Source organism: Akebia trifoliata, chromosome 7 (genome assembly GCF_017979445.1).
Source record: "Akebia trifoliata isolate Shusen 1 chromosome 7, ASM1797944v1, whole genome shotgun sequence".
NCBI classification, from domain to species: domain Eukaryota; kingdom Viridiplantae; phylum Streptophyta; class Magnoliopsida; order Ranunculales; family Lardizabalaceae; genus Akebia; species Akebia trifoliata.
In genome coordinates, this window is record NC_141381.1 from 12,397,454 (window position 1) to 12,469,542 (window position 72,089).

The following is a 72,089-nucleotide window of genomic DNA, read 5'->3' on the forward strand; positions in this document are numbered from 1 at the left end:
TTTTCGTCGAGTCAACTTGACACATAAAAGTTTTTTTTTTATTAATTGAGTCAACTAATTTTTTTTAAAACCTATGCTTTGAAGTTTTAAAAAAAAATATTTCAACATTATTTTTTATCAAATTTCAAAATTTTTGAGTAACATCGTTGATTTTAGCATTTTTTCAAGATTTCACGTCCTCTATTCAAACTACATTCGGTCTGATCCCAAAAACGATCTTGGGTACGTAGGCAACATGTGAAGCCATTTTAGGTCTGACCACAACAAAATTTTATTTTTTTATCTATTAATTTTCTTTTTTTAATTTTATTTACTAGTTGATTTGGTGACCTTTCTAGTATAATTTCATCTATTTAATTTGACTTTGACTTTGACCTTGAGTATAATCTTTTAGTTGACTTTAGGTTTGACCTAGGCAAACTTTACCTTTACTTTGACAATAGTCTCTTTAGTTGACTTTAGATTTGGTTTTGACCCTAGTTTGGCTTTAGTCTTCACTCATCGACCATAGGATAGTCTTGGATTGTAGTAAAGACCAATTGTCTCAATCTGACGGGTTCGGTACCTAACAACCTTCTGATAGCCATAATACCCCTTACTCATTGTCTTTAATATAGATAGACCTGAATTTCATTCGGAGTGATTTTATGGTTCTTAGACCTAAACTAGGTGGTGACTCTTGAAAGTTAGATTCGCCCCCGTGGATTGAGGGCACTTTCTGTGGTGACTCTACTAGGGACTTTAAAGTAAAATTTGACTTGATCTAAGAACTTTTCCTTGGTTGAACTTTTTTTGAGTTAACCTATTTGATCCAAGAAGACTTTAGTCTAGGATTAACTTTTCTTCTTTATTCTATCTTTTAGTTTTTCTTTATTTTGCCTTTAATAATGATTATGCTTTCATGTTTATGATTCGCGAAATCGTCATAGGCATACCCTGCCCTTTGCACATATTCACAAAGCATGCATATCTGATGTTCGCATCAGTCTCTGTCCCTCAATAGCCCCATAGCTAAAATATAACCAGGTCCTTCGGGACATGGGTGACGCATGCGAACTCTGTAGCTTCAGTCTAGTACCTATGGGTATATTATACTGGAATACCATGTATTGTCTTACTAGGTGAAATTGGAAAGTATATCGGTGGTTTAGGCTGAAGTAACCTAAGTTTTGTCCTAACTTAGCTTCAATCACAAAGTGAGCTTAGAGCCCAAACCTAGGTGTGGTCCCATTAGGCCACTACTCAAGCCGACTATGGGTGTTCCTAGGTTGCTACTCTTTAATCCAACCAACAGGTAAGTGTACAAACCGATCCACACCGCTTAATTTAAACCCGCAATATCGGTCCAACCTAATAAATTTGGTGAAAAAAACAAGTTAAGCTAAACCAATTTCCCAATTGGCAAATGGACCAAATCAATCAATGTCAAACTAGTTGGACCAATTGATTTTGGATTCAAAGATTCAGAGGAATTCACAACAAAGGATTTAATACTATGATTTCATCAATCGATTTGACCAAGGATTCAACCCAAATACCTGACCCACTTTTATCACTTTTATGGTCACTATAGATTTATAGTGCATTTGGACTCAATTGTTGCCACTAGACTTAGGCAACTTAAAATTTTAATCATGTGATTAAGAATTAGTCCTTCAGAATCAATGGTTAATTTGAGTTCATCTCGACCAAGTCAGAATTGCCCTTAGACACTTTAAGTCATTGGTTGTGCCATTTTGGGTCTGTCAAAAGAGTCGCCTTGCTAGAATGTTATTATCAAAACTGGATAACCTATCATTGCCATGTGAAGGAACAATTACCATAAACGAAGTAACACTCTGTCAAATTTTGGACTCTTTTCGAGCGCAAATCACTGTATCTGTTAAGCATAGATTGATGGCTTGAAAGCTGAAAAGAAGAAAGATAAAATTGAAGAACCTCAAGATGTGTTTGACTTCGATGAAGTCCAAGAAGTAGATCAAGTACCCAATGACCCTAGCTTAGCTCATCAATAACCCAGGTTGAAACTACTCAATATAAGTAATGATATTATTTCCTACTGTTCATCTACTAGAGAAATTTACCATTCTAGATATGGATAAGTTTGATGGGATTAGATGCCCCAGGATTTATGTAAAAGTATACGTTGGCATCATGCAAGCTCAAGGATTGAGTAAATAACAAATGACTCAACTCTTTCAAAGAGCGCTCATATGACTTGTTTTCTATTATCTCATTTCATTAGTCTCATCTCGTGTGAAAATATAGCATGCACATCAAATGCCTAATCCCCTTTTACAAAACTATAGGGCCAAGTTATTTTGTGAATAACATCAAATGCCTAGCCATAATACTAACAGGTACGTGGATTTGTGTCATGCTCTTCAAAATCCAATTGATCAGAAGAAAGCCACCATATCCATCATTGCAAAACCTAATGTAGATACGTGGTTTCATCATTACAACGGTCACATCTACTAAGGATTGGAGTCGCCACCATTCATATTGCAAGTGGGTGTGAATGGTCATCCGGTGTATATTTTTTGAAAAAATGACATTTTTGGCACGTAGTGACTCGGGATGAATAAGGTACGGATCAAATCTTGAGATCCGGGGTAAGCGGTTCGATTGGAGAAAAGAGAAGGTGTTAGGCACCCTTTTCTCCCAGCCAAGTGGCGGTAACCTCAACTCCACTCGATCATTTTGATTGAAAATACAAAAATAAAAATGAAGTGCTACTTGTTGATGATGTGGACCCTAAGTAGGGATTTATTTTTGGCTTGATTATAGGATCATCCCATTGAAGGGGATGATCCTTATAAACCTTTGCCTTGAGAATCATTCATCCTAAGTCCATCTAAAATAAAATAAAGAGAGGAGGGGATAATAGAAGAGGGAGGAGGAGAGGGTAGAGAGAGAGAAGGGGGGATTGCCTTGAACCCACCTTGAAGCTTCAAAGTTATTTTACTTTTTTTCCTTCTTCTTTCCCTTCTATGTCTTCTAAGGTCCTTAGTACTTTATCAAAATGTAACTTTTTTTTGAATATATAAAATAAAAGAATAGAGAAGAGATGATGAGATAATTGAGAGTAAAGAATAAAGTGATTTTTGTGAGACTTGGTAAGAGATTTTTGTAGTGAGAGTTGAGGGCCTTTTTTGGGAAGAGAAAGAGGGTATTTATAGATGTTGAGGGTTATTTTAGGGATATAATAGGGTAAAGTGGGGGAGAGTAGAGAATGACATATGTTTTAAAGGTGGGAGGTATGAAATTAGGAGTTGGGAGAGGGGTAATTATGTAATGAGGGTAAATGGGTTGTATTTTGATCCAAATGGTTTGGATCTTATCCAAATCATTTGGGTGAAGTGTTTGATGAGGTGAGATGATGGGTGTTTAAGAGGATGGTTGATTGATTGAGTGGTGTTTGGTTTAAGAAAATGAAGGGTATAAGAGGATGGTAGGAAGGGTGAGGGAGATGGTGACATGTAACAAGATGTGTGGAGGTTAGGGATTTAGATTTAATTGATGGAGAGATTGAGTGTTTGACTTAAGAGGATGGGTGTAAGTTTAGGTTGTAGAGATGGATTTATAGGAAATGATGATGGTAGATTAGGGGGAGGTATGATGATGATAGATTAGGGGGAGGTGTGGGTTGATGTGTTTGATTTGAGATAATAGGGGTTAGGAAATTATGTGGGTAGGTTAGAGGAGGGTATGGGTTGATGCGTTTAATTTGAGAGAATAGGGGTTAGGGAATTATGAGGGTAGGCTAGGGGAGGGTATGGGTTGATGTGTTTGATTTGAGAAAATAAACGTTTATAAGGAGTAATGAGGGTAAGTTAGAGGAGGGTGTCGGTTGATGTGATTTTTTAGAGAAAAGGTGATGGGTTGATGTGTAAGTAGATGAGGTTTAGTGGGGGTAGGTAGTTGGAGGAGGGAGGTAAGATGGGGTGATAACATATGTCATATTTGATTATCAATATGGTGATTATTGATGTGGGTGGTGGTTGATGGGTTAGGGTTGTGGGTTGGATAATGAATTGGGTATGGATAGTGATTTGTGGGCTTTTAGTGTATTGGGCTTGGGTTTTAGGACGGTTGTGGGTTATTTTGGCTTCGATGGGATTTGTTTTGGATTGGATTTTCGAGGGTAGGTTCATTTTAGGATTTAAGTGATATGGGATCGATTTTAGGTTGAGGGTAATGTGAGAAATTAATTTGGAAAAGAGTTGAGGGCTTGTGGACTTTGAATGGGCTTAAGGTGTTTGCGGATTCGAAGGTAGAGTGGCAGAAGTAGATGAGGGGTAGGCATCCCAAGTCTCTCATTTTTTAATTTATTAATTTTTTTGAGATTTTTGACAATCATTGGTTTGATCAAAAAATGCCACGTGTTGGCAAATCGGACTTTTTAGGCCCGTAGGAGAATTTTATCGAGCATTCGGATATTCTTGGATACAAAGGCAGAACGGTGAGGATTGGACAAGTGGAGGACAGGTCAAATCCCTTTGGTGGGTCTTTTAGACCATTGGGAGATCTCAGGGGCCTCTGTTTGATTAAAACACCACTTTTTAATGATTTGGGCTTTTGAAGTCCGTTGGTCAATTTTGTCGAAAAATCGATGTTTTGAGTGGAGCAGGGTAGATGGGAGCATGCTGAGTCCTTTTGGTGGGCCCATTAAACTCTAAGGGAGTTTTACGGGCTTCAATTTTGATAAAAGTGCCCCATTTTAATGATTTGAGCCCTCGAGGCCTGTTGGCCAAGTTTATTGGAAAATTACTATTTTGAACCCTTTCGAGTAGGGGCCCGTTCAAATTGGAGTGTCTACAGCTGCATCCCAAGTCTCACACTTTTTAATTTATTAATTTTTTTGAGATTTTTGACAATCATTGGTTTGATCAAAAAATGCCACGTGTTGGTAAATCGGGCTTTTTAGGCCCGTGAGAGAATTTTATCGAGCATTCAGATATTCTTGGATATAAAGGCGGAGCGGTGAGGGTTGGACAAGTGGAGGATAGGTCAGACCTTTTTGGTAGGTCCTTTAGACCATTGGGAGGTCTCAGGAGTGTCGGTTCGATTAAAACACCACTTTTTAGTGATTTTGGACTTTTGAAGTCCGTTGGTCAATTTTGTCGAAAAATAATGTTTTGAGTAGAGCGGGGTAGATAGGAGCATGCCGAGTCCTTTTGGTGGGCCTATTAGACCCTTACGGGGTCTTAGGAGCTTCAATTTTGATAAAAGTGTCCCATTTTAATGATTTGGGCCCTCGACGCCCGTTGGCTAAGTTTATTGAAAAATTACTATTTTTTAGCCCTTTCGAATAGGGGCCCGTTCAAATTGGGGTGTCTACATCTGCCCTTCTTTGTAGGAATTACATGCAAAGAACTGCAAAGAATAGACTATACCCCTATTTGTACGGGCTATAAAAATTCAGTAAAACACGATCTTGAATTTTCGATTGTATTGAAGATTTTTTTTGTAGAAGATGGCTACCCAAGCACGGGGTCTGACAGAGTTTTGCCTTATGAATTCCTTGATCTCGATGGCGCGGAACTTGTGTGAGATCTTGGATTTGATAAAATTTTGATGAGTTTAGAAATTCAGATATTTCTTCAGTCGCGTTTTAACAAATTGAAGTTGAGTGCAACTCAAAAGAATTTTTGAAATTCTTTTCATTTTGTCGATGTAGACACCCAAATTTGATCGGGCCCTCGACGCAAAATGCCCCAAAAATAGCAAAAATCAGAATGGGCTCCGAAGCTCAAACCTACCAAAAATCCAATAAATTTTGTCATCTTATTTTTAATAAACGGCCCAAGGCCTTTCACGTGGCCCACGGACCAAATCCCTTACCATCCTTCTAAACCCAACTCAACTCAATCCAACATAAGTCCAAATCCATTATCCAAGCCTATTCAACTCGACCCAAATCCATTCCTATTCAACCAACAACCTAAGTCCAACCAAACACTCTACCCAAGCCCAAATCATTCAACCCAAACCCAATTCTCTACCCAAACCCAACATCACAACCAATCACCTAATATGACATATGTCATTACCCCCTTCCACCTCCCTCATCCAATCCAATCAACCAACTCCATTACTTCCCTCCAAAAATTAATTCAACCCATAACTCTACTCTAACCTATCCTATCCATTCTCTCAAATCAAACACTTATAACCTATCACCCTCCCCTAATCTACTCCCATCATTTCCTACAAAATCCATCTCTACAACCTACACCTACACCCATCCTCTCAAATCAAACACTCATCATTTCCCATCAACTCATCTTCACCCTTCATTTCCATCAACTTTGACACATGTCATCATCTCCCTCACCCTCTCAAAATATCATCAACCACCCCATTAAATCCTTCATTCTCTTAAAACCAAACACCACTTAATCACAACTACCAATTAATTACCCCCTTTAAACAATCTCATCCTCTCAACCACTCTCATCAATTCTCCTCCATCTAACACTCAACCCAAATGGGTTGAAAGATCCAACCCATTTGGGTTGTAAACAACCCATTTAACCCCCCTTCCCTAAATACCCTCCAACCTCCATCAAATTACACCCACCCTTCTCTTAAACCCCATACCATTCTATCACTTCTCAATCCTTCACCCCATTATACCCCTAAAATAACCCTCCAACTTCTATAAAAACCCCTCCATTCTCCCCTTACAAGAACTAATGAAAATTTGACAAAAAAACTCTAAAAAATTACAACTCACCTCAACTCTCTACTCTTGCTCTACTCTCAACACCCAACTCTCAACTCTCAACTCTCAACCTTCTCTCAAACAAGTCAAGCAAGGAAAAAGAAATCAAAGGAAGTCAAAGGAAGTCAAGGAAGGAACAAGGTGGGTTTGAACCAATAACACCCCCTTCAACTTCCCTCCTCTACTCTCCCTTTCTCTACACATTTGCACACACCCCACTATGGTCTAAATCACCAAAGGGCCCCTTCTTCATAAGGGTGCCCTCAATGATTTGAACCAACATCGAAACCCCTCACACTTGAGGGCACACATCGATTTTCTTTCATTTTTACTTTCTTTTTATTTCAAAAAACCGAATCCGAGGTTACCACATTACGTGGATGGAGTAGGGTGCCTAACACCTTCCCTACTCCATAAATGGACCCCCTTACCTTTGAATCAAGGTTGGACCAAACATGCATTATCCAACGAGAGTCATCATATGTCCAAAGTGACATGTTTTTCAAGAAATACAACTTCGGGTGACCATTCATACCCTTTTGTCAAATTTGAATGGTGGCGACTCCAAAACACCCCAAAGTGGAGGATGTTTTCGAAAATATTGAAAATCCCGTGTCCACAGCTTGGCCACTCCACTGGGGAGTATGTACTAGTGGGTCCGACCCTCTTCCTTGATTCGGTTATTTCAAAAAAAAAATGATGTTTGTTTTCTTTTTGTTTGTTTTCTTTTGGTTTATCTACTAACGTTTGCCTTGTTTCTTTCTTTCCTTTTTATTTTTTACAAGTTTCATATGGGAATGTTTGTAATATTTATTTACATGTATATTTTGCTTTATTTTTATTTTTGGACAAGGGATGTAAGGATGGATACATTTTAAAAAAATGCACGCACATGCACATGCGATTCATACCCCTATGCATAAGCTACCCCCCTCCTCTTTAAATTTCTAACCCCGGATGCCGGTACTCTCAAGCCCCCGAGATAGCTATTTTGGGTGGCTGGGAGGAGAACATCCACCCCATTCACCAACCTAAGATGTGGGCACTTCGGTGTCCATCAAGGTTTGAAGAATGGGTAACCGGAAAACTACCTACAAACCGCATGCATCAAAGCGTAACTAATAGACAAAGGACACTAAGGTTTCCAAAGTTTAATTTCGTATCCATCCACGTGTTTGTGTTGTAATTTTATTTCTTTTCTTGTAGCCCACGATGGCAAGTTGTATAGATATTAGGAAGTTTCCCATTTTACATGTTGTTTTATGTCCCCCTAGGTAAAAGGGGGAAGTCGTTTTATTTATAATTGCATCATCAAAAAAAAAAAAAAAGTGACATTTTTTGTGGCCCAAGCCAAAAAGCAGAGGCTATGTGCCTCAAAACCCAGAAATTTTGGGCCAAAATGGGATGAGGATAAAAAACAGAGCAAGGTTGGAAGGCCAGAAAAGGTTCTGGTCCGTGCTTGAAGCACGGACTCAAGAAATCTTGTCAAGTTTGTGCTTAGAAAATGGACTGGGCAAATTTTCTTAGGTCCGTACATGAAGCACGGACCAGTAAAAAAAAAAATAAAAATTTGATGTTCTGGTCCGTACTTGAAGCACGGACCAGCCAAAAGGTGTTAGGTCCGTGCATGAAAAACGGACCCAAAAAAAAAAAAAATTTGATGTTCTGGTCCGTACTTGAAGCACGGACCAGCCAAAAAGTGTTAAGTCCATCCATGAAAAACGGACCAAAAAAAAAAAAAAAAAATTTTTTTTTTTGCTCATTTTGTTCCTTACATCAGTCTTAACAACTTTTAATCTTGAAATTTTTTTTTATTTTGAGTTTTAAAGCTTGAAAATGATCAAATGATTCACTTTACTAGAAAACTCAGGGCCTACCACTTGTAATCGATCCCGCTCCAAACGAATTTTGCCCAACGTGGCTCACTATCGATCTCGGTCATAATCAAACTTGTCCTTCATCGATTATTCACTTCAAAATGGATCCACGGCCCAGATCCATGCCCAACTGGGTCCCCGACCCAGGTCCATTTCAAACTGGGTCCACAACCCAAATCCATTCCAAACTGGGTCCACGACCCAGATCCTTTCAACTGGGTTTACGACCCAGATCCGATCAAACTAGGTCCACGACCCAGATCCACTCCAACTGGGTCCACGACCCAGATCCATTTCAGCTGGGCACGACCCAGATCCACTTCAACTGGGTCCACGACCCAGATCCATGTCAACTGGGCACGACCCAGATCCAATCCAACTGGGTCCACTACCCAGATCCACTTCAGCTGAGCACGACCCAGATCCACTTCAACTGGGTCCACGACCCAGATCCATGTAAACTGTCCACGACCCAGATCCAATCAAACTGGGTCCATGACCCAGATCCATTTCAACCAGATCTATGACCCATATCGAATTAACAAAGATAACAACCGATCAACCAATTCAAATATATGCAACTTTCTTAAAAAAAAAAAAAAAAAAAAAAAATTCGGAAAGTACCAATTGCAGTCCTTGATCAAAGTCGGTGCCTAGAAAGATCTTACCCTGTTGATACGAGGGGGATAGACTATGTCTATTCAGGGAACAAGGTGATTTAAGAGTGCCATTGTGCGCCGCCTCTTCCTTGGAGATCGGCCTGGCTGGCGATGATTTCAGAGAATTGAATTGGAGGCTACTACAAACATGGATTTTTCCAACTTGATTTATTTCAGAAACTACTATTTTAAAATGCTTTACCGACTCCGCGTCGATGCCAGCTCCGTGCTGATGTAATTTCTTTTCAAAATGCTTTACCGACTCCGTGTCGATGCCAGCTCCGTGCTGATGTAATTTCTTTTAAAATGCTTTACCGACTCCGTGTCGATGCCAGCTCCGTGCTGATGTAATTTCTTTTAAAATGCTTTACCGACTCCGTGTCGATGCCAGCTCCGTGCTGATGTAATTTCTTTTCAACTGTTTTACCGACTCCATGTCGATGCCAGCTCTGTGCTGATGTAAGTTCTTTTAAAGTGCTTTACCGACTCCGTGTCGATGCCAGCTCCGTGCTGATGTAACTTTCAAAATACTTTACCGACTCCGTGTCGATGCCAGCTCTGGCTGATGTAATTCTTTTTTCTTCCAAACGATCCAGCTCTGCGCTGATAAACCACATTTTCAAATTCACCTAACTAAATTTCACTTTTAAGTACCATCCCCAATAATTACTGGACGTAATAAAACATCATGCATTTTCCCTTTTGATAAGTAAGATAGTAACACTTGGTGTTCTGTACCCACAGGTGGCCAAACGAAAAAAGTACAAACATCCCGAGAAGCCTCCATACTTTCTTCGATCATCTTCATCAACAATGAGTAATTCAGATGACCCACAGCCCGTTACGAATGAACTGGCCGAGGCTAATGCTATGATAGCAAAGCTGTTAGAAACAACGAAAAGGCAGGAACAAATCTTAACAGCCGTTCTGAGTAGCACTAATTTTCTACAAGCACAGGCAGCTCAACACCAAGCATCTGGGTCAAACCCTGAACTCCCTGAACAAACACGACTAGATCAACAGGCCACCCCGCCTCCTGTTGTACCAGTATACCAGGGCCCTCCACTCTACATCCCACAGAATCAACCACCTCCGGTGGTGATCCCTGACGATGAGTATAACTTCAGGGTTCCCGAAGCCAAAAGTTCTACAGATGACAAAATGGCCCAACAGATCGAGTCCCTCCAGGAAGAAATAAGACGAATGAAGGGTACAAATACTTTAGAAGGGACAAGATTTAGGGACCTTTGCTTTTACCCTAACGCACAACTGCTGGCTAAGTTCAAATGCCCGGAATTTGAAAAGTATAAAGGGGTTGGGTGTCCTTTGTCGCACCTCAAATTGTATTGTGGATCGATGTGCCAATATGGCGAGGACGACACATTGCTAGTACAGTTATTTCAGAGAAGTTTAACAGGGCCGGCACTCAAATGGTTCTCGGGGTTGGACCACTCACTTATCAAGAACTGGCAGGACTTGGCTGAAATGTTCTGGCACAACTACAGGTTTAATATAGATGTTGGTTTGGATAGAAATGATATGGCACGAATGACGAGGAAACACAAAGAAACAGTGAAAGAGTATGCCCAGAGGTGGCGAGAGTCAGCTTCCCAAGTACGACCAGCCATGACAGAACAAGAGATGAACACCACATTTATCTCTACATTGGAGAATTCCTTCTACACCCATCTGGTAGGTCATACTACGGGCACTTTTTCTAATTTGGTTCAAGTGGCAGACCGGGTCGAGGACGGGATTCGAACCGGTCTAATATTTGACTTCACAGCCCTAAGCGCAGCAGCAGGGACATCGACACTGAAGAAACCAATGCCATTAGTCAAGAAAAAAGATGAGCCTCAAGTCAACAATGTACAACCCAGCCAACCTATCTTTATTCAAGCACCAGTTCAAAGGCCACAAGCACCACAAGTCCCTTGGACACCAGTTCCTCGAGCAGCCTGGGCTCCGGCGCCACAAAATCCATTCCGGATGGTTCCTCCACAAGCCATGCCAGCACAGCCAACGCAACAGTATGGGCAGAATCAACAAGCAAGACCGAACAGGGTTAACAGAGTGTTCACCAAGTTACCAATGACGTTGTCAGAACTACTTCCCACATTATTACAGGGAGAGTATCTTACTAAAAGACCACCGAACCCAGAAGCTTCTAAAGGAGTGGGGTACAATCCCAACCTCTTCTGTGAGTTTCATATGGGTGCACCAGGGCATTCCACTGATCAGTGTTGGCAGCTCAAACACCAAGTGCAGAATCTGATTGATCGAAAAGCCATCATATTGGGTGGGCCTGCCAACCTGCCCCAACAACAGAATATTAATCAAAACCCCCTGCCTACTCATAATGAGGAGGGGAGTGGGCACAGGGTAAATGTCATTTGTGGAGAACTCGACTTCAATCCCTCGGATCTGATAGCACCTATCGGGGAAAAAATCAGGGTACACTTCACAAACGAATCAAGGACGTCAACGGTTAACACAGTCAACCACTATGCAGATTCATCGCAGAATTCACAACTACCTCTCAGAATGGCCAACCTCACCATCCATCCCACTCATCAAAATACTACCACCCGACCACCTTTAGTCATACCTTACGGATTATCCCATCATCAAAATTCAACCCGGCCTCCCCTTGTTATACCCTACACACCACCATATTCCCAAGGATCAACTCGACCCCCCCTCCATATACCGTACATTTCATCTCCACGTCCACCACTCGTCATTCCATACACTCCATCGAATCCTCACATAACTCCCCCTACCATCACTACATCCAAATCATTACCACCACCTCTCATTCTCAATGTGAAGCCCGACCCACCTCCCATAACCATACTCTCACCTAAATCATTCCCCTATAGTTCCGATCAAGCAATTCCTTGGAGCTATGAAACCATTATCACCACAAACAACGGGGTCGAAACAATGAAGAAAACAATGGTGGCTGATATCGGCCGTATAATCAGGGCAGGAAAATGTCAGAAAATATGAAAAAATGGGATAAAAATCAGGGAAGAAAGCAAAGAGACTACAAAAGAGGTGACCGACGAAGAAAAAAGGGAAGCAAAGGGAAAGGGTAAACTGTACAAGGAGGAGAAGACGGAAGAAAAAGTGAAAGTGACAGACCAAGAAGCTGCCGACTTCATTAAGCTTGTTCTCAAGAGAGAGCACAATATCGTAGACCAGCTAAACAAACAGCCAGCTCAAATCAGTATTCTGGGTTTGATGCAAAAGTCAGAAGAGCACCAAGAGGCATTGTTGAAAGTCCTAAGGGGATCACATGTACCTTCGACCACGACACCGGCGCAGTTAGAGCAAACAGTCGGCCAGATCATGGCCTCCAATCCTATTATCTTCATAGAAAATGAGTTTACACCTGAAGGAACGGGGCACATCGAGCCACTAAACATTATGGTCATATGCAAGGGCATGATGGTTGCCAGGGTGCTGATTGACAACGGCTCAGCGCTTAATGTTTGTCCACTTGAGACCTTCCGAAAGCTGAGTGCCGATTGGTCGCATGTGAAGCCCAACAACAAGGTTGTTCGAGGGTTCAATAGTTCGAAAAGGGACTCGCTGGGCGAAGTAGAATTACCAATCACAATAGGCCCATGTACGTTCGAAGTAACGTTCGAGGTCATGGAGATACCAACGACATTCAACTTACTATTGGGTAGACCATGGATCCATACTGCTGGGGCTATGCCTTCCTCGTTGCACCAAAGAGTCAAATTTATCATGGGGCAGAGGATGATATCAGTATTGGCAGAGAACCTTATTCCAGCTGGGAGAGCCCCAGACGTGCCTTTCATTGATATAGAGATAACGAAGGACAAGGCACTCTACCATTCGTACCAATTCGCGGCTGTCAACCACATCGAGAAGGGAAAGGAGAAGGTAAAGGCAAAGCTATCGAGAGCGAACATTATGGTTGGTCGGGTCATGAAAAGGGGAGGTTACCGGCCCAAGCAAGGGTTAGGACCAGGGGGAAGAGGAAGAGCTACACCAGTCGAAGCAAGCAAATATACTCCTTATTTTGGTCTAGGGTTCAGGCCCACAAAGAAGGATATAGCAGAAATGAAAGAAAAGAAGAAAGAACTTCGACTAGCAAGAAAGAAAAATCGGGAATCGAATGTCTGGAACCCGGGCCGAGTCCCTCACATTAGTGTTAGCTTCTCAAAGTCCCATATCAGACCCAACAACTTATCAGAACCACCACGGGCAAAAAGGCCAAAAAAGGTAAATATCGCACCACTGCACAAAGACCCAATCGTCGAGTCCCAATCATCCTTCGTAGAAGGCATTGACATTTTGTTCAATGGGGATTCCGAAGAAAGTCCATCGGAGACCGCTCCAACATCCATCAAAGTGGAAATCATTACCAGCCAAGGGAACGAATCACCTTTTCCCACCGGCATCGACTGGGCATCAGTCGTCATCCCACTGAGTTTGGGAGGGACTGTGCCCCAACCTGACAACAACAAAGATCAATCGGAGATCATGGTTATCTCCGAACCACCAACCAAATCACCCAACAAATCACTCTCACATCTCATCCACCCACTCAGAGAAGGAGAGACTCTGAACAATTGGGAGGAATTCCCCCTAACCCTTGAGGCTACCATAGCCTCTATAAAAAAACGCTGTTAGGCGACATTAGTTTGCCCGAGGATCATAACGAGCCCGAGTCCTCGGGTAAAGACTGTTTTGAGGGCTCCCTATCTTTACTAATACATGACTGCTCTTCTTATTTCAGATGTCCAGAAAATAGTACTCAAAAACCAAAAAAATCAAAAATTCTTCAAAAACCGAAAAAATCAAAAAGTCTTCAAAAAAGAAAAAAATCAAAAAGTTTTCAAAATCTCAAAAAAATTGATATATTCCAAAAATCCAAAAAAGAGTTTTCTCAGAATTTAAGGGGTTTGTCTCAATCGGATGGACCTTTGGACAGAACAGAATATGAAAAGGACGAGTATGACTTCGATCTCGAACTCGACTTCGATCTCATGGGAATTGAGGAAGAGTCTGAGGACGAAGTGGAATACCCTCCTAAAGAAATCAAGGACCTTTTAGAACGACATGAAAAAGGTGTTCAGCCAAACATTGAGGATACAGACTCTGTCAATCTTGGCACTGAAGATGACCCACGTGTTGTAAAAATCTGAGCCTTGTTAACCCCTCAGCAAAAAGAAGAAATGATTGAACTATTGCGTAACTATCAAGACATCTTCGCCTGGTCTTACAAAGATATGCCTGGTTTAGACACAGATCTCGTTGTTCACAAACTGCCGCTCGCTCCTGGGAACAAGCCGATCAAGCAAAAATTGAGAAGACTCAAGCCAGAATGGACACTCAAAGTCAAAGACGAAGTGATGAAACAGTTCCAAGCAGGATTTCTCACAGTCTCCACATACCCCGAATGGCTAGCCAATGTCGTTCCGGTACCAAAGAAGGACGGGAAAGTACGAATGTGTGTCGACTATCGGGATTTGAACAAAACCAGTCCTAAGGACGATTTTCCATTACCTCACATCGATACTCTAGTCGATAGCACAGCGGGGCATGGTATGTTCTCATTCATGGATGGTTTTTCCGGATATAATCAGATAAAAATGGCAAAAGAAGACCAAGAGAAAACAACATTCATTACACCCTGGGGCACGTTTCATTACAAAGTCATGCCGTTTGGGCTTAAAAACGCAGGGGTAACTTATCAACGTGCAATGACGGCTTTATTCCACGACATGATCCACAAGGAAATGGAAGTCTACGTAGATGATATGATCGCTAAATCAGGCATAAAAGAAGACCATCTGGTAAATCTGAAAAAGTTGTTCGACAGGCTAAGAAAGTACAGCTTAAGGCTCAATCCAGCAAAGTGTGTCTTTGGGGCAACATCAGGCAAACTATTGGGCTTCATCGTTAGTAGAAGAGGCATTGAGATAGATCCAGCAAAGACCAAGTACATTCTTGAAATGAAAGCACCGGTATCAGAAAAGGATGTCCGAGCATTTCTGGGTAGAATACAATATATCAGCAGATTCATCGCACAACTCACGCCTATCTGTGAACCAGTATTTAAGCTACTCAGAAAAGATATGCCGAAAGCATGGAACGAAGACTGTCAAGAAGCCTTCGACAAGATAAAGAAATATCTGCTCAATCCACCAGTTTTGATTCCTCCTACGCCAGGACGACCCTTACTGTTGTACATCTCGGTGCAAGAAACGTCTATGGGCTGTGTACTGGGGCAACACGATGAGTCAGGCAGAAAAGAGCAAGCCATTTACTATCTCAGCAAAAAGTTCACTGATTATGAGGCAAAGTATTCGGCACTCGAGAAGACTTGCTGCGCATTGGTCTGGGCATCCCAACGACTACGCCACTATCTCCTCAGCTACTCGACCATGCTCATTGCTCGAATGGACCCGCTCAAGTATCTCTTCGAAAAACCAGCACTGACAGGTCGTACTGCAAAATGGCAATTACTACTATCTGAGTTCGACATCACCTATGTCACTCAAAAGGCCATCAAAGGGCAAGCCATTGCCGACCATTTAGTAGAGCATCCATTGCCTGATTACGAACCATTAAAGACAAACTTTCCTGATGAAGCCATATTGCTCACTGAGATTGAGGACGATGATGAAGAACCAGGATGGAAAATGTACTTCGACGGAGCAGCAAATCAAAAAGGGAACGGAATAGGGGCAGTCTTGATCAAACCAGATGGGTCCCACGTGCCCATTGCAATCAGACTGAACTTCCAATGTTCTAACAACGACGCTGAATACGAAGCGTGCATAGCAGGGTTGAAAGCGGCACTGGATCTCGAGGTAGATGAGATCGATGTTTTCGGAGATTAAGGCCTAGTAGTCTATCAGACGACTGGAGAATGGAAGACTCGAGAGCAGAGATTGATCCCTTACCATGAGTATCTCGAAGAGCTAAGCTCATGCTTCGATAGAATCTCATTCACTTATATGCCGAGAGCTAAGAATCAGTTTGCTGATGCACTAGCAACGCTCGCTTCTATGATCAGTATCTCAGAAGATTTAATCATTGACCCTATTGAGATTGGACTTCAAGATGAGCCAGCTTACTGCCTACCCGTCGAAGTTGAAGAATCTGAAGAAAAGCCTTGGTACTCAGACATCAAAGCCTATCTCGAAGACCGAACTCTCCCATCAGACGCAACATCTAATGATCGAAGGACTATTCAGAAGCTAGCAGGACAATTCTTCCTAAGCAATGGCATTCTGTATAAGAAATCACACCATGAAGTCTTACTCCGATGTGTGGCAGAAATAGAAGCAAAACGATTGATCGAAACCGTACATGATGGAGTCTACGGACCTCACATGAATGGTCACATGCTTGCTAAGAAGATCATGAGAATGGGATATTACTGGACAACAATGGAAAGTGATTGCTATCAACATGTCCGTAAATGCCATCTCTGCCAGATTTATGCCAATAAGATCAACGCGCCACCTTCAGAGTTGCACAATATGACTACTCCTTGGCCCTTCTCACTCTGGGGCATGGACGTTATTGGACAGATTTCGCCAAAAGCTTCAAATGGGCACCGCTTCATCCTAGTCGCTATCGATTACTTTACGAAATGGGTAGAAGCAGCTTCTTATGCAAATGTCACCAAGAGCACTGTTCTGAAGTTTGTTAAGAACAATATCATCTACAGATATGGACTTCCCAGCGGATTGGTAACAGACAACGCTAAGAACTTCAAAAACAAGGACATGATCAAGATGTGCGAAGACTTCTAGATCACTCATCACAACTCTGTACCTTATAGGCCTAAAATGAACGGAGCAGTTGAAGCTGCCAACAAGAATATCAAAAGAATCATCGAGAAGATGGCAGTCACTTACAAGGATTAGCACGACATGTTACCTTTTGTCTTCCACGCTTATCGGACTTCATTTCGAACTTCAACCGGGGCAACTCCGTATTCACTGGTCTATGGAATGGAAGCAGTCTTACCCGTTGAAGTTGAGATTCCCTCCCTCCGAATCTTAAAAGAAGCAGAGTTGGATGAAACAGAATGGGTTCAAGCTCGGTTTGATCAATTAAATCTGATTGAAGAAAAACGCCTTGCAGCCATTTGCCACGGACATATTTATCATAAACGAATAGCTCGAGCCTACAATAAGAAAGTCAAACCTCGAAATTTCTCACCAGGAGACCTTGTCTTGAAAAAGATCTTACCGATACAAGAAGATGCTAGGGGAAAATTCAGACCAAACTACGAGGGACCATTCATTGTGCAGAAGATGATGACGGGAGGAGCTTTGATCCTTACAGAGATGGACGGACAAGTCTTCCCTCAACCGATCAATGCTGACACCGTTAAGAAGTACTACGTCTAAGATTTGACCCTGAGATGACGAAAGGCCATCTTTGCTATCCTAAAAATAACTATCTAACCCTAGTCAACCCCTTTGAGCCATCACGTTCATTTCTTAACCTAAAGACTGGGGCAAGTCAACGTTACAAAAAAAAAAAAAAAAAAAAAAGAGAAACAAAAGAAAAGAAAATCAGAAAGTCAAAACAACAAGTTACTCCTGGCCCGCATGAGGATAAACTGTGAACGGCTAAAATACAAAAAAATTCAAAAAATTCAAAAAAACTCGGACACTTGATCTGAGCTAGACCCAAATCTCCAGCCTAAACAAGTTCGAGAGACGCTGTGAGGAGACATAGATCACCTTTTCGAAACAAAAATAGACGAACCCCCAAGTTTAACCCACTCTAGACGAACCTACCTTAACCTTTTTGTACCTTTCCACTACACTCAGCCTTAGCCAACCCTTCGTCCTATCAAAAGTCCTTTCGGATCAGGGAACGTTCTGAGGCATCATAGTGACGGTGGTAGCACCAATGATCCGGCAGCTTGATCCGGACCTCAAGTCTGATTAGTCGTTGGAAGACGCGAGTGTAGAGTAGCCGATCTCGCTGCTCAACTTGAGTTGCCGAACCACGAATAGTCGTCAGCAAATTCGAGAGGGGAATCTAGATCTGTTACTCAAGAAAGAGCGCCACTACAAGAGTAGAGTCGTCGATCTCGCAGCTCAACTTGAATCACCAAGCCACAAAGACGCAGAGGCTCCAAACAAGATTTGTAATGTAAAAATCCAAAAAAATACAAGCATACTCTGAAAGGGCATAGTGAAAACTCGAAAGGGCGCTATGAGTAAAAAAATCAGACTATGGCAAGATTAAAGCCACCGGCACGATGAAAACCCAAAAAGGCGTCGATGCGCAAAAATGTGGAAACCGGGTCTGGTGAAAACCGTAACTGGCACCAGGGGCAATAAGGGAAAAAAACAATTTTAAAAAATAATAATAAAATAAATAAATAAATAAATAAAAATAAAATAAAATGAACAACTCCTGGCCCGCATGAGTATAAACAGTGAACGGTAAAAATTTCCCAAAATCCTAAGTCCCATTGCTCAATCGATATTCACCCAATACTTGGGCACTGGGGATGACTCTAAAAAGAGCCTGAGAACTGCTGACATCTACATCCTCAGTAGTTGGCAAAAATACAAATATCATCGAGATAACAAAGGTTTTTCAAAAAGTCTTCATATTTTGGGTCTACAATATCAATTCGACAAAGATAAATCACCAAAAGTGCAAATATTTTCAAAACTACTATTTTGGCCAGTGATGAAAAATCTAGGACTTACTCAAACTTCATGTTTTCAAAACAATAGATATACCTGAGGCCAAATAAGTAAAAAACCTATTTTCTTTTCATAAAAAAAAAAAAAAAAAATTGATAAAAGAAAAAAGAATGGTGCCAATCATGCATCTCGACGAGAAATGAAGAAAGAAGCAAATCTCTCTCCTAAGGCACAAATTCGGGCAACTTTTCCCATCATCACTACCTCAGCATCCAAAACATCATGACTCATCAGGTAAGACGCGAAGGCATCAAAACCATGACCTTGAGCAAGCCTCTCCTAAGATCACTCTCCGGGCCTACTTAGGGGAACCATTGTGGGTACATAACCTTGATCATGCTTATGAGACTCTAAGTGGAGATGAGTACATGCAAACATTCCCGAGGGGAATTGGGCCAAAACCATTTGGATTGAAGTCAGAAGTTTCTCGAGAGACCGCCGTTGTTATCATGAATCACATTAACCTTGTTGAGATCCTTATGGATGTGAATCAGTGGTCCACCGTGTTTTCTAACACTGTTTCAAGAGCAATGACTCTTGAGGTCGTATCAACAGATTAGCAGAAAACTATAATGGAGCCCTTCAAGTGATGACAGCAGAATTTCAAGTCCCTATACCTCTGATTTCGACTTGAGAGAGTTCCTAAGGTATTGTAAACAACATGCCGAGGGGATTAGCTTGTGGTCCAACAGCAAAACTCTCTCTTGGATCAGTGACAGCTGTTAACAACCATATTGCATGTGGTCCAACAACAGCAAAACTCTCTCTTGGATCAGTGATAGCTGTTAACAACCATATTGCATGTGGTCCAACAACAGCAAAACTCTCTTTTGGATCAGTGATAGTTGTTAACAACCATATTGCATGTGGTCCAACAACAGCAAAACTCTCTCTTGGATCTTGTGGCAACAGTTAACAGCCATATTGCTTGCACCATTAAAAATCAAAAAATCAAAAAAAAAAAAAAAAAAATCAAAAAAATCAAAAAATCAAAAAAAATCAAAAAAATCGAAAAACAGCATTTTTGCAAAAGCTCAATTCATTTGTCCAAGACTTTTTAGAAAACTCCCGTTTCAAAGTTTTTCTCCAAACTACCACAAATCCGAGACCTCACACGAGCTCCGCGCCACGAGGTCGAGGAAATCAAAAGGCTCACCCTGTCAGACCCCGTGCTTGGGTAGCCACTTCTTACCATCAAATTTGTCAAATCAAATCAGTATTTTCAAACTTGTCTGAGCAAAATCCTCGGGCCCGTACAAATCAGGGTTTCGTCTATTCTTTGCAGTTCTTTTCACGCAATTCCTGCAAAGAGGGGCAGCTGTAGACACCCAAATTTGATCGGGCCCTCGACGCAAAATGCCCCAAAAATAGCAAAAATCAGAATGGGCTCCGAAGCCCAAACCTACCAAAAATCCAATAAATTTTGTCATCTTATTTTTAATAAACGGCCCAAGGCCTTTCACGTGGCCCACGAACCAAATCCCTTACCATCCTTCTAAACCCAACTCAACTCAATCCAACATAAGTCCAAATCCATTATCCAAGCCTATTCAACTCAACCCAAATCCATTCCTATTCAACCAACAACCTAAGTCCAACCAAACACTCTACCCAAGCCCAAATCATTCAACCCAAACCCAATTCTCTACCCAAGCCCAACATCACAACCAATCACCTAATATGACACATGTCATTACCCCCTTCCACCTCCCTCATCCAATCCAACCAACCAACTCCATTACTTCCCTCCAAAAATTAATTCAACCCATAACTCTACTCTAACCTATCCTATCCATTCTCTCAAATCAAACACTTATAACCTATCACCCTCCCCTAATCTACTCCCATCATTTCCTACAAAATCCATCTCTACAACCTACACCTACACCCATCCTCTCAAATCAAACACTCATCATTTCCCATCAACTCATCATCCCTCACCCTTCTTTCATCAACTTTGACACATGTCATCATCTCCCTCACCCTCTCAAAATATCATCAACCACCCCATTAAATCCTCCATTCTCTTAAAACCAAACACCACTTAATCACAACTACCAATTAATTACCCCCTTTAAACAATCTCATCCTCTCAACCACTCTCATCAATTCTCCTCCATCTAACACTCAACCCAAATGGGTTTAAAGATCCAACCCATTTAACCCCCCTTCCCTAAATACCCTCCAACCTCCATCAAATTACACCCACCCTTCTCTTAAACCCCATACCATTCTATCACTTCTCAATCCTTCACCCCATTATACCCCTAAAATAACCCTCCAACTTCTATAAAAACCCCTTCATTCTCTCCTTACAAGAACTAATGAAACTTTGGCAAAAAAACTCTAAAAAATTACAACTCACCTCAACTCTCTACTCTTGCTCTACTCTCAACACCCAACTCTCAACTCTCAACTCTCAACCTTCTCTCAAACAAGTCAAGCAAGGAAAAAGAAATCAAAGGAAGTCAAAGGAAGTCAAGGAAGGAACAAGGTGGGTTTGGACCAAGAACACCCCCCTCAACTTCCCTCATCTACTCTCCCTTTCTCTACACATTTGCACACACCCCACTATGGTCTAAATCACCAAAGGGCCCCTTCTTCATAAGGGTGCCCTCAATGATTTGAACCAACATCGAAACCCCACACTTGAGGGCACACATCGATTTTCTTTCATTTTTACTTTCTTTTTATTTCAAAAAACCGAATCCGAGGTTACCACATTACGTGGATGGAGTAGGGTGCCTAACACCTTCCCTACTCCATAAATGGACCCCCTTACCTTTGAATCAAGGTTGGACCAAACATGCATTATCCAACGAGAGTCATCATATGTCCAAAGTGACATGTTTTTCAAGAAATACAACTTCGGGTGACCATTCACACCCTTTTGTCAAATTTGAATGGTGGCGACTCCAAAACACCCCAAAGTGGAGGGATGTTTTTGAAAATATTGAAAATCCCGTGTCCACAGTCGATCTTGCTCTATTTTTATCATAAGTTAACCCTCTCAATTCATGCATTGTCCCTTGTAATGATACCTTTGATCCTTTCAACGGTGCAAACACTGAGGTTGTTAGCAGTCGCAACAAATCCAAGAGAAAGTTTTGTAATTGGAGCTGAATCGACCAAGATCTAGAATGCGATAATCAGTAGAGATCCACCAAACCCAACTTCAGTAATTCTACCTCTATTTACTGTTAGCCCATCGTGGAATATAACAAAACTAGGGAGAAGGAGTGCTACATAGTCTGGGTCTCCCCCATTTAGAACCACGGTCATTGCAACAATATCAACAGGAGCATAGATTACAAAAGAGCCCGTCGCATCGATGCTACTCTCTTGTAATATCAACATGTTGCTCTGGCTGGAATTTGGAGTATTAACTCGTAGTAGAGAGACACAGTTACGGAGATCTCTACCATTAGCAATATGTGTTATTTCTTGAACAGTACCGCCATTAGAAAGAATGTCCCACTAACTTTTCAAGTTCTCATCTCGAAGGAAGTTGAAAACTCTCTTTGGTGGGATTGGAAGCCAGAAGGAAGTAGCTGCACTTGACACAATACCAGGAGGCTTGCCGGGATCATTTATGATTTTTCTAATCATGACTCTTACATTTTCAGCTCCACTTCCCGATAATGTTGTCCATGTGTGAGCGGTGGAAGCACTCACACCAGAGCAAAAACTCATCACCATTTTCTCAGCCAACTTCAACATACACTTTCATCCTTCTTGACTTGTGATCACACCAACATCTCCTGCCAGCATGTTACTAGCCATAACCCTTGCAAGGCGTTCCCATTATCGATCTAAGGTGGTAATCCAATGCTTTGTGCCAAACCCAAGGCTGGAGTTAACCAGTGTTCTTTATATACTATGAACTATTTTTTCATCCACTCCTACTCGTTCAACCCGTATGACCTTGGAGTAACCATTTAGCATATCTTGGATTAAATAGCCTGATGGCCTTCTTTGACATCTCGATATCGGGCTAGGACACAAATTTGACATCTCGATATCGGGTTAGGACACAAATGATCTAAGGAGACATCTACCACCATCCAAATCCCCTCAGCATGTTGTTTACAATACCTTACAAAGAAACTCTCTCAAGTCAGAACCAAAGGTGAAGGGACTTGAAATTCTGTTGTCATCACTTGGAGGGCTCCATTATAGTTTTCTGCTACATCGGTTGATAGGACTTCTAAATTCATGGCTTTTGAAACAATGCTAGAAAATACAGTGGACCACTGATTCACATCCATAAAGATCTTAACAAGGTTAATGCAATTCATGATAACAATGGCCATTTCTCGAGAAGCTTCTGACTTTAATCCAAATGATTTTGGCCCAACTCCCCTCAGGGATGTTTGTATATACTCATCTTTACTTAGAATCTCATAAGCACGATCAAGGCCATACACCCACAACGATTTCCCTAGTTGGGCTATTCTTATAAACTCTTGGTTTATCTACCTCAGTAGGCCCGAAGAGTGATCTTAGGAGGGGCTTGCTCGGGGTCTTTGCTTTCGATGCCTTCGCATCTTGTCTAGTGAGTCGTGATGCTTCGAACATTGAAAAAGTGATGATAAGTCAGGCTGCTTGGATCCATGCTTTGGAGAATCGTCTTGACTCTTCTTTCATGATGTTTGATTGACTGCGTTGTATTCACTCTTTTTGTATTTTCTTTTCATTATCTGAATGTATGCAAAATGTTGAAAGATTAATGCAAAGAAAATAGGTTTTGTACTTACTTGGCCTCAGGTGTATCTAATGCTTTGAAAACTTGAAGTTTGAATAAGACCTAGATTCTTCATCATCGATCAAAATAGTAGTTTTTCCTTCTGCAATTTTGTGAAATGTCTTTATCAAATGAGTACGATAAATTCAGAGTTTGTAAAATATTTGGTTATGACGATCTTGGTGTGTTTGCCAACCACAGAGGATATAAATGTCAATTGCTCTTTTGGTTACTTTAGAGTCATTCCCAGTGCCCTGGTATTGGAAGACTATTATCTGTTTGGGTCTCGAGATTTTGCTGTTCATAGTTTATACTCTTGCGGACCAGGAGTTCTTTTTTTTTTTTTTTACCCTTATTGCCATTGGTGCCAATTACGATTTTCACCAGACCCGGTTTCCACATTTTTGCGCATCAATGCCTTTTGGGTTTTCATCGGGCCGGTGGCTTTGATCTTACCTTAATCTAATTTTTTTACTCATAGCACCCTTTCAAGTTTTCACTATGCCCATTTCAGACCATGCTTATATTTTTTAATTTTTCACTACAATTCTGCTCGGAGTCTCTGTGACTTGGGTACTTGGTGACTCAAGTTGATCCGTGAGATTGATGATTCTACTCTTGTAGTGGCACTATTTCTTAAGTAATAGATCTAGATTCCCCTCTCGAGTTTTCCAATGACTATTCATGGTTCGACAACTCAAGTTGAGCCGCGAGCTCGACTACTCTACACTTCGAGAATTTTTTTTTTCGAATATCAGACCTGGATTCCCTTCTCGAGTCTTCCTACGATTAACAAGATTTTGAGGTCCGGACCAAGTCACGAAATCATTGGTGTTACCACTGTCATCATGTTGCCTTGGAACATTTCCTAATCAAAAAGGACTTTTAGTGGGACGAAACGTTGGCTTAGGCTAATGGTAGTGGAAAGATACAAAAATGTTACGGTAGGTTTGTCTAGAGTGGTTTAGACATGGGGCTCGATTATTTTTGTTTCGAAAAGGTGATCTATGTCTCCTCCCAGCGTCTCTCGAACTTGTTTAGACTGGAGATTTGGGTCGACCTCAGATCAAGTGTCATATTTTTTGACTTTTTTGATTTTTTTAGCCGTTCACAGTTTATCCTCATGCGGGCTAGGAGTATTTGAATGTTTTACTTATTTTATCTTCTTTTTTTATTTTTTTACCCTTATTGCCCCTAGTGCCAATTACAGTTTTCACCAGACCCGATTTCCACATTTTTGTGCATCAATGCATTTTGGGTTTTTATCATGCCGATGGCTTTAATCTTGCCATAGCGCCTTTTCAGGTTTTCACTATGCCCTTTCAGATCATGCTTATATTTTTTAATTTTTTATTACAATTCTACCCGGAGTCTCTGTCTTTGTGGCTTGGTGACTCAAGTTGAGCCGCGAGATTGACGACTCTACTCTTGTAGTGGCACTCTTTGAGTAATAGATCTAGATTCCCCTCTCGAGTTTTTCGACGACTATTCACGGTTCAACAACTCAAGTTGAGCCGTGAGATCGGCTACTCTATACTTCGAGTACTCTTTTTTTTTTCAAATATCCAACCTGGATTCCCCTCTCGAGTCTTCCAACGATTAACAAGACTTTGAGGTCCAGACCAAGTCACAAGATCAATGGTGCTGTCATTGTCATTATGTTGCCTTAGAACCTTGCTTGATCAAAAAGGACTTTTAGTGGGACGAAACGTTGGCTTAGGCTTATGGTAATGGAAGGATACAAAAAGGTTACGGTTTGGGTGTATTTAGAGTGGTTTGGGGCTCGTCTATTTTTTACTTCGAAAAGGTGATTTATGTCTCCTTCCAGCGTCTCTCGAACTTGTTTAGGCTGGAGATTTGGGTCGAGCTTAGATCAAGTGATCGAGCTTTTTGACTTTTTTAATTTTTTGTATTTTTAGCCGTTCACAGTTTATCCTCATGCGGGGCAGGAGTATTTGAATGTTTTACTTATTTTGCTGATTTTCTCTTCTTTTATCCTTTTTTTTTACTTACCCCAGTCTTAGGTTAAGAAATGAACGCGATGGCTCAAAGGGGTTGACTAGGGTTGATATTTGGTTTAAAATAGCAAAGATGGCCTTTCGTCATCTCAGGGTCGGTTTTTAGGCGTAGTACCTCTTAACAGTGTCAGCATTGATCGGTTGCGAGAAGACTTGTCCGTCCATTTCTGTAAGGATCAGAGCTCTTCCCGTCATCACCTTTTACACAATGAAGGGTCCCTCATAGTTTGGTTGAAACTTTCCTCTAGCATATTCTTGGATTGACAGAATTTTCTTCAGAACAAGATCTCCTGGTGAAAAATCCCTAGGCTTAACTTTCTTGTTATAGGCACGAGCTATTCGTCGTTGATAGATTTGTCCATGGCAAATGGCTGCAAGGCGTTTCTCTTCAATTAGATTTAGTTGATCAAACCGAGCTTGAATCATTTAGTTTCATCTAATTCTACTTCTTTTAAAGATCCGGAGGGAGGGAATCTCAATCTCTATGGGTAAGACGGCTTCCATTCCGTATACCAGTGAGTATGGAGTTGCCCTAGTCGAGGTTCTGAATGAGGTTCGATAGGTGTGAAGTGTAAAAGGCAATATGTCACCCCAATCGTTGTACGTAACTGCTATCTTCTCAATTATTTTCTTGATATTCTTGTTGGCTACCTCGACTGCTCCGTTCATCTTAGGTCTATAGGGTACAGAGTTCTGATGAGTGATCTGGAAGTCTTCGTACATCTTGATCATATCTTTGTTCTTGAAATTTTTAGCATTATTAGTCACTAGTCCGCTGGGAAGTCCATACCGACAGATGATGTTATTCTTGATAAACTTCAAGACGTTGCTTTTGGTGACATTAGCATAAGATGCTGCTTTTACCCATTTGGTAAAATAGTCGATAACAATGAGGATGAAACGATGCCCATTTACAGTTTTAAGTGAGATCTGTCCGATGACGTCCATGCCCCAGAGCGAGAAGAGCCAAGGAGTGGTCATATTATATAATTCTGAAGGCGGAGCATTGATCTTGTTGGCATATATCTGGCATAGATGGCATTTGCGAACATGCTGATAGCAGTCACTCTCCATTGTCGACCAATAGTATCCCATCCTCATGATCTTTTTAGCAAGCATGTGACCATTCATGCGGGACCCACAGACTCTACCGTGTACGGTCTAGATTAGTCGTTTTGCTTCTTCTGCCACACACCGGAGTAAGACCTTGTGGTGCAACTTCTTGTACAGAATACCGTTGCTTAAAAAGAATTGCCTTGCTAGCTTCTGAATAGTCCTTTGATTATTTGGCGTTGCATCTGAGGGGCGATCTTCGAGATATGCCTTGATGTCTGAATACCAAGGCTTTTCTTCGGATTCTTCTATTTTGACGGGTAAGCAATAAATCGGCTCATCTTGAATTTCAATCTCAATAGGGTCGATGATTAAGTCTTCCAAGATACTGATCATAGAAGCGAGTGTAGCTAGCGCATCTACAAACTGATTCTTGGCTTTTGGCATGTATGTGAATTAAATCCTATCAAAACACGAGCTTAGTTCTTCCAAATACTCGTGGTAAGGGACCAGTCTCTACTCTCGGGTCTTCTATTCTCCAGTCGTCTGATAGACTACTAAGCTTGAATCTCTGAAAACATCAATCTCATCTACCTCAAGATCTAGTGCTGCTTTCAACCCTGCTATGCATGCTTCGTATTCAGCCTCGATTTTAGAACATTGGAATTTCAATCTAATGGGTACATGGGACCCATCTGAAAGCGCCCTCGATCCGCGGGGTGCGCGGATCCGCTTTTGACCCTTGAGGTTTGGGAGTCGCCACCTAGTTATTGTGGTCTAAGAACCAAACTGACTTTAAAATGGATAAAAACTAATCTACTACAGAATATCTGAATCCGGGGATCATGTTACGGGGTTGAAAGGTGTTAGGCACCAACCCCGCCCGGCTATTGCCGGTCTTTACTTATCCAAAATAAATCTACATCACTAATGACAAACCTAGATTAAAAAAAAACTTACTTTCAATTAGTAAAAGTACTATTCCCTCAAATCTGGTGAAAGCGACTCCTTGTACCGTATTCCTTACTTCGTTCTATCTCCAGATCTGATTTTTGATCTCTGAGGTAAGGTATCTCCTTCTTAGATCTGGGTGCTTCAAATTTGTTGTGGATTTTTGGGATGTTTTTGAGAGGTTTTTTAGGTGTTTTCTAGGCTAAAATTGAAGGGGGGATGTTAGGTAAGGAGTTGGGGCTCCAAAACTAGGGTTTATGGGGGGCTAGGGGAGCTTCTAGACCTACTTCTCTTAGGATTTATCATTTGATACGAAAATAGGGTGTGAGCACCTCTATTTATAGATTTTTTTAGGGGTTGATTTGGATAGAGTTAGTATTTAATTAGAGTTCTTTTAATTAGAGTTGTGTTTTACTTAGACTTGTTTTAGGTAGAATTATTTTTTAATTAGAATTGTTTTAGGTAGAATTGTTTTTAAGTTAGAACTCTATTAGATAGAGTTATTATTTAATTAGAATTCTATTAAGACTTTTGGTCTTATTTGATTGACTTTTAATATTTTGACTTTGGTCTTAATTGATTGACTTTTAATATCTTGACTTCAGTCTTACTTAATTGACTTTAATTTTGACTTTAGTCTCACTTGATTGACTTTAATACGTTGACCTTACTTTTGCTTGATTTACTTTAAATTTTTGGATAACCCCCCTCTAAAATATCTTTAATTCTTTGGACCCCCAAATGGAGGGGTCCTTAAAGAAATATCCCACGAACCCTCAACAATTTTACTTGAAAACCCGATTGATCGATTTTTTGATTCAAAATTTTAAATTAATTTCATTAATGTTTCACTTTAATTATTTAATATTTTATTTATTAATTTGAAAATTTTTAATTATGAAAATTGTGAAATTATCGTTTTACCCCTGGAGAGGACTTTTCACGTTTTAAGTCGGTTTTTAATGTTCTAGGATGTTTTAGAATCGATTTTTCGTAAGGAATTCAATGGAAATATTAGTTTTTGTTATTTATGAAATTTTTTGTGTGAAATGATTGTGAACTTTATGAGGGGCATTTTCGTAATTTTGTCAAATCTGTTAAAATTGGTGAAATGATTTATTTGGTTTCAATTTATTGTTTTATGTGTTTGAGAGAGTTTTCCTAAGCGTAACGTAGGCTCTAGGGTTATTTTGAGGTTAGGGGTATTTTGGTAATTTGATCAATTTTTAGTGATTTTTATCGTGAAACTTCTTTTTATCTGAAAATGATGATTTCTAAGTATCTAGAGTCGTATTTTCCTAGCGTAGCGTGGTTTCTAAGGTTTTGTCAATTCGAGATACCTCATCTGGATTTCTGAAACACATCTGGTAACAAAATAAAGCAATGGAATACACATCCATCATTGGGAATCATTGCGATCGGGTTGACGATTTGATTAATCAGGAGAGTGCAAAAATGGGGTGTCTACAGATGCCCCTCTTTGGCAGAGGGTTGAAGCAAACTAGATAACAAATCTATTTTGGTAAATAGTGCGATATCTGAATGCCAAAGCTAATGACAATTCATTTTGCAGCCTGATTTAGCATTTCGTCAAGGTGTTCAGATCCTTGAGGGTAAAGCTCTCCCTGAATCAAAAGGTTGTCAGGGCCTTGAGCGCAAACTCTTACTGACAGTGTCAGATCCTTGAATTTTAAAAAATTCTCCTTGACTGATGTAGCAACTGTGCAAGTGTGTGATTTAAAATCTGAGCATAATTTGAGCATAATCTATGTATAAACTGAGCATAATTTGAATATAAACTGAGCATAATTTGAATATAATCTGAGCATAAACTGAGCATAATTCCGAGAAAACCCTCGGTGGCATCTGAGCATAGTTCCGAGAAAACCCTCGGCGGTAACTGAGCATAGTTCCGAGAAAACCCTCGGCGGTATCTGAGCATAGTTCCGAGAAAACTCTCGGCGGCATCTGAGGCATCTGAGCATAGTTCCGAGAAAACCCTCGGCGGCATCTGAGCATAGTTCCGAGAAAACCCTCGGCGGCATCTGAGCATAGTTCCGAGAAAACCCTCGGCGGTACCTGAGCATAATTCCGAGAAAACCCTCGGCGGTAACTGAGCATAGTTCCGAGAAAATCCTCGGTGGTATCTGAGCATAGTTCCGAGAAAACCCTCGGCGGCATCTGAGCATAATTTCGAGAAAACCCTCGGCGGTAACTGAGCATAGTTCCGAGAAAACCCTCGGCGGCATCTGAGCATAGTTCTGAGAAAACCCTCGGCGGTAACTGAGCATAGTTCCGAGAAAACCCTCGGCGGCATCTGAGCATAGTTCCGAGAAAACCCTCGGCGGTAACTGAACATAGTTCCGAGAAAACCCTTGGCGGCATCTGAGCATAGTTCCGAGAAAACTCTCGGTGGTAACTGAGCATAGTTCCGAGAAAACCCTCAGCGACATCTGGGCTTAGTTCCGAGAAAACTCTCGGCGGTAACTGAGCATAGTTCCGAGAAAACCCTCGGCGGTATCTGAGCATAACTGGCAGAGGAATGAATAAATTTTGGGAAAGAATGACCGAATTTGGAGAAAACTGATTGAATCGGAGAGCGAATAAATCTGGAGGATAATGAATCTGGAAGAGGAATGATCGATTCCAAGAATGATTGGATTTGAAAAAGAATCTGGAGAACAAAAGAATGCCATATTTCCTATGTGAGATCCAAAATGCTTTTATTTGAACCTCAAGGAAATTTTTTTTATGAATTTAAAACCTAAGTTTTTATTTCTTTTGAACCTCAAAAGTTTTTCGAAAAAACTGTTATCAAGAGGGTAACCTTAAGTTTGGGGTTCCTATTATTTTTATAGGATTAACATTGCTCGAAGACAAAATGCCCCTAGTTTGACAATGTACGTGGCATTGAAGAAAATTGAACACATTATTAAAAAAAATGCCCCTAGTATAAGGGGGAAAAGTTACAAGAAAGAAAATGCCCTTTGTATGAAGGTTTGAAATATTTGATTACCACAAGCGCAATAAAGATTCAACTTTTAATTTTGATTAATTTTATTAAAGATTTTGAGTCAGGCTCAAGAGAACAAAATTATTTCCTTTTGAGACTCATCATAGAATTCATTCTTCTCTCCCTTGGTTCACTTGGAAAAGTAAGAACTTTCAGATCAATCGTAGACAAGATACTTGTGGCTTCCGAATCTATGCCTGGTTTAAGCTAAGTATTGGCCTTGATTATTCAGATTTCTGATGTTTCAGCTCGGACCGCTCTCAGCTTGGGATTTTCTTCTGTTTTTCTTTGTTTCTCTAACTTTTGCCTAGATCGCCTTTTTAGGTTTTCAATCTAGCGAGCTTGCTCTAACTTTTGCCTAGATCGCCTTTTCAGGTTTTCGATCTAGCGAGTTCTTCTCTTTTTTCTTTACTCTGATTGTTGCCAAAGTTGTCCTTTCAAATTTTCAACCTTGCGAGCTTGCTTTAATTTTTGCCTAAGTCGCCCTTTTCGGGTTTTCAACTTAGCTGGCTTTTTTTTTTTTAATTTTTTCTTTTCTTCCTGTCTGAACTTCTGGAGTTGCTGTCTGATCATGCTTTGCTATCTTCCTTGACTTTTCATGCGATACTTAGGAGGACTTTTATAGGTAGGCTTAGGACTGGGTATAAAAAGAAATGAATTTTGAGGCTCAAAAACTCAAAGGCCCCTTGTGTGGCATTTCCTTTTAAATCATTTCTTTTTCTTTAAATTTTCTTCCCCATTTTGGATGATATTTCTCTTCAATTTTTTCTTGATTTTTTTTGTATGGGAAATATATATTTTTTATTTTGATGTGATTGGGCCTGAAGTAACTTCTCAAGTTGCCTACGTACCCCAGAATTTTGGGATCAGACCAAAACGTAGTTCGAACTTTTTCCCTCCCCTAGGTTAGGTGAACGGGCTAAGAAATAAAAGGCACAATATTATTATTATTATTATTTTATTTTCTTTTTAAAAGGCTGCAAAGGGCTGAAAAAGGAGATAATGAACTAGGTAGCAGGGAAATTGATTCGGCCAAAGATGGCCTCCTTAAATGTAGTACCGATTGATTTGGTCAAGGTTGGTTGGTTCTGGTAATTCGATTCCATCATGATCTTGAAGTCTGACAGTTTTTCCTGGTAATATTTTCTTGACAATGAACAGACCCCCCAATTTGGTTTGAACTTCCCTTCAGGATCAGAGATAGGTGTCCAATAATAAATCCTCGACTTGCAAGTGAGGGGCCTTGATTTTTTTGTCAAATGCACGGGCAACTCTTCTTTGATAAGCTTGCATGTGATACAAAGCTCTTAGTCATTTTTCTTCAATCAAGTTTAATTCTTTACGCCACTGACTAACCCAATCTGTTTCTAACAATTGACTTTTCTTGAAGGGATTTCCATTTCATCTGGTAAGATTGCTTCTATATCATACACTAGAAAGTAGGGAATAGCTCCAGTAGAAGACTGCATTGAAGTATGATGTGCCCCTAGTGTGAATGGTAACTTTTCTAACCAATCCTGGTGTGATTGACACATTTCCTTGATGATTGTTTTGAGATATTTTATTGGCTGTTTCAATCTTTCCATTAATCTGAGGATGATAGAGAGATAATGTGATGTCGAATCTCGAGCTTCGAACACAGAGTGATAATTTAAGCTTTGATGTACAACCCATTATTAGAGACCAATACCGCTTCAACTATTTCATTAATCTGAGAATGGTAATCTATTCGGGGAGCTCTACCATGTTGAGAAGTCTAGCACTGATACATTTTGTAAGATCTTCCTTGATCTCATTTTATCAATTCAATATCTAATCCGTGTCAGACAATACCCAAGCTTACACCTAACATATCCTCATAGGCCCACGCGAACAAGTCTTTTGAAATTTCTGAGAAAATTCATAATCCCCTTGTGTTCCTCTAGATATAGGATAGTTTCTATTTGAATCTCTTTAAGAATTTATTTATGTTCTGAGGTCAATAACCTTTGCATTCTGATTGAAAGTTGAGCCCAACTTTTATTTTCTTGTTTAGGACAAAAATATATCCTTGAAACTAGATTATTAGTTAATTCGTTAATGCGCTCGAGGTATTCAAAAATTTCCTTTATCCAATCAAATTCAGAAAGGGCGATAGACACCTCTAACTTGACTTAATAGGAAAGAGTAGACTCAATCTAAGGAAGACATGACCTTGTTGGAAAAAAGGACTCGAACTAACCCAAAAGACTCATGAAAACTTAAGACAAGTACCCACACGAGTTTGATTAGGACTGAGGACTGAGATATTGCTTACAGCTGGTAGGATTGAAGCACTATGATCTTCAAAGAACAACTGGATGATATTGAGAAATTTTAAGGTCATTTCTGACTGTTGTTTTGGTACTGACGTTTGTTCTAACTGATCGGACTTACAACCCTAGTTAGACGATGGATGATTGAGCTTAAATACAATGATAACCCTTAAACCTCTTTGAAGATAAATTTAACCAATTTCAATGTCACCCCCTTGATAACATTTCAAATAAACCCTGAGATTTTATTGAATTTTGTGTACCAATCCATTAAACAATTCATCCACTCAATGATTATTCAGAAGGAAAATAATTTTATTGCACTCTTGAAAATAATGTTTTTATTGAATACCAATTTTCACAATTCTGATTATTTTTTGCAATCATTTTCTTTTTAGAAATATATATTTTGATAATATTTTATAAGGTCCATGCAAAAAAACATATTTCAAAAATTTTCCATGCAACAATAGATCTTTTGTAAATCATTTTTCCTTCATTTTCTTTTCTTTTGGAAAACGTTTTCTTCTGGAAAATATTTTTTCTTTGAAAAATAATTTTTTATTTAGAAAGCATTTTCTCTTGAAAAATCTTGTTCTTATGGAAAATATTTTTTCTCGAGAACAACACTTTTTTCTAGAAAACATTTTTTTAAAGAACACTTCTTTTGGAAAAAACTTTTTCTGGGAAATATTTTTCCTTCGTAAATCATTTTTCTTCTTTGAAAATTTGATTTTCATTTTGATTTAAATGGTTCGGTCCATCATGATTGTTGGATCGGGATGGACTAGGTCATTATTGTAAAAGAATGGATTCTTTATTGGGTCGGTGCACCCATTTCAATTTTCAAAAATAAAATTTTGATCCTTGAGGACAACCATATACTTTGATCTCATCATTCACAGCACTCACATACATTCATCAATCAACAGGTTCCAATCAATAAATAACCCGGGAACACCCACGATAAGTTCGAGTCGTGACTTACTGGGGAGGTTTATAAACTCTAAGTTTACTACATGCAATGCATTTTTATCTGGCCACCCTTGCCCAAATACACCTATATACCTTTCGATACATGGTGACTTGGTTTGATATATCGTATAGGTGATAATCTAGAACCTCAATTCACTTCTCTGAAGCCAAAAACAGCCAGTTCGATCTCCAGTTGAGAGGTGGCGCACAATGTTGAGCAAGGGCCCACTTAAATACCTCTCGTCTAGAATAAACGTATCCCCCTCGTACAGTAGGGTACAGCGGGGCAAGATCTTGCTTAGGCACCGATTTTGACCAAGAAGTGCAATTGATATACTTAGATTACCTCTTATACCTACGGGTACGAGTCAAGAGTTGTAGCTTTCATAAATGGTTTGGCATCCCACGAGGGGACCGACCACGTACTAGTACTACGTTGGCAATCGGGATATGTGACTGTGTGGCTTACAATAGGTCAAAGGCTCAGGTCACTCTAGCCTGGGTGCATCAATATACTTCTCAGAATCACCTGATCAGACGGTATTGATGCCCCCAGTTTTATATACCCTAAGGTACGTGACTGGAGTTGTGATTTTCATGAATGACGTCGCATCTTCGAAGAGACCGGGCCACGCACTAGTACCACGTTGGCTATATAGGACGTGTAAGTGTATAAAATAGTAAACGTGCATGTGGTGTGTGCAAAATAGGGTGGGGTGTGCCCGGATTTTTTCAAAAAAATTGGCCCATGGGCCCAATCACATCACTAAAATATGGATATTAGAAAAATTATGATCATAAAGTATAACTATCCAAAATAATCAAAATCGAGATTAAGGCATGCATATCACAGGAATATCGTACAAGCAACCTATCAAAATAGTGCAATAAGATACCACAAAATAATATCAATCATCAATTAATCATTGAGGCACAAAATTCCCCCTTTTTTTTATGATCCGATCAAAGATCACTTTGAGCGACCCTAAACAAATCAAGATTCCACCAAATATTTGAATTGATGATAGAATGATACTTATTGAGATAAGGAACGATGAACACATTTTGTTTTTGTTTTTTGTTTTTTTTTAAAAACATACGTGGCAAACCTTTGGAGAACATAGGTTAACTTAAATAACTCATAAGGCCTCAAATTTAGCTAAGGGTCATTAAACCAACGTGTTTCATCATATTGGTAATCCAATGTCACAAATTTCTAGATTAAAAAGTTTGGATTTAAAAGTAAAATTCACATTTTTTTTTATCCAATGTTTTGAAAATCACAATTACAAAATCTCAAATCAAAAATAAAAATGAGTGATTTTCTTGAAGATATTTTTTTGAAAGTTCTTAAAATTTCAGTTTCCATAAGCCTATGACATTGGATGATGATTTCAAGTGACACACGATGAGTTCAACGACTCTTATTAACAAATAAGCCTTACTAAGTTAGTTAGGCTAGCCCCATCCATAATTTGTTAAATAAAACATTTTATAAAGTAAACACTTGTTTCGTTGCTGCCAGCACACAGATTTTTATATAAGTTGCTGCCACAAAAAACTCCTTTTTTTTTTTTTAATATGTTGCTGCTAGAGAGATGAATTGAGAGAGAGAGAGAGAGAGAGAGAGAGAGCACTAGCTAGCTATTTAGTAGTAGATAAGAGAAATCACTTTTTCTTGGCAATGAACAAGCCCTACCTCTGCTCACCCGATGAACTCCTGGCCAGCTTTGCCTTCCAACCGTTGACAATAAATATCATTGTAATCCTCTATAGAGAAGTCAGAGATGAATTCCTTTTTGTCTTTCTCAATGTCATCTAGTTCCTTGTGCAGAACTTTCATGAACTGGTCGGTCCTATCTTCGGCTATAACCTCATCAACACCAGCATCTTTAAGCGTCTGACCATATGTATCTACATCATGCAGATCATAACCTCGTTGCGTAATATACTCCTTAAATTCACTTGATGGAGATTCAACTCTTTTGCAGTGATCACTTATAAGAACTTTGCATCCTGGTTTCAACCACTTGAAGAAGGTTTTAGATAATGCAGGTTTGTCTTGTATGTGGAGAATAGTGTCACGGCTATAGATCACATTGAATGTGTTATTTGGATAAGTCTTCTTAGTACAGTTGGCAACCTCAAATGCAACTGAATGTTGGTGCCCAATGGCACATTCAAGAGCAAGAGAAACCATGTTCACGGACAGATCAATCCCGACAACCTCAACATCCAACTTTTCAGCCATGTAGAAGTCACCTCCGCCAATGCCACACCCAACATCAAGGACTTTCTGGCCAGGTTTAAGTTCCAGCTTTGCAACAAATTCCTTTGTTGTATCAATCCCCCCAATGCTCACAAAACCTTCTCCAAATACACGTTCATGGCGCAATATTCCACTACATTTGTACTGTACGTTATACAAGAATTGTTGAAACCCCTTATGTCCCTGCGAACTAACTTTTTTCCATAGCCAGCAAATCTGATTTTTGTTCTTTTTATTCCTTACATAAGCTCTAATACACTTGAAATTAATAAGAGAGAGCTCAAAGGAGTTTCCAACCCCATCATGCATAAGACCTTAAAGACCTGCAGTAAACCTTGGTATAAAAACTTGGTTCTCGGTAGTGTGTTGCATTGTTTCTTCGCTTGCAATTACCAGATTGATGAAAACAAGATTCTCTAAAGAAAATATACCCTCCAACCTTTAACCATTTAACCATACTCTCGATCAGATTCTCAACCTCTTTATCTGACAGATACATTAGTAGCCAATTCGAGAATATCAAATCGATGGATTCAGAGGCAATCTTCAGGTTGGGAGACGTTATGGCAGCACACATAAACTTGACATTCTTAAAATGATCACTGATGATTTCATTTTTCTTTATCACACTCTCAATGAAGTCCAGAGCTAGAACTTCACCAGCCTCTTTAGCTAACTTACCAGTGAAACAACCAATACTTGCCCCTAACTCTAGAATAGATTTTCCTTTAACAGATGGGAGTAGAGAGAGAGAGAGAGAGAAAGAAAGAGAGAGAGAGAGAGACGCCCTCTCTCTTTGCTACCATTTTCAGCATAGGTGAACAAGAAATAGAAATAAAAAACGTCTCTCTGCTGCCTCTTCTCCACACAGAAAAACAGCCACCATTAACGTTCTGTTAAAGCTCGAGATAGATGTAAAAAAACTCATGGAACCTAATCCATTGGCCACAGTTTTTGTTCACTTCTATTACTGATTGCCAAATTTCATGTTAATAGAAACACAGCACAGTTCTTGGTTCAGATTTGAAACCCGCGAATTAGATTTTCGTGAGGATATCGAAACAAATCAAAAGGATTTTTTTTTTCCGATTGATATCTTAAATTTCACTCACAATCAAAAGCCGATCAAATTTATGGGTGAAAATCAATTTGACTGAGAGGTTTTCCAAATCTCTGCTAGATATGACGATGGAGCTGGTATAAAAACCATGAAGGAGATGATGTGTACATTTTTAAAGAAGCCGTTTTGTTTTTGGCACACCAAACACATCATCATGTTTTGGTGGTGTAAACAAAAAAAAAGCAGCAACTTATTTTTCGCACACCAAGCGCACCAGCACCTATTGACAGAACCTTAAAAGAATTTTCATTAATTCCTTCCTGCTGTCAATGGACAGCATGCTGAAACTTTTTTATTTTTTATTTTTTATTTTTTTTATTTTTATTTAATTTAAAAAAAAACAAATAAAAAATGTTGTCGAATGGTACATCGCACACCCTTAAACGAATTTTTTTTTTTTTTAAATACTCAAAGATAGAACCCTAAAAAAAATAAAAAAAATAAAAACTTCAAGATCCATTAGTCATCACTCCATCCTTAATTAAATCTCTTTATCTATTTAGGGTCATTCTAAATAACCCTCGATTGAATCATAAGAAAATTACGTGCGAAATAGAAATATTCAAAATTGAATCAATAGAGGATAATATGTAAAGAATAAGATCTCCCAATAAATAACAATATGTTATCAACCATTCTCATGCCCTTAACCTCCCGATAGCATGCCTTATTTTGGGGTATCCCAAATGTCCCTTAAACAAGTCATAGCAATTAATCCAAACAACGGCGAGAGAGCACAATAGTCTTAACAAATAATTTAAACCAAATAATCTAAAAACAAACATAATAATAAAAAACCTAGGTCTAAATGACAATATTCCCAAACTTGGTTTTTCAAGTCTGATCCTCAAAAGTCCCCAGTGGAGTCGCCACTGAAAGCGCCCTCGATCCGCGGGGTGCGCGGATCCGCTTTTGACCCTTGAGGTTTGGGAATCGCCACCTAGTTATTGTGATCTAGGAACCAAACTGACTTTAAAATGGATAAAAACTAATCTACTACAGAAAATCTGAATCCGGGGATCATGTTACGGGGTTGGAAGGTGTTAGGCACCAACCTCGCCCGGCCATTGCCGGTCTCTACTTATCCCAAATAAATCTACATCGCTAATGACAAACCTAGATTAAAAAAAAACTTACTTTCGATCTGCAAAAGTACTATTCCCTCAGATCTGGTGAAAGCGCCTCCTTGTACCGTATTCCTTACTTCGTTCTATCTCCGGATCTGATTTCTGATCTCTGAGGTAAGGTATCTCCTTCTTGGATCTGGGTGCTTCAAATTTGTTGTGGATTTTTGGGATATTTTTTAGAGGTTTTTTAGGTGTTTTCTAGGCTAAAATAGAAGGGGGGATGTTAGGTAAGGAGTTGGGGCTCCAAAACTAGGGTTTATGGGGGGCTAGGGGAGCTTCTAGACCTACTTCTCTTAGGGTTTATCATTTGATACGAAAATAGGGTGTGAGCACCTCTATTTATAGATTTTTTTAGGGGTTTATTTGGATAGAGTTAGTATTTAATTAGAGTTCTTTTAATTAGAGTTGTGTTTTACTTAGACTTGTTTTAGGTAGAATTATGTTTTAATTAGAATTGTTTTAGGTAGAATTGTTTTTAAGTTAGAACTCTATTAGATAGAGTTATTATTTAATTAGAATTCTATTAAGACTTTTGGTCTTATTTAATTGACTTTTAATATTTTGACTTTGGTCTTAATTGATTGACTTTTAATATCTTGACTTTAGTCTTGCTTAATTGACTTTAATTTTGACTTTAGTCACACTTGATTGACTTTAATACCTTGACCTTAGTTTTGCTTGATTTACTTTAAATTTTTGGAGAACCCCCCTCTAAAATATCTTTAATTCTTTGGACCCCCAAATGGAGGGGTCCTTAAAGAAATATCCCACGAACCCTCAATAATTTTACTTCAAAACCCGATTGATCGATTTTTTAATTCAAAGTTTTAAATTAATTTCATTAATGTTTCACCTTAATTATTTAATGTTTTATTTATTAATTTCGAATTTTTTAATTATGAAAATTATGAAATTACCGTTTTGCCCCCGGAGAGGACTTTTCACGTTTTAAGTCGGTTTTTAATGTTCTAGGATGTTTTAGAATCGATTTTTCATAAGGAATTCAATGAAAATATTAGTTTTTGTTATTTATGAAATTTTTTGTGTGAAATGATTGTGAACTTTATGAGGGCCATTTTCGTAATTTTGTCAAATCTGTTAAAATTGGTGAAATGATTTATTTGGTTTCGATTTGTTGTTTTATGTGTTTGAGAGAGTTTTCCTAAGCGTAACGTAGGCTCTAGGGTTATTTGAGGTTAGGGTTATTTTGGTAATTTGGTCAATTTTTAGTGATTTTTATCGTGAAGCTTCTTTTTGTCTGAAAAATGATGATTTCTATGTATCTAGAGTCGTATTTTCCTAGCGTAGCGTGGTTTCTAAGGTTTTGTCAATTCGAGATACCTCATCCGGATTTCTGAAACACATCTGGTAACAAAATAAAGTAATGGAATACACATCCATCATTGGGAATCATTGCGATCGGGTTGACGATTTGATTAATCAGGCGAGTGCAAGAATGGGGTGTCTACACCATCTTGCTTGATCAAAATTGCTCCTATTCCGTTTCCTTTTTTATTGTCTGCTCCGTCGAAGTACATTTTCCAACCTGGCTCCTCATCATTATCTTCAACCTCAATGATCAGTATGGCTTCATCTGGAAAGTTCTTCTTTAATGACTCGTAGTCAGGCAACGGGTGGTCTGCTAGGTGGTCGGCTATTGCTTGCCCTTTGATGACTTTTTGATTGACATAGGTGATGTCAAACTCAGATAATAATAATTGCCACTTTGTTGTACGACCTGTTAATGCCGGTTTTTTAAAAAGATACTTGAGGGGGTCAATTCTGACAATAAGCATAATTGAGTAATTAAGCAAATAGTGACGTAGTTATTGAGATGCCCAGACTAGTGCACAATAAGTTTTCTCAAGTGACGAATATTTCACCTCGTACTCAGTAAATTTCTTGTTGCGATAGTAGATGGTCTGCTCCTTCCGTCCTGATTCATCGTGTTGTCTTTGTACACACTCCATTGACGTTTCTTGCACTGAGATGTACATAAGTAAGGGTCGCCCTGGAGTAGGAGGGACTAGGACTGGTGGATTGAGCAGATATTACTTGATCTTATCGAATGCTTCCTGACAGTCTTGGTTCCACTTTTTCGGTGTGTTCTTCCTGAGTAGCTTGAAGACTGGCTTATAGATAGGAGTGAGTTGCGCAATGAATCTGCCTGTATTCTGCTCAAAAATGCTCTAACGTCCATTTTTGAAATGGATGCTTTCATCTTGAGGATATACTTGGTTTTTGCCGAATCTATCTCGATGCCTCTTCTGTTGACGATGAAACCCAGTAGTTTGCTCGATGTTTCCCCGAATACACATTTTACAGGATTTAACCTTAAACTGTACTTCCTCAGCCTGTAGAACAACTTCTTTAGATTCACCAGATGGTCTTCTTCAATGCCAAATTTAGCAATCTAGCCTGAGAACCGTCCATAAACAAGAACATGCCGTCTCCTGTTGTACTGTCGACTAGAGTGTTGATGTGTGGTAGTGAAAAATCATCCTTAGGACTGGCCTTGTTCAAGTCTCGATAATCAATACACATGCGTACCTTTCCATCTTTCTTGGGTACTGGGACGACATTAGCCAACCACTCAGGGTATGTAGAAACTGCGAGGAATCTTGCTTCGAACTGCTTCATAACCTCATCTTTGACCTTGAGGGTCCATTCTGATTTTAGCCTTCTCGGTTTTTGCTTGATCGGCTTGCTTCCCGAGACAATTGGTAGCTTGTGTACAACAAGATCTGTGTCCAACCTAGTCATATCCCTGTATGACCATGCGAAGACATCTTGATAATCTTGTAAGAGTTTGATCATTTCTTCATTTTGTTGCGACGTTAATAAGGTTCCGATCTTGACAATTCGTGGGTCCTCTTCGGTACCAAGATTGATTGAATCTGTATCCTCAATGTTTGGCTGAACACCTTTCTCATGATGTTCTACCAAGTCTTTAATTTCTTTAGGTGGGTACTCCATTTCATCATCAGACTCTTCTTCGATACCCATGAGGTCAAAGTTGAGTTCAAGATCAAAATCATACTCATCCCTTTCAAATTCTATTTTATCTGGATACTCATTTGATTGAGACAGATCCCTTGAAAACTCTTTTTTTGGCTTTTGAAAAAATCTATCTTTTTGCAATTTTGAAAGCTTTTTCATTTTTTTATTTTTTGAGAAATTTTTTATATTTTAACTTTTTGAGGAATATATGTTTTTTGTTGCTTTTCGAATACCTGAAATAAGAAGAACAATCATGCAAATTCATTAATAAAAATAGGGAGTCTTCAAAAAAGTTTTTACCCGAGGACGAGGGCTTGTTATGATCCTCCGGCAAACTAGATTCGTTTAACGACATTTTTTTGGAGGCCTCAACAGCCTCAAGGGTCAATGGGAATTCCTCCTAATTATTCAGAACTTCCCCTTCTCTGAGGGGGCAGATGAGATGTGAAGGTGATTTGTTGGGTGATTTGGTTGGTGGTTTGGAGATGACCATGATCTCCGATTGATTGTTGTTGTCAGAGTTGGGCATAGTCCCCCCCAAACTTGATGGGATGACGACTGATGCCCAGTCGATGCCAATGGGGAAGGGTGATTCGTTCCCCTTGCTTTTGATGATTTCCACCTTTGTGGATTCTGGAGCAGTTTCTAATAGACTTTCGTTGGAATCTCTATTGAATAAAACATCAATGTGTAGACACCCCATTTTTGCATTTACCTAATTCGACAATTCGTCAACCGATTGTTGTGGATTCCTAATGATGAACATAAAAGAACTCGAAGGCTTGTGAGACTGCTTGATTTCTTATGTTTCTAGTTTCCTTTCATCTCCCTACTCGTCACGACTCGACATAGAAGTTTACACATTCTTAGGATCGCTACATCTTACACCTGACTTAGCAAGCACGTACACATAGGTTCGTTACACAATTCGATAACTTAGAGACCTCGCTATGCTAGAAAAATATAACTTTAGAACTTAGAAATACTTACACAGTGACTAAAAGAAATCTTATGATAAAATTCAAAAAAATCCGTAAATAATCATCAAAATGATGAAAATACCCTTCATAAATTTTGGATCTCCGAAAAGTCTCGAAAGTACCTCCATTGCACTCAGAATGTGATTTCGAATCTAACAGGACCCAAATTGATGAAAACAAAGAAATTTATAAAAATTTGTAAAAAATCATCAAAATGATGAAAATACCCCTCATATACCTCGAACCTCCGAAAAATCTCGAAAGTACCTCTATTGCACTCAGAATGTGATTTCGAGTCTAACGAGACCCAAATTGATGAAAACAGAGAAGTTCAAGAAAAATCTAAAAAAATCGTCAAAAGACCAAAATACCTCTCAATATCCAACTCTACAATTTAGAGATCCTGATCTCTAGGACAATGTAAATCGAAATCCAATCTCAACTAAAATTAAAATTCAAATTAAAAAATTCAAATAATTAAAATTAAAATCAAATAGTTAAAATTAAATCAAACAACTAAAATTAAAATCGAACAATTAAATCCAATCAAAAAAAATTTCAAATTAAAAATAATAATAATAAAAAAATTCGATCAACCAAAATAAAAATTTCAAGTAATCAATTCAAATTCTATTAATAAATTTAAAATTTAAAATCAAACCCAATCTAAAATCAAATTAAAACTCAAAACTTAACCAATCGAAATCCAATCAACCGATCAATTAAAAATTAAAATGAATTTAAATTTTAAATTAAAACGTAAATTAATCAACCTGTTCAAAATTTAAATTGAAAATTAATTTCAAATTAAACAATTAAAACTTAAATTAAAATCAAATTGAAAATCACCCAACCAATTAAAATGTAAAAATAAAATTAAAATCGAACGATTAACCAATCAAAAATCAAAATCAAATCAACCAACAACCAAGTTTTATATCAAAATTCAAATTAAATTCTAATCAAAATTTAAAATTTAAAATCAAATACAAATTCAAATGTAATTTAAAACATCAAATTAAATTTCAAATCAAAATGTCGACTAAAATATAAAAAAAAATCTAAATCTACCAATCGGAAGCAAAATCAATTGATTAACCAATCACAACTCAACAGTAGTAAATTACCGTAGTACGAGTAGCGTGGAATCCCCCTTTCTCATTCTTTAAAAAAAAATAATAAATAAATAAATTCAAAGGAAAAGAAAAAAGAAGAAATCACGTTTCTTCTTCTTCCCCACGTGTTCTACTTCTTTTTCTCCAACTTCTCTCTTCACCCATACAGCACCCACGTTCTTCTCCAATTCTCCCATCTCTCCCACCATCATCTCTCCCCACTCTTCCTCTCCCATGGCTGATGAGGGAACTACCATAAATAAGTAACAAAAGCCACCATTCAAAAAAAAAAAAGACGTTTTTAGCAACAGCCATTAAAAGAAAAAAAAACTACAACTTTCTTCTTTAGCCATTAAACCTGCAACAAGAGTGCCTCTCTTCAGGTTCATCACGTTTCTACCTCTCTCATCTCCATTAAACCATTAATCTATTTTCAACGTTTTCTCACCCCAAGCAACCCTTAAAGTCTTTAACGTTTTCAAACTCCATTAATAACCTCCACAGCCACACCATTAACGTCCTCCACAATTCTTTTCTATTAATGTCTTCCACAACCATCCCATCCTCCACACCTTCTTCACCATTAAAGATTGGCAACCTTACCTCCATCATCGTTGGTAACAGGCCAACAACAACCCATACCTAAGCCATTTGTTTTCTTTTTTTCTTCAACGTTTTTTTTTTTTAAAAAAGGGCAACCTCACGCCATTCTCTCCTCACAACTCTCCTCTCTTCCCCATTAAAAGCTTGGAACTTCATCTCTCTCTTCTCCTTCAGACCCTTTCTCTTCCTAATCACATTTTTTTTTAGTTCACTTTGCTGCAACCTTGCAGCACAGCTTCTTCCTTTCATTGCAACGTAGCTCCTTTGATGTCCTCGTCATCCCTGTCGTGCCTTATACATCTCTTCAGTCCACTATCTGATTACCTCCTCTCTGCTCGTAATAATCGAACCTCCCTACCACTGCTACAATCAGTCTTTGTTGCCCAGAAAATATCTTCAATTCATTGCTACGACACTGCTACGTCACATATAAGTACTCATATTTCTCGGTCTTCGTCTTTCAAACAGCGAGTATTCACAAGCCTTTGGATTTTACCTAAAGGAGTAAATTTATTGTTATCGATTCTACAAATAACTTTATTTTCTATTTAGTTTGTTAATTTTTATTTATTTTCATATGGTGATAGGTTAAGTGATTTTTTTTAATTCATTTTGCCTCCATTTTTGTTTATTTTATTTTGTTGATTCTTGATTGTGTAATTTTATGCATCTAAACTAATTCATTGATTTTTGGGGTATACGTGGCATTAATGACAATGTTCGAGTTTTCGAAATATTAGTGTATCAATTCAGCCATATTTTTTTTATTAATAGATCGATTGAATCAATTCACGTATACCAAGTTGATGGACCGGCTCATTGGATGTTAATATTTATCGGGTTGATTCATCACTTTTTGATGTTGTTGGGTCAACTCATTAATGTTGATTTTAATCGACTCAATAAAAATTAATGGTGTACACTAAACATAAAAATAAAAAATCGATTTTCACAATAAAAATTGTGAGTCAACTCGCTGATTTTGGGGGACATAAAAAATTTGAATTGATTTTATTTTCAAATTAAGCACATGGGTTAAATCACCGATTTAATACACGTGGCAATTAAAAAAAAATCAAGATTCATCTGGTAAACAAATTGCGATTCGACTCGCTGATTTTGGGGACATTGAAAATTTGAATCTATTTTATTTTAAATTAGGCATGTGGGTTAAATCACTGATTTAATACACGAGGCGATTCCAAAAAAAATTAAGATTCTTTGGATTAACAAATTGCGAGTCAACTCACTGATTTTAGGGACATTAGGAGTTTGAATTGATTTTTTTTTATAAACTGGGCATGTGGGTTAACTCATCGATTTAATATATGTGGCACTTCAAAAATTGAGTTTCTTTGATAAAAAAATTGTGAATCGACTTGTCGATTTTAGTACACGTGGCATTTCAAAAATCGAGTTTCTTTGATAGGCATGTGGGTTAACTCACTGATTTAATACACATGGCAATTCAAAAATTGAATTTATTTGATAAATGTCATCAATAAGTCAATTCATTAATTTCATGTACGTGGCATTGATAATCGATTTTCTATTATTCAAAGTACGATCGAATTGATCCATTAATTTTTGGTGCCATGTATGCCTCATTAAATCATATAATTATTTTAACCGTAGGATTTGTTTAGTAAATCCGATGCATTTGATGATGATTGGACCCTAGTTTGACTTTTAGTCTTTGAATGTTGACCATAGGATATTTTTGGATCGCAGTAGAGACTGATCATCTTGATCAGGCGGATTCGGTGCCTAACACCTTCCGAAATCTGGAACCTGATCCCTTACCCATCTCTCTGATCCACGGACCGACCCATATCCATTTGGAGTTAATTTTGATATTAGACCTAAACTAGGTAGCGACTCTCTATTCTTTAAAGATCCCTGAGATATGTAGATCGGACCCCTAATCTGCTATTTATCGAACGACTGTAGGGGTCGAGGCGTTTTCACAATGCGTTCTACGAAGGATGACTGGGACTCAACAACTGAGTCTTCTTGAATGTGCAGAGGTTTGAAACTCACTGTTCTCGCCCTTTTTGTTGGTTTTACTATTGGTGGTTCTAATAAGTTGTCGGGTCTAAACTGTGATTTTGGAAAGTTGACACTGATATGTGGAACTCTGCCCAGACTCCAGACATTCGGTTCATGATTTTGCTTTCTCGCTAGTCGAAGTTCTTTTTCTTGTCATTTATCTCTGTTATATCCTTTTTCGTAGGCCTAAACCCTAGATCAAAATAAGGATCATGCATTTTTACTTCTATCGGTGTAGCTTTCCCCTTCCTCCTGGTCTCAACCCTTGTCTGGGTCGATAACCTGCTTTCTTTAGAACTCGTCCAACCATCAAATTTGCCCTTGACAGCTCTGCCTTTACCTTCTCCTTCCCCTTTTCAACATGATTGACAGCAGCAAATTGGTAGGAATGGTAAAGTTCTTTGTCCTTCTTCATCTCAATGTCAATAAAGGGGACGTCCGGAGCTCTCTCCGTCGGGATGAGATTTTCTGCTAGTACCGATATCATTCTCTGTCCCATGATGAATTTGACTATTTGGTGCAACCTTGTTGTTAGGCTTGACATATGACCAATCAACATTGAGTTTTCGAAAAGTTTCAAGCGAACAAACATTAAGCACTGAGCCATTATCAATTAGCACGTTGGTAACCTACCCTTGCACATGACCATGATGTTTAACGGTTCTACGTGTCCTTGTCCTTCAGGCACAAATTCACTCTTTGTGAAGATAATGGGATTGGAGGCCATGATCTGACCGACCATTTGTTCCAACTGTGCTGGTGACGTGGTCGAAAGTACATGTGATTTCCCCAGAATCTTCAATAATACTTCTTGGTGTTCCTCTGACTTCTGTAACAAACCTAGAATGCTGATCTGAGCCGGTTGTTTATTCAATTGGCCCACTATATTATGCTCTCTCTTGCGAATGAGTTTAATGAAGTCTGCTGCCTCCTTGTCTGATATTTTCTCATTCTGGTTATTCTCATACAATTGTCTTTTCCCTTTGCTCTCGTTTTTTCTTCATCTGTCACCCCTTTCGTTGTTTCTTTTATTTCTTCTCTGATATCTAAGCCTTTTAGTGTTTCTTTTATCTCTACCCCTTTCACTGATGTTTTCTGACATCTTCCTACTTTTGTCATGTGACCAATGTCGGCCACTATTGCTTTTTTCATTATATCGACCCCTGTGGATGTGGTAATGGTGGTCTCGTAGCTCCAAGGAACCACTTGATTGGAGCTATAGGGGAAGGGTTTAGGTGAGCGTATGATGATTGAGGATGGATCAGGTTTTATATTGAGAATGAGAGGTGACGGTGATGATTTAGATGTAGTGATGGTGGGAGGAGCTACTTGAAGAATTAGTAGAATGAATAGTGGTAGACGTGAGGATGGGGTCTATGGTATATGAAGAGGGGGTCGGGTTGGTCCTTGAGAATTTGGTGTGTAGGGTATAACAAGAGGAGGTCAAGTCAAATTTTGTTGATCTGGTGATGTATATGGTATAATGAGGGGTGGCGTGGTAGAATTATTTTGATGAGTGGGATGGATGGAGAGGTCGGCCAATCTGAGTGGCAATTGTGAATTTTGAGATGAATCTGTTGTGTAGTGGTTGACTTTGTTAACCGTTGACGTCTCTGATTTCTTTGTTAAATGAACCCTGATTTTTGCCCCGATAGGGACTATCAGATTTGATGGATTGAAATTGAGTTTTCCATGAATAACATTTACCCCATGTCCACTTCCCCCTCCATTGTGAGTAGGTAAGGGATTTTGATTGATGTTCTGTTGTTGGGGTGAGTTGGCAGGTACATCTAGGATGAGAGCCTTCTTATCAATCAAATTCTGTACCTGATGTTTAAGTTGTCAGAATTGATCTGTAGAGTGCCCTGGTGCACCCATATGAAATTCGCAGAACAGGTTGGGGTTGTACCTTAGCCCTTTGGCAACCTTAGGATTTGGTTGATGTTTTGCAAGATACTCACCCCTGAGCAAGATTAGCAGTAATTCCAATAGTATCATGGGTAACCTGATAAACACTCTATTTACTCTATTGGGTCGTACCTGCTAGTTCTGCCCATATAGTGGTACATGTTGTGCAACTAGTGAAGGGTTTGCCCTGAATTGATTTTTAGGTGCAGGGTTCTATATTGGTGGAGGGGTTGGAACCCATGAAGTTGACGGTGCTTGTGGTCTTGGTGTCGATGAAGGGATGAAGAGGGGTCAGTTTGGCTGTATGTTGTTTACCTATGTGTCTTCCCTCTTCTTTCTTGGGGGCACTGGCTTTCTCTGAGAAGGGATTCCTGTTGTTTCCCTTAGACTTGTAAAATCAAAGATCAGGCAATTTCGGATCCCGTCCTCGACCCGATCTGCTACTTGTACTAGATTCTAGAACGTGCCTGTAGTGTGCCTTACTAGGGAAGTATAGAAAGCTTGCCCTAGTGTCAAGATAAACGTGGTGTACATCTCTTGCTTGGTCATTGCGGATCTTACTTGTGAGGCAAACTCTCGTCACCTCTGTGCATACTCTTTCACCGTTTCTCTTTGTTTCCTTGTCATCTTAGCCATGTCGTTCCGATCTAGACCAACATCCGTATTGAATTGGTAATTGTGCCAGAACATTTATGCCAAGTCTTGCCAATTCTTAATGAGTGTGTGGTCCAATCCGGATAATCATTTGAGTATCGGCCCCGTTAAACTCCTCTGAAACAATTGTACCAACAACCTGTCATCCTCGCCATATTGGCACATAAACCCGCAATATAACTTTAGATACGACAGAGGACACCCTACTCCGTTGTATTTTTCAAATTGCGGACACTTTAACTTGGCAGGTAGTTGAGCATTGGGGTAAAAACAGAGGTCTTTAAATCAAGTTCCACTCATGGTGTTAAGGCCTTTCATCTTCCTCATTTCTTCTTGCAAAGACTCCATTGCTGAGCCAATTTTTCATATGTTGCACTTTTGGCCTCTGTAACCCTGTACTCCCATTCGTCATTAGGAATGACCATAGGGGGTGGTCGATTACGTGGAATATAAAGTGGGGGCCCTTGGTATTCCGGCATTGCGAGAGGCATGGTGGTTTATGGTCCCAACAGAGGTTGCTCAGGTAGATCCTGATTTAATCTGGACACATGGTACTGCATTGTTTGGGCTTGTATGATATTGGCATTGGCTAACACGGTACTTACCATCTTTTCTTACCCTTCAATTATTTTTAGTAGTGTTGCTATTTGTGGATCGATACCTGACGTTTCAGCTACTGTGGGCTGTGCCGATTCGGAAGAACTCATAGTGACAGTGGAAGATCTGAGAAAATACGGAGGTTCCTCTGGTTGCTTATATTTCTTTCGTTTGACCACCTTTGGGTACAGAAGACAAAGTATTACTATCTTGTTTAAAAAAGGAAAATGCATGACATTTTATTAGGTCGGGTAAAGTTATTTATTTTAAAGTAAACGAGTTTTAAAGAAAAGAGTTATTCGGCACGGAGCCGACATTAACGCGAAGTTGGCATCAATACGGGACTGGTAAAACTTTTTGAAAAAGAATTAAATCAATCGGAGCTGGCATCGACACGGAGTCGGTAAATTTAAAAAGATTTCATCAGCACAGAGCTGGCATCGACACGAAGTCGGTATGACATTTTGTAAAAGTAGATTAACTGAAGCAAGTTGAGTTGTTTGATTGGTTGTCATCTTTGTTAGATTACTGATGGGTCATGGGCTTGATTCGAAATCGGATATGGGTAGTGGACCCATTTGAGGTGGATTATCAATTGCTGTGTTACCCCTTTGATAACATTTTGGTGAATCCTGAGATTGAATTGTACACTAACCCATTAAATAATTCATTTAAAAAAAATTAAAGGAGATTTTATTGAACTATTGAAAATTGCTTGACAGATAAGATTTTCATTGAATAATAACTTTCAATAACTCTGACTTAGATTTTTTTACATGAATGCTTGGATTTATTTGATCATCATCAGGATTGTTAGGACCATTAGGCTTGCTTCTCTTGGTTCTAACGATTGTCTCTTTGATCTCTGCTGGTCCATCTGGATATCCTAAGGTATACTTGTTCCAAGCCTTCTCAATGATATGCACTAACTTTTCCGTTAATTGTTCGGGAGAAAAGAATTCTTTGGGTAGAGGCAGTGAAAACTCTATAGGCATTTCATACTGTTCTGATATTAAGGCAGGTTGGTAAAAAGATGTCTTCTCCAATCCAATCAAATGGACATAATAGGATCCTTTAGTACCTAAAATAGGGTAGTCAGCCATCCACCAAGGGCATCTCAAACCAATATGACAGGCAAGGCAAGAATCCAACCATTTGCTCCAAGCCTTAACTGAGTTGTGACTTACTAACATGTTTCTCTTAGAGAAGTACTCTGGCCTATACTCGAGGGTTGAAGGAATGTCCACAATTTTAAGACGGTCGTAGAGCCACATATAAAGTAGGTGAGTGCTTCCTTTGAAACCTTTTCCCTCACAATTTTTTATGGTATCCAAACTTGATAAGGTTTCAGCTAGAATGAGAGGTACAGGATTGGCTTTTCTGGAGAGTTGGGAAGCTATGTCTATGAAGGACTCAGGAACAGTTTGACCCTCACTTTTGGAGGTCAGTATGTATTGGGCTAAGATCCCCAAACATAACCGATAGTCTCTAGTGGCTCACCAGGCTTCTGGTTTTACATTAATGGGATGACTGTGGGAGTGGTATGGACTCAACAAGGGTACTAAATCCAATCTCCCGTTACAGATTAAGACCTTGGCTTCTTCTTTTGAAATGTTTAGGCCTGTGGCAAGGTCACCAAAATATCCTGTCTTCAATGAAGGCTTGACTAGAGGACCTGAAGTAGATATCCCCATGATGCCACAATAGTCTTCATGAGCAAGACACAAGTGCATATGCCCAATGTGAAACATGTGAAGATAAGGCTTCCAACGATTAGCCATAGCGCGCAAAAGGTTCCAATCTATCTCAAACTCGTGGAAGTACAAGACGTATCTCAACATGAATTTTTCAAAGTTGAATTTATCTACGATGTGTATCCCAGTGATGGTTGTTTTGACCAACTAGTTAATTGGATTATTGCCTGCAGCTAACATCCTGAGTTGACACAAAAGAATAGCTCAATACATTTCTAAGGTCCATACAAAACATATCTTTATAAGTCATTTTTTTTAACAAAATAATAAATCTTCTGTAAAACATTTTTCCTTTTCTTTTCTTTTGAAAAATATTTTTCTTCTATTTAAATGGGTTGGGACCTGAATTAGAGGAAAAAAAAACTTGAATGCCATTTCAACTTAAATGGTCTGGCCCATCGTGATTGTTAAATTGAAATGAACTTGGTCATTGTGCTTCACTACCATATTTAAAATGGATTATTTATTAGGTTGGTGTACCTATTAAACAAATAGTCTAATTATCTTGAGGATAACATTGTAACCTTCTGATCTCAACAATTTGTAATGTCCATTTTCGAAAAGCAACCCGGGAACACCCACGATAAGTTCGAGTTGTGACCTATAGGAAGGTTCTTTTAGATTCTAGGTTTACTATTTGCAATGCAATTTATCTAGCCACCCTTGCCCAAGCGTACCTATATACCTCTCGAGCGTACTCAATCAGATGGTACGTGGTGACTTGGTTTGATATATTGTATAGGTGATAGTCTAAGACTCCAACTCATAATCTCTAAAGTCAAAACAGCTAGTTTAATCCCCAGTGGAGAATTGGTGCACGATGTTGAGCAAGGGCACTCTTAAGTCACCTCTCGTCTAGAATAGACGTCGTCTATCCCCCTAGTACCGTAATACAGCGGGGCAAGATCTCGCTTAGACACTGATTTTGATCAAGAAGTGCAATTAGATTACTTTGATATACCGTATAGGTACGAGTCTAGGGTTGTAGCTTTCATAAATGATTTTCGCATCCCGCAAGGGGACCGACCACGTACTAGTACTACGCTGGCAATCTGGATATGTAACTGTGCGGTTTACAATAGGATAAAGGCTCAGGTCGCTCCAACATGGGTGCATCGATATACCTACAGAATCACCCGATCAAACGGTACTGATGCCCCAGTTTTATATACCTTACGGTACGTGATTGGAGTTGTGATTTTCATGAATGACGTCGTATCTCCGAGGAGACTAGGCCACTCACTAGTGCCACATTGGCTATTTGGGACATGCAAGCGTGCAATGCAGTAAAGTAAACGTGCTAGTGGTGTGTGAAAATAGGATAGGGTGTACCCGGAGCATTTTTCGGATGACTGGGCCCGTGGGCCAAATCAAACCATTCATACATAGATCAAAGACTACCAAATCCATCACAGCCACATTACGATCATATAGGCACATTAAAATATACCTATAGAGACCATGACTGTTTAGATAATTAGTCCACAAGGATAGCACATTCATATTTAGGCATTGACTAATCCATTTTTTTTCATTTTTTTTTCATTTTTTTTTCATTTTTTTTTGTTTTAACGAATGAACTAATAACAATTGGACTATTCTTTTTATTTTTATTTTTTAATGGTCCAATTGATGATCGCTTTGAATTTTCATTTTGATCAATCAAAAAGTGGCGAGCAGTACGCCCTGAATTTAACAAAAAATGATCCATTTGATCTTTTGAAGCTTTAAAACTCTAAACAAAAAATAAATTCCAAGAGGAAAGTTTTCTAGACTGACGTAAGGAACAAGCTGAGGCACATTGATGATCATTTTTTTGTGCTCATTTTGAGGCACATTGCCTCTGGTTTTTGGCTTAAGCCAAAAAAAATTTTATGCTTTTTTTTTCTACTCATTTTATATCCCTATGCGAAGCCGAACGAAAATGTTAATGGAAATGATAGTAAACGGACTCAAAAATTGATTTGACTTGTCAAAATCTTGCTGACTTTGTCACATTTGGAAGAAAATTTTATTTTACCCAAAATCGATATACTATAATAGTTAATCGGAGATCGGACGAGAAAGTTACAATCAATTTAAGTTTGACTGTCCATTCGGCATAAAAAAAGGAAAAACATTTTTTTTTTGTTTTTTTTATTTTTTATTTTTTAACTCATTGTAGACACCCCATTTTTGCATCTGCCTGACTTGGCGATCCGTTACCCAGTTGTTGTGGATTCCTAATGATGAGCACAAAGAAATTGAAAGCTTGAGAGAAGCATCCTTCTAATTCCATTTTTTCTTCTAATTCTATTCCCTTCTTTCTCTTTGTCACGTGACATAGAATTATGCACGTTTAGGATCATTACATCATACACTCAACTTAGCAAGCACGTACAATTAGGCTCGCTAAACATTTGGACAACTAAGAGACCTCTCTATGCTAGGAAAATATGACCTCGAGACTTAGAAATAATCACGTTGCAATTGAAAGAAACTTCACGCCAAAATTCACCCAAATGGATAAAAATACCCCTCATAAATTATGGACCTCCGAAAAGTCTTGAAAGTACTTCCATTGCACTCAGAATAGGATTTCGAGTCTAACGGGACCCAAATCGATGAAATCAGATAAATTTATGAAAAAATCAAAAAATAACCAAAATGCCCCTAGATGTCCAACTTGCACGTAGAGACCTTGACTATTAGGGAAATCAAAATAAAACAACCAATTTGAAGCCTTTTAAATCAAAATAAAAAAAAATCAAACAATTCAAGTTCAATCAATTAAAAAAGTAAAACTCAAATTAAAAATTAAACAATTAAGATCAAATAATTAAAATTAAACAATTAAATTTAAATCAACATTCAATCCAAAATGTAATCAACCCATCAACATTTAAATTACAATTCGACTAAAATTAAAATTCAATCAACCAATTAATATTGAAATTAATCGATCACTCAAATTGAATTTCAAACTCTAATTGACCAATCAACATGTAAATTAAAAGCGATCAACCAACCAAAAATAAAATTGACTAATCAACATTCAAATTAAATCAACCAATCAACATTCAAATTGAAATTAAAACAAACTAGCCAACGAATCATTCCAACCGTAAAACTTAAACTAAAAACCTATGCGATGCGTGGGATCACCTCCTCTAAGAAGCCCAAAAAAAAATTAGAAGTAAAATCTCTACCTTCCTAGGTTCGGCAAACAAAGTTAGCAAGAATAAAAATCAAATCAAATAAATAAAAAAAAACAAATAAAAGAAAGAGAAAAAATAGAGGATAAAAAAATGGAAACATTTTCTCTATAAAGGATGATGCGTACTATCAAGAAGAGGGAGAGGATTGAACATTTTCGAAAGCCATAAAAGAGGGCTGACGTTTTGGTACAGATAATAATAAAAAAATAGCAAAAAGAAAGAGAAGAAAAAAAGAAAAAAGACATTAATACCTTTTTTCCCAAATCTTTTGCAGCCATTAAAGGTCCTTCTTCCCACATTTTTTGTAGCCATTAATGCCCTTCATTCACCATGTTTTAGAGAAGACAACCAGCTCCCATCTCCATTTCATCTCTTCTTCTTCTCAGCCTCATCTTCTTCTTTTCCCTCTTGTTCTGCTCTTCTCTCATAGCAGCCAAAAACAGTCCTTATCCTTTCCCAAAAAGGTCTCAAACACACAACAGCCTTCATCACTCTATTTCAATCTCCCTTTCTCTCCAATTGTCGTCTCAACACCTTCCATTACAACCCTATTAACAACCTTCCTTCCTCACGTTTTCAGCCCCCATTGCTTTGGTTGTTCAGTCTGTAGAACAACCCCATTACTTCCACCATTAGCAGTCCCAACCACCATTCAAAACACCCCCATCATCACCTTTTCTAGCAGCCCCAACCACCATTCAAAATGGCCCCATTGTCACCATCTTTAGTAGTCCCAACCATTGAAAAAACAACCCATTACAGCCCCTAAAACAGTCCAAAACCACCCCCCAATCATTGCTCCTTATCCCTGCAACGTAGCCTACATTAGCAGCAACTTTCAGCCCCCAACTTATCAAGTTTTTTCGACCCCTCTAACACCACCATTACAGTACCTTAACCTCGCATTAATCTTTGGTGTTGCTACACCTTAATCAGCAGCCAATCCCACGTTTCCTCTCTCTCTTTCCTGAACTCGAGCTCTCTTCACAGACTCCTCTTTCTCTCCCTGACGTCCTTACTTCAGCCTGCTATTTTTTATCTATCTTAAAGACTAGCAGCATCTACAAGGACACCTCTGCTTTGTCCTCGTCTCCACAGACATAACAACATTTTTATCTCGAACTTATGTCAACCTCATGTTGATTCAAGTTTAGTCTCACGCACACTCTCAAATTCTGAAAGAAATTCAGCAACCATCATTATCTAAAGGTGAGATTTTTTTAGGTATTTTGTTTAATGATGCTGATTATCTTGTTATCATAGCAGGTTAAATAAAAGTTGGTGACGACGTATATTCTGTGAAAAAAATAGGACTCGGGAAGTATACATATGATGTCATGGCATGGACATTCGAATGAAGAGATGATTTGTAATTTTTTTTAACATTGATATGCAGGGAATGAACGGGATGTCTATGCCTTGATAATAAATCAGGTTTGTTGGTTTCCCCTTGAAACCATGTGATTAATCGATTGACCTCCTATCTCTAATTCAAGATAACTCATCCATGCATGATGGTTAATTTAATTTGATTTGAAAGAGGGATATAGGTGAATTTGGTGTTGTAATTATTCATGCCTAGAATTTTAGTAAATTAACTATCCCATGAAAATCTAATGGGTGATCCCTTAATTATCGTGCATGTGGAGAGGGCCGGGATAATTTTTATATGAGGGTGCATATGGGTTGATTGGTCGATGTTACAAGGAGAATTGAGAACCGATTTTTTGTGTATATGGGGAGTTCAAGGTTAATGCTTTCCATAAAATTGGCACGTGGCCCTCATAACGATTTTTTGTTTTCCAAAGTAAAAATGAAAAATGCATGCTCATAGTTTTCTATTTTAGAAAATTCATATTTGCAAGTTACCCAATTTGAAAAGTCCATGTTCATAATGTCTATTGTGGAAAATCATTTTCTTTATGTCCATGAATTCCTAATTTCTGAAGTTATCATATGTGGTAATTTTCTATTTTGGGAAATCATTTTTATAAAATTCTAATTTGGAACTCATTATATTTGGAAATTTCTATTTGAGAAGTTTATTCTTCCAAGTTTTCAATCTGGAAGCTTCCCATATTTTTATAAACTCTTAATTTAGGAAATTTCTAATTTTTAATTTAGAAATTTCATGAATTCCCAAATTAGAAGTTTCATATTCCCAATTTTCCATTTTAGAAAGTTTTCACAAATTCCTATTTTAGTCTATTCAGAAAATCTTTGTATATTTGGATGGAAATGTTACTACGTGGATTTTGAAGCATAAATTATAATTAAGATTTTTTCAAAATTTTCTATTTTGCACGAAAGTCGAGAATCATGTAATATTTAGTAAAATATTGGCCTTGTGATTCGTTTGACACATTCGATATAATTTGATGATGATGGTGATGATGATTGGATCATAATCTTGACTTTAGTCTCTACCCATTGACCGTAGGATAGTTTGGATCGTAGTAGAGACCGATCATCTCGATCGGGCGGGTTCGGTGCCTAACACCTTCCGAAACCCTTAATCTGACCCTTTACCCATTTATTTGATCCGTAGGCCAACCCGATCCATTTTGGAGTCATTTATGGTTCCTAGACCTAAACTAGGTGGCGACTCCTTATTCCCTAAAAATCCCCAATTTACCAATCGGACCCCTATCCACAATTTGATAGAAAATGGGTCGAGGCGATTTCACTCATTTTGAGGCACATTGCCTCTGGTTTTTGGTTTGGGCCAAAATTTTTTTTTCATTTTTTTGATGATATTAATGCTTAAAAGACATATAATCAAAAAAATAAAAATAAAGAAAAAGAAACCTACCTAAAAAATAAATACAACAAATAGTGTTAGCTTGCAAATAAGAATATTTTAAAATTTGTTTTTTTAAAAAATGATCGAGTTGACACGAGGGTAGAGCCCTTACTCCCTAGTGGAGTTGCCAAGCCATAGATACATGATTTCGTCATTACGACGGTCACATCTACTAAGGATTGGAGTCACCACCATTCATATTGTAAGTGGGTATGAATGGTCACCCGATGTATATGTTTCGAAAAAATGATATTTTTGACACGTAGTGACTCGGGATGGATAAGGTACAAATCAAATCTTGAGATTCGGGGTAAGCGGCTCGCTTGGAGAAAAGGAAAGGTGTTAGGCACCCTTTTCTCCCCGTCAAGTGGCGGTAATCTCAACTCAACTCAATCATTGTGATTGAAAATACAAGAATAAAAACGAAGTACCACGTGTTGATAATGTGTACCCTAAGTAGGGATTTATTTTTGGCTTGATTATATGATCATCCCATTGAAGAGGATGATCCTTATAAACCTTTGCCTTGAGAACCTTCATCCTAACTCTATCTAAAATAAATAAAGAGAGGAGGGGATAATAGAAGAGGGAGGAGGAGAGCGTAGAAAGAAAGATCGGGGATTGCCTTGAACCCACCTTGAAACTTTAAAGTTGTTTTTCTTTTTTTCCTTCTTTTTCCCCTTCTATGTCTTCTAAGGTCCTTAGTACTTTATCAAAATGTAACTTTTTTTAATATATAAAATAAAAGAATAGAGAAGAGATGATGAGAGAATTGAGAGTAGACAGTAGAATGATTTTTTGTGAGACTTAGTAAGAAATTTTTGTAGTAAAAGTTGGGGGCCTTTTTTGGGAAGAGGAGGAGGGTAAATATAGATGTTGAGGGGTTATTTTAGGGATATAATGGGGTAAAGTAGGGGAGAGTAAAGAATTGCATATGTTTTAAAGGTAGGGGGTATGAAATTAGGAGTTGGGAAGAGGGGTAATTATGTAATGAGGGTAAATGGGTTGTGTTTTGATTCAAATGATTTGGATCTTACCAAAACCATTTGGATGGAGTGTTTGGTGAGGTGAGATGATGGGTGTTTAAGAAGGTGGTTGATTGATTGAGTGGTATTTAGTTTAAGAGAATAGAGGGTGTAAGAGAGTGGTTAGGAGGGGGAAGGAGATGGTGACATGTGACAAAATGTGTAGAGGTTAGGGGTTTAGATTTAATTGATGGGAGAGCTTGATTGTTTGACTTGAGAGGATGGGTGTAGGTTTAGATTGTAGAAACGGGTTTATAGGAAATGATGATGGTAAATTAGGAGGAGGTATGATGATGATAGGTTAGGGGGAGGTGTGGGTTGATGTGTTTGATTTGAGAGAATAGGGGTTAGGGAATTATGAGGGTAGGTTAGGGAAGGGTGTGGGTTGATGTGTTTGATTTGAGAGAATAGGGGTTAGGGAATTATGAGGGTAGGTTAGGGGAGGGTGTGGGTTGATATGTTTGATTTGAGAGAATGGAGGTTTATAGGGAGTAATGAGGGTAGGTTAGGGGAGAGTGTGGATTGATGTGATTTTTTAGAAAAAATGTGATGGGTTGATGTGTGGGTAGATGAGGTTTAATGGGGATGGGCAATTGGAGGAGGGAGGTGAGATGGGGTGATGACATGTGTCATATTTGATTATCAAGATGGTGATTGATTGATGTGGGTGGTGGTTGATGGGTTAGGGTTGTGGGTTGGATAATGAATTGGTTATGGATAGTGCTTAGCAGGCTTTTATTGTATTGGGCTTGGGTTTTAGGATGGTTGTGGGTTATTTTGCCTGGATGGGGTTTGTTTTGGGTTGAATTTTCGAGGATAGGTTCATTTTAGGGTTTAGGTGATATGGGATCGATTTTAGGTTGGGGGTAAGGTGAGAAATTAATTTGGGAAAGAGTTGAGGGCTTGTGGGCTTCGAATGGGCTTAAGGTGTTTATGGATTCGGAGGTGGAGTGGTGGAAGTAGAGGAAGGGTAGGCATCCCAAGTCTCACATTTTTTGATTTATTAATTTTTTTGAGATTTTTGACAATCATTGGTTTGATAAAAAAATGTCATGTGTTGGCAAATCATGCTTTTTAGGCCCGTGGGAGAATTTTATCGAACATTCGGGTAGTCTTGGATACAAAGGTGGAGCGGTGAGGGTTGGACAAGTGGAGGATAGGTCAAACCCCTTTGGTGGGTCCTTTAGACCATTGGGAGGTCTCAGGGACCTTGGTTCGATTAAAACACCACTTTTTAGTGATTTGGGCTTTTGAGGCCCGTTAGTCAATTTTGTCAAAAAATCGATGGTTTGAGTGGAATGGGGTAGATGGGAGCATACCAAGTCCTTTTGGTGGGCCCATTAGACTCTTAAGGGGTCTTAGGGGCTTCAATTTTGATAAAAGTGCCCCATTTTAATGATTTGGGCCCTCGAGGCCCGTTGGCCAAGTTTATTGGAAAATTACTGTTTTTGAGCCCTTTCGAGTAGGGGCTCGTTCAAATTGGGGTGTCTACAGCTGCATCCTAAGTCTCACATTTTTTTAATTTATTAATTTTTTTGAGATTTTTGACAATCATTGGTTTGATCAAAAAATGTCACGTGTTGGCAAATCAGTGAGGGTTGGACATGTGGAGGATAAGTCAAACCCCTTTGGTGGGTCCTTTAGACCATTGGGAGGTCTCAGGGGCCTCGGTTCGATTAAAACACCACTTTTTAGTGATTTTGGGCTTTTGAAGCCCGTTGGAGAATTTTGTTGAAAAATCGATGTTTTGAGTGGAGCGGGATAGATAGGAGCATGCCGAGTCCTTTTGGTGGGCCCGTTAGACCCTTAGGGGGTCTTAAGGACTTCAATTTTGATAAAAGTGCCCCATTTTAATGATTTGGGCCCTCGAGGCCCATTGGCCAAGTTTATTGGAAAATTACTGTTTTTGAGCCCTTTCGAGTAGGGGCCCGTTCAAATTGGGGTGTCTACACCTAATGTTACCACTAATCATTTGCCTACCTGTCAAAATTAGCCTCCACCCATGTTGAACTAAATTTCCTCAGCAGAACTAGAACTAATTGGCTTGTTTTCCTTCATTTGCTTGATCGATCCTAACGATTTATCTACACCTTATCGAGATGAGTCTATTTATCCTATGGCAGAAATAGTGTTGGAGGGCAAAAGTTTATTGCGGCAATAGGTCATTCAACATCTAACAAGTTGAAATCAGAGTATGCAATCATGATCTATCATAAAGATATTCGAAGAGTCATAGATCTCGGTATCATAATCTATCCATTAGAGTATTTTCCCTAGCTTTGAAGTTTGAAGTCAATCACCCATAAGTCATTTCTAGATTTGATTCAGTCATGTTAGTTTTATTTAGTTAGTCACGCCAATCATGTTACTTTTATTCTGTTAGTCGCATTTGTTTTTATTCAATTAGTCGAGTCACTAATGTCAATTTTGATTCAATCAATTGTGTCAATCATGTTGGTTTTATTTGTCAATTCTAGTCCATCAATCTTTGTTATCGAAGCTTTTTCTCAATTCCAATGAAATAAAAGAGTCTTTTAATTATCATACGTGCAATAATGATTCAAGTATCAAATCTAACATGGAAAGAGTCTTGAGCTCAATGACCGAATTTGATAAATATTAGAATAAAGAATAAACCTAAGAAGAGAGATTTGGTCCTTCTTTATTCTCAAAGGAACATGAGAAAACAATAGACTTAAGAAATTTGACAATGACAATTTTTTCATATGGTCCCTTGAAGATGTGGCAGGTACTGCATTAACAAACATCCAACCTTGCTGCACCCGAAATACTGAGCATATCAGGACATGAATACAAAAATGATTATCAAATTTGAAGTTATCAAAATGATGCATTTGAAGCTACTGACAAAAATGACAAGATCCACACCTAAAGAAGGAACCATCATACTTCTCACTTTTGAAAAGAAAGACTTTCAAAAATACTCAAGAAGTTGAATATTCCAAGCAGATATGAAGAACTCAATATTGTGAAGAGGAATCACACTTAATTTCTTTTTCTGTGAAAATTCTAAAGATGAAAGACCCATCTGGGGCATTACATCCATTCTCAAAAGAAACCTAACTCGACAAACCAACCAGGACATTAGGCTCCCAGAACCTTAGCTAGATTAAACGATATTTTACCTAAGGAGGTCTTCTTTCGTAGAATCATCTTTTCTTTCTTACCCACAAAAATTTTAAAAAATAAAATCCTATCTTTAGTCCCTTGCATCCTATTTCAAAAATCAATAGCCTCTTCTTTCTAAACTACACCTACCAACTACGTTTGACCCGATTCTAAAGAAAAAAAAAATTGTGGTACATAAGTAACTTGAGAATTTACTTGAGGCCCGGTTACACAAAAAATGCAAAAAAATATTCTCTCAAGAAAAGTGTCATTCAAAAAGCATCTCTTATTGAAAGGTACAAAAAAAGAAAAGAAAATAACAATATCAAATTAAGGGCATTCTGAAAAAAGAGAATCAAAAGAATTGATAGAAAAAGAGAATACTAGACTAAGCTCACCTATTAAGTCCTTTTGAATAGTAGTTGATTTGGTTAAGGTATGATAAGCCTAAGGTTATCGAGCTAGATTTTCGTGATCATGAAAAAAAAAACCTAGTAAGTTGAAAATCCAAAAAGGCGACTTAGGCAAAAGTTAGGATATAACAATAAAAAAAAGTGCCTAGTAGGTCGAAAGCCTAAAAAGAGGACTTGGGAAAAAATCAAGATGCCCCTAGAAAAGAAAATTTTAAAGCCCGCTAGATTGAAAACCTAAAAAGCAAACCTAGGAAAAAACTGAGGAACCAAGAAGAGAATCTTGTTGAGTTGAAAATCCATGAGAACTACTTAAGCAAAAGCAGCGGCAAACATCATAACGTATTCGAATAACAACATTGATCTCCCAACAAAGAACTCATCTCCAACTAAAAGAACATAGAAATCGAAAGGGATTTTGAAGCCAACATAAAATATGTTGGATCTTCAAAAGTAAGGTTACTTATCCAAGTATTTCAAAAGGGAAAATGCAAAACCATTGACCCACTTGGAAGAAGAAGAACATCTTCCATTCCAATCATTATCAAAATTTCAAGTCTAACTTAAGCATTTATCAAAAGTAAGGAAAATGATCAATTCCCTTAAAATTTTAAAAGAATGCCAATTCTACGATTTATCGTTTATCAAAGTTCATAGTCTCTTGTCCATACTTTCCAAGTGCAATTCAGTTAACCAACTTCGAAGTCAAGCTTCAGTTAGAAGTCAACTCTAAACCAGGGGCATTTTCTAAAAGTCACCATGCTTCAAATTTCATTCTTAATTGCATGAACAAAAAGAAAATTCTTACTCTCAAAGTCTAAAAGTCTAATGGAGCCCAATGCTAGTTGTGAATCGAAATGCATGATAAGCTAATAGAGGTACCAACTGATTTAACTCCCACAACACTACGACTCTAAAAATCAAACTCGTTGATATAAGACCTCTAGGTGTCAAAATTTTCAAAATTTTTGGTAGTAATCCTCTAAGGTTTTCATTTATTTTTAAAAATTAGACTCATTGGTGTAAGAGCTCTAAGACATCCAACTTTTCAAAAAAATTGATATGAATCCTCTAAGGTTTCCATTTATTTCAAAAATCAAACTCATTCGAGTAGACATCTAAGGTATCCAAATTTTTGAAAATTTTGATATGAATCTTTTACGGTTTTCATTTATTCTCAAAAATCAAACCTGTTGGTATAAACCCTCTAAGGCATCCAACTTTTTGAAAATTTTAGTTTTAATTCTCTAAGATTTCCATTTATTTAGACAAATCAAACTTATTGCCTTGAGACCTCTAAAACATCCAAGTTTTCAAAAAAATTGGTATGAATCCTCTCAGATTTTTATTTATTTTCAAAAATCAAATTTGTTGGTGTAAGACATCTAAGGCAACAAACTTTTCTAAAAATTTGGTATGAATCCTCCAAGGTATCCATTTATTTTTAATTTTGAATAAAAAAATACCATGATTCCCATGAAATTATGTGCTTCATACCATGTCTAGTCCTATAAGGGGGTGAATAGGATAAACTAAAATTTATTCCAAGTATCCAATTTTAACTTAGATTGAAATTTGACTGTGTTCTAAGTTACTCATCAAACCTCAATTTTGCACTTATGTCTCTAAATTGTATTTAATGAAAATACGCTTGGAATTTAAACACTCATTTTTTCATGTCATTCAATTGCCCATGCATATAAGATTCACCTATTCAGTATTCATGGCATCTCATAACATTTAAGGCATTCAAGTATAAATTGTAGAAATATGAAATAAGACAAAAGACTTATAATGATTTGACAATGTGCCTACATCCATTCTCACGACATGTCACTAATTTGTAATGAAATTGATGTTCACTAAGAATCTAAACATTTATGGCATATCATACATAGTGGTGGTAATATCATTGTTCTTTTCACCAGAGTTAATATTAATCTTACTTTTACCTTACTTGTGGGGCAAGTAGGGGATCGAACCCAAGAGAAATGAGGAGTAGAGTTAAGCTAAGCGGATAAAATTCAAATTAATCAAAAGAAATTAAAACTATTTTTCTTTGTATTTTTAAACTTATCAAGACGATCTAAAGTTGCTAGAAAATGAATCAAAGTAAATGAAGTTAAAAGTAAGTAAACTTATGAAATTAAAGCACCATTGGAGGTTAATCTACCTGGAACATGTTGATGAGCAATTCCTAGTCTTTAGCCTTTTTTATAACTCAATCATAAGGGCTTGGTGTTAGCTCCATAGATCGAAAAGTTTAGCAAATAAAATCAAATGAGGGAACATAAACAAAGTAGAATTCCTTGAACTTCTTACTACCAATTATCTAGTTTAAGTATACTTTATTTTTATCTAATCTAAGTATATGGAGATCGAGTTGCTGTTTTCAAGTCTTCTCAAGAACCATTGCAAGGAACTGACGGTTCGATGACTAGGACAAGGACAAAGCGGATGGAAGAGGCATTGCAAGGCTTGATTGTGGAAGTCCAATACAAGGAGGCCATTCTAGAAGATTCTAAGACTAACCTCGGAGATATCAAAGTTTCATCAAGGATGGTCAACTATCTTTTTATGCAAAAGATCAATTTGGAAGATCAATTTGAATGCAAGGGTTAATTGGGAATTTTTATGTTCTAATTGTCCTTAGTTTGAATTCTTTATTTCCTAAGGACTAATTAGACTTTTTTTTATTTTTTTCAAGGACTAATTAGAATTAATCTTGATCTAATTTGTCTATAAAAAGGCACCTCATTTTGTAATTGGGACACAATTGATAATTTACATCTTATGAGATTTTGAAGTTTATTCAAAGAAACTTGAGTTTTGTTTCATGTTTTCTTTATGGGTTTTTTATGAGTTTTCATTCGAGTTCTTGAAGAAAAGACATGACTCTTTGACTTATCAAGGAAGTGATCAATCCTTGTGGTGTCATTAGATTGAGGTTTCAAGGACTTAGTTTCCTTGGGGTTTTAGTCCGATCAACATTTTAATTTGTTTCTACACAACTTGTGTTTCCTTCGAATTAAAAGATTCCTAGAAGAGATCATCAAGACGAGTTTCCAAGAGGAACCATATCATTTGGTATCAGAGCACCAAGATTGCTGGAAAATAGATCATTATTGAAGGAATTCTTCGAATTGGAGAATAACGGGGGTAGATCTTGCTTCCTAACAAACATTCATTCCAATTCAAAACCAAGGATGGCTAGATAAACCAGGTTTTTTAGATTTCAAAACTCATTCTTGATGCATTCTTGATTGAAGAGAAACATTCTTTGTTGCTGTTATACATTTTTTTTTTTTTATTATTCAAAAACTATATATATTGTTCAATCTTTTAGGTGATATAGTATAAATCAGCAAACAACTTACTGGATTTCTTGTTGTCACAACGATTTTTAAATTCTTGATAGTAAATCATTTGTTGGAGATTACGTTGTTTTAATAGAATTAAATCATCAATTCCATTGTCAAAGTTGCTGTAAATTCTTCGTCAAATTCATACCGAATATGTGTTGAACATAAACGTTTCTTGAGAGAGTATATAGTCACCGTTCTTGCTGTATTCTTGTCCATTAACGTTGTGTGTTCATCACCATAGGCATTGTTGTGTTTTTTTTTTCTCTCGCCATTGATGTTGCTGCAATCAATAGAATATAACTAGCTATTGAACTCGAAAATATTTCTTGCTGTTTTGTTCTTGCTGGAAATTCAGAGAAAAAAAAAAAAGACAGTAACATATATTGATATTGCTGGAATTTGTTTCTTCTTTGATGTGTTTCATTCCAATTCATGTATAGAAGGTTTTAAGTTGCAGAAAACTCTTGAAGGAAGTTGATATAGTTTCTTTAATAACATTCTCTTTTTTTTTTTGTTGTTCAGCCTTTATAAGGATCAACATCCTTCTAAAGAGGGATGTTCATATATATATATATATATATATATTTTTTTTTTTTTTTCTTGCTGGTTTTTCTTTTATTGCTGTTCATAAAGGTGTTGGCTCTTCCTTGCTGAGTTAATTGTTTGCTATTTCGTGCATTCAACATTGAGATTACAGAGAAAAAAAAAATCATGCTATAAATAAAAAATAAAAAAAAAACTGTTCAACCATCTTCAAAGAACTAGCATCTTTGCTGTTCTTGAACGTTCTTGTTGTTCTCATCGTGATAATTGTTGAATCTTGTTGTCCCCAAAAGTTTCTTGATGAAACTCAGCCACTGCATTTGTCACTTTGTTGCTGAATTTTGCGTTTGTTTTTATAAAAAAAAAAACAAAGTGACGAATGTCATCTTGTTTGAACTTGAAAATTTGTGGCTGGTCCATAACGTGTTCATAAGGTTTTTATATATAAAAAAAAAAAGAGAACTCCAGAAACGTCAAGCTTACTGTCTCTGATTCATATAGTTTGCTGTTTGCAGTAGTTTGTTCACCAAATTCAATGTTAGAGTTGATATCAGATTACAATTTAAGGACAAATCTTCATATAGTTTGTTGTTTGCTGTAGTTTGTTGCTATATTCGCCGTGTTAGGTACATTAAGATTGTTTGAAACAAAAAAAAAGAAAAAAAGAAAACAGCAACACAAATTCGTGATTACCTAGATCATCCTCGAACTTGTTTTCAGAAAATTTCTTTCGTAATATTTTTTTTTTTGTTGGGCTGAGATAAAGAAAACAAGAAATCGTTATTGGTTGTCTATATTTGCTTCTTGCTGTTCATCACGTTCGTTTCGGAAAAAAAAATGATTGATATTCGTTGTTCGTAGTACAGAAAAATCGATAAAATTGGAGTTGCTAACTTCAAACGGCCATAACTTTTGATTTGGATATCGGAACGACTATTAGTGCATATCAAATCGAAGCTCTTTTCGAGATCTACAAGTTGAACTAGGCATAGCCTCATTCCACACCGTTTCGACCTCCAATTCCATCATTTTCATCACTTTTCGGGATTTACAAGATTGTTGCATTTTTTTTTTCGTTTATTTTAACTTATAGGGTTTCAACCATGAGTAAGGAAGGAGGAGAACCACATGAGACCGACTTAAAATTATTCATCAAGGCCGTTCATGACCAATTTAAATTGTTGAATTCAAGGTTGGACAATATGGAATCCTCTAATGAATCTAAACCATATCGAAGACATGAGTTCGACGGAAAAGAAGATATTCATTCGAAGCGGAGAGAGTACATTATCGACGGGATAAGAAAATAGATTTCAAAGAAGATAACAATTTGGGTAGTATAAAGATGACGATTCCGACCTTTCACAGAAAGAATGATCCTGAATTATATTTGGAGTGGGAAAGAAAAGTTGAGCACGTTTTTTATTGTCATAATTATTCTGAGGATAAAAAAATAAAGCTAGCCGCCGTGGAATTTACAAACTATGCTAGTATATGGTGGGATCAATTGGTGATCAATAGGCGTAGAAATGGTGAGAGACCTATTCGATCATGGAATGAGATGAAGTCAGTGATGCGTAAAAGATTTATTCCTAGCCATTACTATCGAGATTTGTATATCAAATTGCAAGGGTTGGTTCAAGGTTCCATGAGTGTAGAGGATTATTATAAAGAAATGGAGATTGCCATGATTAGAGCAAGCATAGAGGAAGATAGAGAAGCAACCATGGCTAGATTTATTGTCGGATTGAACAAAGAGATTGCTGATATGGTTGAGTTGCACCATTATGTGGAGATGGAAGAGTTACTGCACAAAGCCATTAAGTGGAAAAGCAAGTCAAGTCTAGAAGTTTCAGATCTGGATCATCTTTCAATAGTCCTTGGAGACTAAATTGGAAAGACAACCAAATTCCTTTCAAACCAAAAGAAGAAGCAAAGTTGAAGAATTCTATTTCTATTCCTAAAGATAGACCTGAAATAAGGCCTCTTATTAAGTCACGCCAGATTAAGTGTTTTAGGTGCCAAGGGTTCGGACACATTGCTTCTGAATGCCCAAACAAAAGGGTTATGGTTGTATTGGCAAACGGAGACATTGAAAGTGCTAGTTCAAGTGACAACGAGATGCCTCCATTAGAGGATTGTTCTGATGTTGAAGCAGAAGAGCCTGTGCATGGTGATTTAGTTGTCACCAGGAGAGCTTTGAGTATACAGCCTAAGGATGAAGGAGATGAGGAGCAACGTGAGCATATTTTTCACACAAGATGCCACGTGAAGGATAAAGTCTGTACATTGATTATTGATAGTGGGAGTTGTACCAATGTTGCTAGTACCTTGTTGGTAGAGAAGTTGAATTTGAAATAGCAGAAACATCCTAAATCGTATAAGCTACAATGGTTGAATGATTGTGGAGAAGTGAAGGTAAACAAGCAAGTTCAGGTTCCTTTCTCAATAGGCAAGCATGTGGATGAGGTTATTTGTGATGTGACACCGATGCATGCTGGTCATATATTGCTCGGTCGACCGTGGCAATTTGATAGGAGAGTTTCACATGATGGGTACAAAAATCGATATTCTTTTGTAATGAACAATCGGAAAATTGTATTGGCCCATCTCAAACCTTTGCAAGCTTATGAGGACCAGGTCAAGATAGCAAGTGAGTGCAAAAAGAGAGAAAAACAAAGGTGTGAGCAAAAAGTAGAGCAAAGTGAGCAACATGGAGAGGAAAATAAAATACTGAGTGTAGTTGCTGAAAAACATGAGGTTAAAAATGTAATGATGGCAAGGCAACAAGTATTAGTACTTATACACCAGGAAAGTATATTAGTTGTTGTTGATAGGTTTAGTAAAATGACCCATTTTATTGTATGTTTTAAAATCAACGACGCAACACATATTGCTGATTTGTTCTTTAAGGAAGTAATGCGATTGCATGGGTTGCCTAAGTCAATTGTTTGTGATAAAGATGTTAAAATTCTACATTATTTTTTGCATACTTTATGGAATAAATTAGAAACTAAACTTCTACTACAACATATTGAGTTTGCATATAATAGGACTATTCATTCTACTACTTCATTTTCTCCTTTTAATATTATTTCTGATTTTAATTCTTTAACACCTATGGATATTTTTCCTTTGCCTACTAATGAGCATGTTAATTTTGATGATAAGGAAAAAACAGATCTTGTGAAATATTTACATGTCAGAATACAGGTCAACATTGATAGGAGGAATGATCAATATGATAAGCAAGCCAATAAGGAGCATTTAAAAGTTGTCTTCCAACTTGGAGATTGGATTTGGGTTCACTTGCGTGATTCGAGGACGAATCTTTTCGAAGAAGGAGAGAATAATAGAGATCGGGTTGATATTCCCAAGTCTTCTCAAAAACCATTGTAAGGAATTGGCTAGGTCAAGGACAAAGAGGTTGGAAGAGGCTTTACAAGTATTACAAGGCTTGATTGTGGAATTACAATATAAGGAGGCTGTTCTAGAAGATTCTAAGACTTAAATTGGAGATATCAAAGCTTTCTCAAGGATGGTCAACTATCTTTTTATGTAAGGGATCAATTTGGAAGATCAAGTGAGATGCGAGGGTTAATTGAGAATTTTATATCCTAATTGTCCTTAGTTTTGGTCTTTATTTCCTAAGGACTAATTAGAACCAATCTTGATCTAATTTGTCTATAAAAGGGCACCTCATCTTGTAATTGGGACACAATTAATAATTTACATCTTATGAGATTTTGAAGTTTATTCATAGAAACTTGAGTTTTGTTTCATGTTTTCTTTATGGGTTCTTTATGAGTTTTCATTCGAGTTCTTGAAGAAAAGACATGACTCTTCGACTTATCAAGGAAGTGATCAATCCTTGTGGTGTCATTAGATTGAGGTTTCAAGGACTTAGTTTCCTTGGGATTTTAGTCCGATCAACATTTTAATTTTTTTTAAATAATCTAGAACGTTCGAAGCCTTCGAATAAAAGGGTTCCTAGAAGAGATCATCAAGAGAAGGTCTTAATCCAAGAAGGTTCTTATCATGGGTTGTGGACTATGAACTTTAGGGGTGTGCTATAAGAATGGACTTGAATTTGGATTAGAAGGTAGGTTTTGTCTTGGGCTTAGGTTGGATTAGGAAATAGACCTTGGTTATGGTATGGGTGATAGAGCGGTGAATAGAGAATGGTTACGGGTTAGGGACAAGGTTGAGCATGCAAACTATATGACATGATGTATGTATGCATGTATACATGAAAATGAAGCCAAGTAGCAATGCGGGTCCGTCGAAAATCTTAAGTTCTAAATCGAAATCAATTCTAGAAAATTTGAGTTTTCCTTACGGGTTCGTGCAAATTGGGGTATTTACACTTGGCCTTGCTAAAAGAAGTTGCACATCAACCCCCACCTCACGAAGAGGAAAGGGAAGAGTCGGAAGAGTCAGATAGCTCTTCCTATCCCTTGTTAGATGAAGAAGAAAACATACCTGATTTAGAGGAAGAAAGTGAAGAAGAAGAATTACCAGTGGCTGAAACCATTAGACAAATGTCTTCTTCAACTGATGGGGGAACCGCAGCAACTTGTATTACTTATCCAGAACCAGCAATCGGCAAAGTAGTTGAGTTTGAACTGAAGAGTGGGTTTTTACACCATTTGCCCAAATTCCATGGGCTTACTAATGAAGATCCTGATAAGCATCTCAAGGAGTTTCAGTTTACGTGTTCAAGTATGTGTCCACAGAATGCGGATCTCAACATTTTGAAGCTGAAGTCATTCCCTTTCTCACTTGAAGATAGGGCAAAGACTTGGTTATTTGATCTACCTTCAGGCTATATCAACACATGGGAGAAATTGATGATTGAATTTCTAACTAAGTACTTCCCCGCCTCAAGGATTACTATCTTGAGAAAGCAAATAACTGGAATTGATCAAAGAAAGGATGAGGCATTTTATGCCTACTATGAGAGATTCAAGAGTTTAGTTGCATCATGTCCTTCACATGGGATGAAGGAAGGAAATCTACTTACTTACTTTTATGAGGGACTCCTCCCTCTTGAACGTCAATTGTTAGATGTTGCTGCTAGAGGTTCTTTTGTGGATAAGACACCTGAAGTTGCTAAGGAGTTGCTCGCCCAACGTGCTCTTAATTATCAACAATATGAAGGAGTGTGAAACTCCACTCGTGGGGTGAATGAGATATCTTCTAACTCTACTCTTGAGGAAAAAGTTAATAAAATGTCTACTCTTTTATCTCAGGTATTGAACGTGAATGGATTACAAGTACAACAAGTTGCTCAAATCTGTGGTGTGTGCTGCACTCAAGGGCATCCAACTGACCAATGCCCCCAACTGATCAATAATGGAGGATGGGAGTCTCTTAATGTTGTTGGGTTTCAAGGTAATCAATGTGGACATAGGTATAACCTTTTCTCTAACACATATAATCCTAGACTTAGAGATCACCCCAATTTACGTTGGGCCAACAATGATAATATTCATAACCCTCAAGGACAAGGGCAAGTGTTTCCACGCCCTCCAGGTTTTCTGATGAGACCTCAGGCACCTCAAAACTTTGTATCTAATCCTCATGTGCCTACAAATTCTACTGCTCCTAATTATGATGAGATTTTAAAGTCCCTTGCTCAAGGGCAACATAATTTAAATATTGCTACTCAAGTTCTTGTTACAGGTGACAGGCTCACACTAAAGACATTGTAGAGTTGAAAAAGCAGTTGGGACAAGTGGTAGACTTCATGGGAAAGATAATCGAGTGCGAAAAATTGCCTAGCAACATTATTCCCAACCCAAATATCGAACAAGCTAAAGCTGTAACGACAAGGAGTGGTAAGACCCTTGTGTATGTTCCCAAAGCCCTAAAGAAGGCCCAAGTGACCCAAAATGAGGAAAAAGACAAAAAGAAAGATCCTGCCACATCAAAGACAGAAATGATTAGTCCTTCATCATCTGAGAAGGCTTTGAAACCTCGAGGTAATGTGCAAAACCCTAAAAATTCTTTCGATTCTAATCATTTTGCTCGTATGCCTTTTTCTAGTAGGTTTGCCAAAACCAAGAAGGATGAATCTGATCAAGCCATCTTGGAGATTTTTAAGAAGGTACAAGTCAACATGCCTTTGATTGAGTATTTAAAGCAAGTGCCAAAATATGCCAAATTTTTGAAAGAGCTTTGCACTACAAGGAGGTAAACTCGTTAGAAAGAGGTGGTAAAGATGAATGAGACAGTCTCTACTGTCATCCAAAGGAAATTGCCACCAAAGCTTAAGGATCCAGGGAGTTTGTCTGTTCCTTGTGTGATTGGTACCAATAAATTTGATAATGTCATGTTAGACTTAGGAACTTCAATTAATGTGATGCCTTATAGTCTTTATGCTTCTTTAGA

The 72,089-nt window shown here is 38.1% G+C and overlaps 1 protein-coding gene and 3 pseudogenes across 1 annotated transcript in view; 2 read left to right on the top strand and 2 right to left on the bottom strand.

The window, feature by feature from the left end:
• Nucleotides 1-10,079: 10,079 nt before the first annotated feature.
• Nucleotides 10,080-17,015, top strand: LOC147398231 (uncharacterized; annotated as a pseudogene).
• A 4,268-nt stretch (nucleotides 17,016-21,283) lies between these two features.
• Nucleotides 21,284-24,852, bottom strand: LOC147398232 (homeobox-leucine zipper protein ROC2 pseudogene; annotated as a pseudogene).
• A 10,864-nt stretch (nucleotides 24,853-35,716) lies between these two features.
• On the bottom strand, nucleotides 35,717-40,534 carry LOC147398233 (phosphoethanolamine N-methyltransferase 2 pseudogene; annotated as a pseudogene).
• Nucleotides 40,535-71,919: 31,385 nt separating this feature from the next.
• The window catches only part of LOC147398234 (uncharacterized), a 528-nt gene continuing 358 nt past the window's right edge, over nucleotides 71,920-72,089 (top strand). The window contains exon 1 of the mRNA XM_086446678.1: nucleotides 71,920-72,089. This exon is cut by the window's right edge and continues 358 nt beyond it. Within this exon, the coding sequence (XP_086302804.1) occupies nucleotides 71,920-72,089 (170 nt within the window).